Genomic DNA, 72,089 nt, shown 5'->3' with positions numbered 1-72,089 from the left:
GTTTCAAGAATATAGAGTGAATGAGGGATTCATTCTAAGAAAGAAAGAATAGTATTTTAAAATCAAGAAAGGTATTGGGTAGGGAAATAAGAGAAGACAAGGTTTCACATAAAGTGAAAGGAAACAAATCCTAATCATACAATTAGGGTTTTACTAACAAGAATCTGTGTATCCACGGAAAGACTAGGGAGAATAAAGATTCACCCTATGGAAAACAAGAGTAGAAATACATAATCTAAAAAGGTGTTGGGGAGGATCCAATGAATTAAAAGTGTATTTGGATCCCCAATTTGGTTACCTCTCATGAGAGTTGCCCAAAATCAACTCTCACAAAATAACCCAATATGGTTCACAGAGGATAGGGAAAAGAGGTGATCAACCTAACAATCATGGGGATATAAGGAAAGGTTGTAGCACTAATGTGAGACCTTTCCCACAACCACCAACTTTGTAGGAAAAACAATACAGAGGGAGTAATCAAGATCTTTGGTAAAGTCAATTTCAAGAATCATCGCCATATGACTTCAAGAACATAGAGTGAATTGGGGATTCACTCTAGGGCTAAAAGAATAAGAGAAGAGGTCATTACAGTAGTGTAATACCTTTCTCATAATCAGAATATCATAAGTATAGAAGAAAGAAAAAAAAACAAAGAAGAAACAAATCGATTACTAACCTTTTAGAAGAAGAATGATGAAGAAACTCGGACGGATGCTTGAGGATCTTCCATGGCTTTGGAGGAGAGGTTCTAGGGTTCTTCCCATGTTCTCCAGAGGCTTAGAACTGATTGTGAGTGAAAAACACGGAGTTCCCCCCTTTAAATAGCATAAAAAGTCCCAAAATTACCAGGATTTCCAAAATATAAACCAGGTCCAACCAGGCTTTAGGTCCATCAATCAAGTTCTTCTTCATAAATGACCAATTCAACTCCAAATCAAGTAAGGTTTCCATAAGGGAACACCATCATCAATATCCATGGGTTTCGGGTCAAACACCATGTCTTCTACTAAGATGGTCAACAAAGATTTCTTCCTTCACTTCGGGACTTTGGATCTATACTAAGGGAGATGTCTGATTTGACTTCCTAGGACCTTCCAAGGATAGCAACACTGTACTTAAGGTCCAATTTCAAGGTCAAACATCAAACAAACCCTTCTTCACCCAAAACAGATAGGGTGTCCTGGTTAGGTTTGGGCTGGATCTCACACTTTTGATATTTGTGACCCAAGGAATATCAACACAATCGGTATAACATGGAACCAATAAGATCTAACCAAGTTGGACCCATGTAGGCGTAGGGACCAATGCATATATTTTATTTCTTATATATGTTTGCTTGATGAACACTCAAAGAAGTGAATGATACATTGATAGTGGTTGTCCCAAGCACATGATGTCAAATCCGAAGCTCTTCACAAAGCTTAGATCATATGATGGAGGATGGGTCACTTATGGAGATAATAGCAAAGGAAAGATAGTGGGCATTGGTAAAGTCAATGTTGAAAGTACTTCTATCTCAAGTATATTTAGTTAATAAACTATCATATAACTTGCTTATGTTATAAATAATATTTATTTATGGATGTCTATTACCCCCAAAGAGATTGTACTTGCAATTGAAGATCTCAACTCCTTCAGAATACAATTTTAGTGATTCACACTCCCATATTATTGAAGATCATAGCCATCTCATTACACAATATTGGCAGTCAATATTTTCATTCTATGCACATTCTATCTTGGGCGACAATCTATCTTTCCATATCAAGATTATCTTATTGTATGTGAGAATCATATATTGTATTTCTTTGTAGACTTTGATATTACTATATTAGAGAAAATGCTAGTTCCATTATAAATATGTAATGACTAACTCAATAGAAGTGTTGAACTGATCAGTATTTTATATTTTCTCTTTATTTTATAACATGTTATCAGCACGATTCCGCTCGAAGTATTGCGTTTGAGAAAAAAGACAGCAGACTACGTATCATTATGTTTTCTATTTCAAAGTGAAAAGAATGATCAACCTCCTCGCACGTTTTTGTAAACAATGGAGTTTTACCTTGTCCATCTTGAAATGTAAGTGCATCATGATAAAAAGGTACGTGTTTATTGAATCTAAGAATCAAACAAATAATAAGATATTAGATTGCCTTAACAATTGTGGTTTGTCATTAGCAATTGATTTTATTTATTGTATATAGTGGTTGCTAGCTTTGCACCACAAATATTGTTAAATGCACCTGAAGTTGCAAGATTTGAAACTGTAAATGAATACAGTTCTGCAAATGCACTTGAAGTTGCAAGATTTAAAACTATAAATGAGTACAGTTTTGCAGATGCACTTGGAGTTGCAAGATTTGAAACTGTAAATGAGTACAGTTTTTGAAATTAATTCTTCTATTGAAATTATGTAGAGAAAATATTATTGATGAAAATATGCCAGCAAATTTTCAAACTTCAGATTTGTTGTTACAATAGCAATATTGTAAAAGGAGTTTTAAGAAATACTCTGAATGATATCATGTTTATTTGTGGTTGAGTAAAATAATGGACTATTAATGAAAAGTCATGAAGCTCATCTTATTAGTACTGCTCCATTCCCTGAAGTGAATGTAGTAATTCATGATATGCTTGAAAGAACACAAAATTATAATTATGATCATAACTGTGGAAGATAACGAGGCAAAAGATGGAATAATTACCCTCATTATGATGAAAATAAATAAGAAAATAATAAAAATTCTCAATATAACTCTTCAAGGAGTGAAGATAATATTTGTTATCGATATAGTATAAAAGTCATTAGACATGTATCTGTCGTACTCCACAATATTTAATTAAGCTTTGTCAAGCCTTAATTAAAGAAATAAAAATAATGTGGAGATAAATTGAATTTTCCAAAATCATGATACTTGAGCAATTTTTGCCTATAAAATGGATGATTTTAATGACCTCACAGATACTAGACATCTAGATGCTGCAAACTCCTTTGAAAATAATAGTTGAAGATTTGATTATGTTAGTTGAGTTCAAATAAATAAAAAAAATATATTATATTAGTTTGTAATTCTTTTCTCTTCAAATCTCATCTCATATGTTAGTTTATCTTAAATTTAATATTTTTCTTCTATAATTTTTTTTTTGACTTTCTATATATCTTTTGATTTATTTTGTTTCATTTTGATGAAGAATGTGAATATTCTCTTATATGCTACGACGCATATTATACTAAGAAAAAAAATATTTATCTTATTTGATGATGCGGAAGCCAATATTCATATAATAATCGATAGTACAACATTGATTGGAAGCTCCGGAAGAGCTAATCTATTATTATCTTGGAGATGAAATTGGCTATAAATAATTCGTTATTTTGTAGTAAGTATCAAAAAAACTTATTAAGTTTCGAAGTTATTTGCCAAAACGATTATCAGATTGAGATTACAAAATGGTAAAAGTAAATATCTATACATCACTACAAAAGTGTTAGATATTTTCTCCCAATTTACATTTGATTTCATGTTGCTATGTGAATATGAATGAAAATTTAATTATAAAAGGTATTAAGAGAGATAACATATATACTTGTATTTTCATATGACTTGTCTTATGTCACATGAATAAACTTTTATTTCGCATTAAAAACTAGATCACATTAATATAAAATTAATTGAGACCATTGCATCAAAGAACCTAGTTAGAAATCCTCTAAAAATAAAGTTTGATAAAAATATATTTTTGTAATGCATGCCAAAAGGGAAACCAAAGCAAAGTATCTCATAAATTCAAGAACATAATATCAACTAGTAGACCACTAGAACTTCTTCACATTGACTTATTTGGATCTATTCCCATAGCTAGCCTTGGTGGTAAATACTATACATTTGTCAATTTAGATAACTACTCAAGGTATACATGGACTTTATTTTCAAAACATAAGAATAAGGCTTTTGAGGAATTCACCATTTTTGTTAGAAAAATTCAAAACAAGAAATAATACTTTTTAGGGATAATTACTGTTGCCCCCTTGTACTTTGATTTTATTACTACTTTATCCCCTGTATTTTTTAAAATTACTATTTCAACCTTTAACTTTGTCAACAATTAGTAATGCCCCCCTACCGTTAAGCTCCGTTAGTTTACTGATGATGTGGCATCTATATATTTTTTCAAAATCCCAAAAATAACCCTGCAATTATCTTTTTACTTATTTGCTCTTTTTTCAAGTTATAATACTACCTTTAATAGGAAAAAATTAACTTTAATTTCACTTTTCTTTTTTAAAAAGAAACCACCAAATAAGGAAAGATGTGATTTTTTTTTTCTCTAAAAATAAATCACCAAATAAAGGAAAGATGTAATTAAATAGAAACTAAAATATTAAGAAATATCAAATTTAATTCAAAGCTGAAAATTGAAAATCACCTAATATATGCTGACCATTATGTATGTTACCAAATTTTTTATCAATTAGATCTTATATGCTAATTTGTTTGTGTTGTGGGGAAATATGGTCCCGATTATCCCCCCTCGGGAGAGAGGCACCCCCCTCAGGAGAGAGGCACCCCCCTCGGGAGAGAGGCACCCCCCTCGGGAGAGAGGCACCCCCCTCGGGAGAGATGCACCCCCCCCTCGGGAGAGATGCACCTCCCTCGGGTTGATGATTCTCTTCCCTCATAAAGGGTCCCGAGTGCCTCACTCGGGACAAATACACCTCTCTTGGTTATCTGATTTCTTCCGTGAAGAAGGTCCCGAGGGCCTCATTCGGGAGAGACACCTCCCATGTGGGATGGCTCACCTTATCCCTGAAGAAGGTCCCGAGGGCCTCATTCGAGAGAGACACCTCCCTCTTGGGCAGGTTCATTTATTCGTCGGAGAAGTGCCACACTTGGGAAAAAATCCAACTCTAGCATTTCTCAGAAGACTCTCTTGACTAAGTCAAGAAGAGTTAGTTACGCATAAACACTCAGCATATCTATTCCGAGAATTGGGGAGGTGAGTCATCATAACGGCGATATCAGGTGCGACAAAGAAGGAGCCGTTATTCCACTACTCCACTCACTCCTCAACTATCGATCCGGAATCTAAGGAATCGCCGCCTCCAGGTAACTTCTATATAAACCTACCTCCAACATGGAGAAAGGTAACGAGAACTTTCATCTGAGTACTTACTCATTACGTTCTTGAGAACTCTCTCAAGAACCATTATTGTTACCTAGGCTGATTTGAGCGTCGGAGGCGGTTCCCCGGCCAAAACTAGGCCGGACCGTTCTTGCTTTCTTTGTGTGTGCAGGCATCTCAGTTATTCCAACTTGGTTGGAGAGCTCTTAAGGTGGTCATCTCAATATCCGACTCTCGAAGAAGTTCTAGACGCAACAGTTTGTAATACTTTCATCATGGTGATTATGAAAAATTTAAGTGAAATGTGAAAGTTTCAACAATCATAAGTATGTGGTCCCACCAAATCCAAAACTAATTATAAAATATAAGATTTTAAGGATATAATTGACATGCAATATAGTTTTTATAAATGAGGGTAATGCCATATTTTTTACTTCTTAATTTTAAGGGCAAAATAGACATTTCATATTTGATGTTAACAACCACTTAACACCTTTAGAAGTGAGGGGGGCAATAGTAATTTCACAAAGAAGGGGATTTGATTAGTAATAAAACCAAAGTATAAGGGGGCAATAATAATTATCCCGAATTTTTAACCACCATTTAAAGTGACCACGGGAGGGAATTTGACAATAACAACTACTTTGGAGAGTTATGTAATAAAGAAGGTACAATAACGCATAACTTCTTCGCCCGTAGGACCCCAATCAAATGGAATGGTAGAAATAAAGAATAAATCACTACAAAAAATGGCTAAAACCATGCTAAATGAATTCTCATTGCTAAAGTATCTTTAGGTGGAATCCACAAGCACTGCTTGTTATGTCTTGAATCATTTATTAATTAGAAAACTCTTAGATAAAACATCATATGAACTTTATCACAATAAAATACATAGGGTTGATCACTTCCAAATATTTGGATGTAAATGCACAATATTAAACACTAAGAACCCTAAGGGAAATTTTGATGAGGAAATTTTAAAATTTTCTTGGGATACTCCCAAAATAGTAGGGATATAGAGTGTTTAATAATAGAACCTTAGTTGTGGAAGAGTCAATGAACGTCAAATGTGATGTATTCCCATTTAAGAATAAATATAAACCTCTAGTTGATGAAGATAATAAGGGGGGGTTGAACATGTTATTAGAGAGAAAGTGGATAACATCAAAGATAGTGTGACCTCCTCTACCTAAGGAGGTAGTCCCATGGAAAGATCATCCCCTTGAACAAGTCATACGTGACTTAAGTCAAGGAATTCAAACAAGATCAAGAACTCAAAATTTCTACAATTATGTTGCATTTTTGTCAATTATAGAACCCAAAAATGCAAAAGAGGCCCTAACCGATAATTATTGGATCATGGCCATGCAAAACATAGGTGACTTAGGTCAAGGAATTCAAACAAGATCAAGAACTCAAAATTTTTGCAAGAATGTTGCATTTTTGTCAACTATAGAACCCAAAAATGCAAAAGAGGCTCTAACTGATAGTTATTGTATCATGGCCATGCAAGTCATAAATGACTTATGTCAAGGAATTTAAACAAGATCAAGAACTCAAAATTTCTGCAATTATATTGCATTTTTATCAACTATAGAACCCAAAAAGCAAAAGAGGCCCTAACCGATAGTTATTGGATCATAGCTATGCAAAAAGAGTTAAATCAATTTGAAAGAAATGATGTTTGGGTACTCTCGAGACCATATCATCATAGGCACCAAATATATATTTGGAAACAAGCTTGATGAAAGTGGTCAAGTTGTTAGAAACAATGCTAGGTTGGTTGCCAATTGGTACAATCAACAAGAGAGAATTGACTTGATGAGACCTACGCACCCATAGCCTGGTTGGAATCCATAAGAATGCTACTGACATTTGCATGCCACAAGAACTTCAAGTTATATCAAATAGATGTGAAAAGTGCATTCTAAAACAAATTCATTATGAATGAAGTATATGTTGCACAACCTCCGGGATTTGAAGACCCTACCTACGCCAACCATGTTTTCAAACTTAAGAAGGCTATATCTGGACTTAAACAAGCTCCACGAGCTTGGTATAAAAGATTAAGCAAATTCCTAGTCCAAAAAGGATTCTTAATAGGTAAGATAGACACCACATTATTTGTAAAGTATAAAAATAATGACATTATTATTGTGCAAATATATGTGGATGATATCATTTTTTGTGCTACAAATGAATCTTTATGTCATGATTTTGGTACTTGTATGAGAAATAAATTTGAAATGAGTATTGATAGGTGAATTAAATTTCTTTTTTGGTTTGCAAATTAAACAAAGTGGAAATGGCATCTTCATTAGTCAAACCAAATATATCAAAGAACTTATAAAGAAATTTAATGTAACTTCTCAAAAGGCTAGTGGAACACCCATGAGTGCATCTTTGAAATTATCAAAAGATGAGGATGGGAAGCCTTTTGATGCCACTAAGTATAGAGGTATGATCGGAAGCTTTCTATACTTATCGCTAGTAGACCAGACATAATGTTTAGTGTTTGTCATTGTGCTAGATACCAAGCCAATCCTAAACAATCTCATGCTTGTGTTGAAAAGAGAAGATTCAAATATCTGAAAGGCACATCCAACTTAGGTTTATGGTATCCTAAGGGTCAAGAATTTGACCTACTTAGCTTCTCGGATGCTGACTTTTCCGATTGTCATGTTGACTGGAAGAGCACAAGTGGCACATGTCACTCGCTTGGACCATGCCTAGTGTCATGGTTTAGCAAGAAACAAAACTATTTTGCTCTTTCGACAATTGAGGCGAATGCATAGCGGCCGTAAAATGTTGTGCTGAAGTGATATGGATGAAACAAACCTTATTAGACTATAAAGTTCATCTTGAGAAATGCTCTATCAAATGTGACAATACTAGTGCCATCAGCCTTAGTAAGAACTTTGTGCTTCACTCAAGAGCCAAGCATTGATATAAGGCACCATTTCCTTAGAGATTGCATTCAAAAGAATGAAGTAGTCCTTGAATTCATTGATACAAATCACCAATTAGTGGACATACTCACTAAACCCTTAAGTGAAAATCGTTTTGTGGAACTTAGAAGGGAATTAGGGCTCATTGATCTCCTAGAATAGGTGTAGCTTTCAAAATTTCCCATTTTAGACTCAATTTAGAGTAACTGTGTTCAACAAACTAGACGGTTGTCTGTTTGGTTATACAATAACCATCTATCTAGTTATCAAACGATCGTCCGTCTGGTGATTTTAATTTCCACGATCCCTTTTAAACCCCAAATCTTGCTAAACCCATGATCTCTTTTAAACTCCTCCAGTTCTCTCCGTCTCTTTTCCATAACCTTCCCAACCTTCACTCTTCCACTTATCTCTCTTTTTTTCTTCTCTCTCTCTCTCTCTCTCTCTCTCTCTCTCTCTCTCTCTCTCTCTCTCTCTCCGTGTGTGGGTTTGTTCATGAGATTACAAGCGTCTGAGTGCTCTTCCTTCCTCAGCCCAAGCTTCAATCTCCATTGACACTGGTAAGTCTCTTCTTCCCTTCTTCTTACTATGTTGTTCACAAAATCAAACCTAAGTTTCTATTCTCCTATGCTTTAATCTTCATGCAACTAAAATGTCATCTGTTTTATAGATTTTTCTCACTCTTTTTCTTTTTCTTCTTTTTGCTTAACCGAACCATTTTTTTTCAAAAAAAGAAAAAAGGAAGAAAAACCCTGGCTTTCTAACCAAAACTGAATTCGTTTCGTTGTTCTTGGTTGCACCCTTACTCAATCCGAATTTGAAGATCATTTTTTAGAAATCTTCTAAATATGTTGGTATATCTTTTTCAAAAACTAGATTTGTGGGTGAAATTGGACTGGTTGTCATGTTCCTATATTCTCAGAATATGTTGCTGTATTTTTCAAAAATTGGACTAGTTTCCCTATTTTAGCTAGTAGAGGAAGAGGAATATGGTTTCCAACAATAGGAGGCATTTCAGAGTCTCAGTAGTCATATTTCCAGCAGGGGTCCCAACATTGGCTTGATCATTAACATCGCTGGTCTCATCTTCCTGACCATTCATAACAGGTCGATTCCTTAATTGAACCATTCTGCAAAAAGAAATCCAACAATTAACAATATTGTAATGTCAATTCCGAAAAAGATTCTTCATGCCAAACATACCTCAATTCATTGCAAACAACACAGTATACAGAAGTAATATTTAGCACAAAAATAAAAAATCACCAAAATAGTGCCAAAATCCAAAATTCTGCACAACAGCAACTGGGCCGGTCGCTTAAGTCAATCAACCGCCCCAAGTTCACGACGAAAAACGTGAATATATTTGGTTTTGGGGTCCCATTTCATTTCCACACTTCACAAAACACCAAAAGAGCTCTGGGATTTCGTTCTTAGGCCAAGGAAGATATTTTGGGGACTTCATTGACTTTGGAACTACTTTCCACGCATTCCTTTCACGCTACACAGGTAACCTTCTCTCAAAACCCTCTTTTCTATGGTTTGGATGAGAGTTTTAACAATGTACTTCCTTTTCTAGGTTTCTTTTGATGCAAAACACTTCTTTTATTCTATAGAACATGTCTAAGCATAGATCTACTGTTCATTATGCATTTTTACACTTATGGGTAACTCACAGACATATTCTGTCACATCCTCCCAGCCGGTACCCTATCTGGCATACCCGAGAGTGTGATCCACAGCCCGAAGATCAGGTATCGAGTAATCAACCTCCCACATAAACAATAACATAATCATGAACAATCATAATAAAAGTGCGGAAGATAAACCATAGATCCAATAAGGAAAGAATGAATCATAAATAAATCAGAATACTAGATATAATCAGAGTGTCAAACAGATAAGTAAAGTGAGGCAAAAATCCCACTTTACAACCAGCGGAAAAGTAGCTCTAAAAGAGAATAAACTAGACAAAATCTAATCCCAGTAGCAAGTACAATGGGTAACTAAATTGTTCTCCACTTTATAGACAACATCCTTATAAGTGTAAATCTCATAAATGGCACAAGGACGCTTCCACTCAATGGTCGGACTAAGCATCGTACGGAGCATAACCACTCGCGGGATCTTCAGTGTAATTGTGGTAACCGCAATCACCTTCCTGGAGATATGCCTCTTCGCCTTGCGCTTCTTCATAGGGACCGTCATAATACTCAGTACCTGCAGGATAGTCTAACAAGCATTGTACAATAAAGGAATGAGTTTCACAGAAACTCAGTAAGGCAGTTAAATCCATAATATCATAAATGGCAGGATTTCAGAACAAACATAAATGCAATATGATATGAGACAAGCAATGAATGAATGAATCTAACTCTATGTATGCTGGTCTCTATTGGCAGACATGCTTTAAGTCATAGCACCGTACTTCTTTAGGAAAGTCTCATTCACTCATCATCAGTTGGTAATGGGTCCGGCATCCCTCGGGACATTCCATGGCTGGGGGTTAAGTCACCACTCTCTCACATCACCATTGGTCTAAGTACCGGCGCATGTCAGGGTAAAACCTAGCCAAATGCAAGTCTTCTACTTAGTTACATCAAGTCAGATCCAGATACGTCCATTCCTCGTCCCTGACGATCCTTTCCGGTATCCTTCACACTAGAGTCCTCATAGTCCTTGACTACGGACTCATCAACCCTATTGATCATCCACATATGGTAAACGGGAAGCTCTCACGTCCTCTCACGGGTTGGTTACCGGTCTTGAGCGCCCGTGAGCCCAAGTCTAACCATATGCAACCCTACCAATAAATGGCCCCCACAATGTGATTCCTGTCCTCTCACGGGTTGGTTACCGGTCTTGAGCGCCCAGGAATCCCCATTGCTACCACGGGTCGTTCGGTCTCAATACCCCTCCGATTAGGGTCTGACATAACAGGACATCCTAGCCAAACACTACTAGACAATCCTAGATATGTCATCCAACAGTTTACGAAGGTGTCCAGAGGGCATCTCCGGAAACATCCCATAATATTCCCGTAGTAGTCCAAGGACAGAAGTGTCAAAAGGACACCTCTCCTTTCCAAACCATACTTAAGCATACACATGCATCAATTCAGATCATCACATATATGGTAACTTCATATATGGAAAGAAATCAATAATTACAATCACTTTGTATATAATTGGTAAGTAAATCATACATGAATCAATTTAAGCAATGCTACTGTAATCAAGGTTATGCAACAGTAGTATATCATTGTAAGAATCTAACTAAGGAAACATATCAATGATATTCAAATATAGAAACTAGATTCATGCTATCTATGTAATTAAGGAAATAACCATCCTTACCTTTTATAACTCGCAAAGGAATCCTAAGAAATCAAGTAAGATCTTGGCAAACTTGAGAAGAAGGTCCTAAACAAGTGTATACAACATATTAGGAAAGATCCCTAACAGAAAAGATACCAAAACATCCAACACAGACCAATTCTGGAGTTGCTGTACTCATTGGTCGAGTGGATTGGTCGACTGGTCCAGTCGACCAATCAGTCGACCAATGCAGACAGTAGCCTAAAAAACAGAGTTTTAAGATATGAAATCCGAATTTGGTGGTTCAAAAGGGTACTAATCAAGGGGTAAACTACATCAGTAGTATTCTAACATATAGGGGACCTCAAAACACTAATCCAATCAAGCCATCAAGATCCAAATTAGGAAACAAAAAGTTACCATAATTAGATCAACCATGGATCTTGATGAATTCGAAATAGAAATCAAAGACAAGAACAATAGGAGGATGGATCATTGCTTCAGGTAAAGGTATCATGAAAACATACTTAGATCTTCAAGGAAATAGGCTTAAAAGCATAAATCTAAATAAGGAAACAAAACCTACCATATATGTAACTACCATGATTCATGAAGAACACATAGTATGGTAGAAGAGAACAACTAGAGATTGATAGATCATGGATCATGAAAAGAAAACACAGCAATTAACTACTAACATGATCAATATAGAAGATCCAAGGAGATCAGAATTCAAATCAGAAGTTTAACAAAGATTAGATCATGGTTTGATCATGATTCCTTCAAAAGCTTGCAATGATCATGGTTAAGATCATTGTTCTAGCCTCTAATCCTTAGGATGATCATGAGAGACAAGTCCAGAGATGTTTGCAACAGAGAATGCAGCATCTCCTCTACTGTCTCAACTCAAAAGGGAAAGAAAATAAGAGATAGAGGAGAAGAAGAGAGTGTAGACATACCTTTTTATGAAAAGGAAGAGTTTCGACGAAGATCCGTCAAGAAAATCACCAAGGATGCAAGGGAGATGACTTGCAGAGGTCTTTGGTTCGTTCCAAAGAGTTTGGAGGCAGCAAATACGAAGTAGACTCGAGATTGGACTTAAATAGAGCAAGCAAAACCTAATTGCCAAAGACAGCACTCATTGGTCGAGTGGATTGGTCGACTGGTCCAGTCGACCAATCAGTCGACCAATGCTGACAGCAATTCCAAAACAGGGAATTGAAGACCCAGATCAAATCCAATCCTAAAGGGGTTTTGCACACATGTCAAGTGACTTACCTAATAGGTAGAAATGCCTTCAAACCATGATAGAGAGCACTCCAAGTCCATCAACTAATCCGATCTTCATCAAGATTCAGTTTCCATAAATAGAACTTCATCATCAACTTTCATGGATTCAAAGCCAGACACCAAGTCCTCCACTGGGATGGCCCAAAGCTGACTTCTTACTTTACTTCGGGTCATCGGACCTACAAATAACAAGGTTTCCGGGTAAAGGTTAGGGCTGGGTTTTACATTCTCCCCCCCTTAAAGAAATTTCGTCCTCGAAATTGAAAGCGTACCTGTGCTTCCAAAGAGGTAAGGAAACTTCTCCTTCATGTCTTCTTCCTTCTCCCAAGAAGCTTCTTCAGGGGTATGGTTCTTCCACCGAATCTTCACCAAAGGGATGGTGCGATTCCGCAGCTGCTTGTCCTTCCTATCTAAGATTTCGGCCGGTTCTTCATCGTAGGTCAAATCAGCACTAAGTCCTTCAGTGCTTGCTGCAAAATGTGTTCCGGATTCTCTATGTATTTTCGGAGCATCGAAATATGAAACACATTGTGAACACTAGCAAGAGGCGGAGGTAATGCTAATCGATACGCAACAGGTCCAACCTTTTCCAAAATCTCGAAAGGTCCAATGTAACGAGGGCTAAGCTTTCCCTTAACATTGAATCTCATCACACCCTTCATTGGTGAAACCTTCGAGAAAGACTTTCTCTCCAACTTGAAATTCCAAATCGGTCCTTCTCTTATCAAAGCATAAGATTTCTCTTCTTGATCAGGCGACTTAATCCTTTCTCTTATCATATCTACCATAGCACTCGTAGCTTCAATCATCTCAGGACCTAAGACTTTTCTTTCACCTGTCTCGACCAAGTACAAAGGTGTCCTACAAGTACTACCATACAAAGCCTTGAATGGAGCCATGCCTATTGTTGCTTGATAACTGTTGTTATAGGCAAACTCAACCAAAGCTAGGTGTTCATCCCAATTACCACCCATATCCACCACACAAGATCCGAGCATGTCTTCCAATGTCTGAATTGTCCGCTCGCATTGTCCATCGACCGTGGATGATGAGCTGTACTCAAGTTCAATTGGGTTCCCAAGGCCTTCGCAAACTATTCCAAAACCTTGAGGTGAACCTAGGATCACGATCCGAAACAATACTCAATGGCACACCATGCGGACGAACCACATTATCCACGTAAAGCCTTGCTAGCTTATCCGAGTATGAGTGATCTTCATAGGAATGAAGTGGGCTGATTTGGTCAACCTATCAACAATCACCCACACAGTGTCATTGCCTTTACTTGTCCGAGGCAAGCTAGTCACAAAGTCCATAGAGATATCCTCCCACTTCCAATTAGGAATAGGAAGAGGTTGAAGTAATCCAGATGGAGGTTGTCGAACGGCTTTCACACGTTGGCAAGTCTCACACTTGGCCACAAAATCATCAACATCAGCCTTCAGACCAATCCACCAAAAATGTTCCTTCAAGTCCTTGTACATCTTGGTGCTTCCCGGATGTATAGTAAAGACTGACTGGTGTGCTTCCCTCAATATTTCTTTCTTAACTTCTTCATTTGCAGGCACGCACAGTCTTCCTCTAAACAACAAAGCACCATCCATGGATATACCAAAGTCGGGGTCCGACTCAGGATTCGAAGAAATCTTCTCAACTTTAATCAAAAGTTCTTGGTCAGAACTCTGTAGAGCAACAATCTTATCTCTAAGACCGGATCTTGCCGTCATGGCAGAAAGAATAAAATCAGAATTCTCAGGGACGATTTCCAAATCAAAATTCTCAATAGAAGACCACAATGGTAAACTCAACGCATTCAAATCCAAAGTCTTCTTCTGGTTCTTCCTACTAAGAGCATCAGCAACAACGTTTGCTTTCCCAGGGTGATACTGAATATCACAATCATAATCGGAGACTAGTTCCAACCATCTCCTTTGTCTCATATTCAACTCCTTTTGGGTAAAGAAGTATTTCAAACTCTTATGATCCGTGAAAATGGCAATCTTCTCACCGTAGAGGTAATGTCTCCAAATCTTCAAAGCAAAGACAACGGCGGCAAGTTCTAGATCGTGAGTGGGGTAATTCCGCTCATAATCTTTCAATTGCCGAGAAGCATAGGCTACGACCTTGCCATGTTGCATCAAGACGCAACCCAATCCAATCTTTGACACATCGGTATAAATCTGTCATACCACCGGAACTATCGGTATAGTCAAAACCGGGGCACTTGTCAATCTATCTTTCAACTCTTGGAAATTCTTCTCGCAGGCGTCAGACCAAACAAACTTTTCTTCTTTCCTGGTCAACTTAGTCATAGGAGCAGCCAACCGAGAAAAGTTCTCAATAAACCTTCTGTAGTAACCCGCCAATCCAAGGAAACTTCTTATTTCCGTTACTGACTTCGGTTTTTCCCAATCAGCCACAGCTTGAACCTTTTCAGGATCGACACGAATACCTTCGGCTGAAACTACATGACCAAGGAATACCACTCTCTTAAGCCAGAAATCACACTTGCTAAACTTAGCGAACAACTTCTTTTCTCGCAACCTTTGCAAAGTGAAGCTTAGATGACTCGCATGCTCTTCTTCGCTCTTCGAATAGATCAAGATGTCATCAATGAAAACAATCACAAACTTATCAAGCACATCGTGAAATACTCGGTTCATGAGGTCCATGAACACTGCAGGAGCATTGGTCAATCCGAAGGGCATGACTCTAAACTCGTAGTGACCATACCGCGTTCGGAAAGCTGTCTTGAAGATATCACTAGACTTCACTTTCAATTGGTGATATCCGGACCTTAAGTCAATCTTTGAGAACACAACTGCACCCTTCAACTGATCGAAGAGATCATCAATTCTGGGCAGCGGGTATCTATTCTTGATAGTCAGCTTATTCAACTCATGGTAGTCGATGCACAAGCGCATACTACCGTCTTTCTTCTTGACAAACAAGACCGGAGCTCCCCAAGGTGACACACTAGGCTGTACGAAACCTCTATCAATGAGCTCATTCAGCTGATTTTGCAACTCTTTCAACTCAGTAGGAGCCATCCTATACGGAGCTTTAGATACCGGAGCGGCACCAGGGACGAGATCAATAGAAAACTCGACATCCCTGTTTGGAGGCACTCCCGATAGATCATCAGGGAAGACATCAACAAAGTCGTAGACAACCCTGACTTCATCGACTCTTTTCTCCACTTTACCCTTGCCTTCAGATGAAGCATCATCCACTAGGGCATAGACTTGCATCAGTACGGACAGCACCTTCTTACAAACCCTTCTCTTTTCCCCCTAAAATTCCAAGACCGGACTTCCACAAATATGGAACTGAATCTTCTTTGAGGAACAAAGGAACACAGCTTTGTGGGCTGTTAACCAATCGATTCCCAAAATAATATCAAAGTCCTTCATGTCAAGAATTACAAAATTGGCTTCCAAGTTCTTCTCACCAATCAACACAGGACATTTAGATAACCCCTTATCTAGTTTCACAACAGGACCAGTAGGTGTACTAATCAATAAACAACTAGACAACTTCTCGGGATTAGGTTAGTCTTCTTGATGAATGCGAGATGACATGAACGAATGAGATGCACCCATATCAAATAAGACAAATGCGAGAAATAGAAGCAACTAACAATGTACCCGTAATCACTTCATGGCTTGGATCCCGCTCAAGACTGGAAATACTGAAAACTCTACCAGAGGGAGGAGCAAGAGCACTCTTCACCACTGGAGCAGGCTGCTTGGGCGGGCCGCTTCGGGACAGGCACGAGCGAAATGACCAGCTTGCTTGCAGTAGAAGCAAACAGGATTGCTGGATCCAACAGGGGTGGCTACAACAGAGGGCTTCTGAACAAAAGGCCTTGCACTTGCACTTGCACTTGCACTTGCACTTTCCTTCTCTGTTTCTTCCAACTTCTTCGAGTTCTGCACCACTTGAGCATAGCTCACTATAGGCTGGACTGTGAGGTAAGCTTTAATGGCAGGGCGCAGTCCTTTGAAGAACTTCTTTGCTTTGGCGAGGTCATCCTTCGGAGAATCCGGAGCAAAGAAATGAAGCTCCTCGAACTTCTGTTGGTACTCCAACACGACAGAGATCCTTGAGTAAGAACCATGAACTCAGCTTCCTTCGCATCTTTCACCGCCTCGGGAAAGTAATTCATACAAAAAGCCTCTTTGAACAACTCCCAAGTTACAACTCCTGCATGCAAACCTTCCAAAACAGGCCGAGTGGAGATCCACCATGCATCAGCTTCTTGTTGCAACTTCTGTTCAGCAAACAGAATCTTCTGAGCTTCCGAGCATTGCAGATGTCGGAAAGCCTTCTCCAACTCACGAAGCCACTTGTTAGGAAACAAGGGGTCCTTGGTAACTCCAGTGAAAGTGGGTACTTGCATCTTCAAAAAACTCTCCATCAGGCGAGTATGAGGAGTTCCAGCTAAACCTCCCGCATTCAGGATCGTGGCATGAGGATTCACATTAGCACCAGCTCGGGTCTCATTATGCAGAGTCATAAAACCCACCAACATCTGGTTGAACCGAGCTGCTTGTCTTCTGCATCATATTGCCCATAATATTGGCAATATCTCGAAAACTTCCAACATTCGGGGCACCAGGTATCTCATGGGTACCCTGATCAACATTAGGTATCTCACCACCTCCATGAGGTATTTCACCACCTCCTTGAGGTATTTCACCACCTCCTTGACCACTGGATTCACCACGCCCACTTCTCAGAGTAACCATTCTGCAAAACCGAGAACATCAAAATACCGAATTTCGAAGTTTCAACATAAACCACAAGTCCAAATGATTTGAAAACTTAAATCATGCTTAAATATATCCATATAGTCATCAAACAATAATCCATAAGGCAAAAATCACATTTTCCAAAAATTCAACAGCAAATGAGGTCTCTGTGACCATTGGTCGAGTGATTGGTCGACGACCCACCGATCGACCAATGAGTCGACCAATGCGGCATGTAATGCGAAAATTCGCATTATAAGCCTCATTTCCACATTCCAACCTCATTCTAACTTCTTCCAAAGGTGAGAGAGCTCTAGGGAAAGTCTCCAAAGGTTCTCACAAGGGTTCTTGAGGTGTTTTGGTGCTTCAACAACAACACAACAACCCACAATCATCACAAACAAGGTAAAACTCTCATTCTTTCTTCCATTTTCATCTTCTCATGCTTGCATTTCAAACAAAACCATGCTTTGCTTGTATCCAATGCTAGAAATCATGCTTAGGAATGCTTAGAAACATATTCCCTAGGTTTTAAACACAATGCCATGCATAGACAACAAGTTTTAACATATTGGTGTTCATCTCGCAACATTTTCATACCGAAATCGATATCTTTAGAAAAATTCCGTTTTCTCTCAAACCGCTTGAAATTTTCGCACGAGATCAAATGCTACATGCTCAAGATGACATTGTAGATAGGTCCATACAATTTGATTAAACCAATTTCAACTTTTCAAAAATCCAATTTTGACCTAAATTGCAAAATCCCCAAATTTCCTTCTTGCTGAATTTTTCGCTTTAATCCAAGTTTTCGATCGATTTTCATCAAACAAACTTCATAGACATGAAATTCCAAGTATTGCGCACATGCTAGTATGTTCAAATCAAATTTCCCCCAAATTTGAAATTTTCCGAAAAATTACGAAAATACCCTTTTGGCTCAAATCTTAAGGTAGCACTAACTGGAATTGTCTCTTGTCTCAGATATCCACTATGCAGAGGGGAGGGCGAGGACGAGGTAGAGGTCGTGGTCGCATTGTAGGGGCACTTAGGGGCAGAGGTCATGTTCCTTCAGAGCCTAGACAGGAGGTTAGGAGACCGGACATGTTTGACACACCTCAGCCGAGTTCCCGTACGAGGCCTATTTCGCCATTCTTGCAATATCGAGATGGGACGTCTACTTCACTTACGCCAGCTCAGAGCCTTTAGGATTCGGCAGAGATTCGACACATTGCAGTGGACTCATCTCTTCACCGAGGATCTTCCGGTATACCCGGAACTAGTGAGGTTGTTCTTCAGCAACCTTACCTACACAGAGGAGGCTCGAGGCCAAGGACATCCACTTAGACTTGTCCTCAGGAGCAGGGTGTTCCGGACTCAGATTCGCTTCTCCACCTGGGCACTGACTGAGATCTTGCAGGGTTCCTTACTATCCACAACGGTGTGTGTGGATACCCGCAGGAGCAGATCTGGACAGCCGTCCGATGCCGTACGAGCTACGCGAGATATGCTCTACGCTATGGGATAGCCGTCGATGCTTCACTCCGTGGACCAGCGGACGGATGACGGATTTTGCACGGATTATCAGTCGCATAGTCGGCCGAAACATTATGCCGAAAGCCGGACATCACCATCGGGTCACGGTGATGGAGGCCTTAGTCATCTACCGCATCTACATGGGCTTCGAGATCGATCTCTCCTACATCATTCAGCAGGTCATGCTTGGACTTAGTTCTGCGGCCTAGCATGCGGAACCTTTGCTATGGGAGGCTACCGACCTTGATCTTCGGGCATTTCGGGGTGAGCTTCGAGGATACACCGGTGGACACCGGTTCAAAGGGATACTCTATTGGGACTCGGACCATTCGTCGAGATGAGACTGCAGCAGTCGAGAGATCTCCTGGTCCGGAGGGTGAGGATGATGAGGAGTCGGAGGATGAGGATCGGGGGTCGGAGGATGGAGGAGAGGATATCGGTCCCTGATAGTGATGATCGGGCTGGAGATGATGCAGATATGCACGAGGCCGAGCCGGTGCATCACGAGTTTCCTTCATCACACTTCAAGGCGGGTGGCCCTTCACATGCAGTTCCGGAGACTTCAGATCTTGGGGCACAGATGAGATCGATGACTTCCATGCTAGAGAGGATGGAGGTCGGACAGAGCAGATGTATGAGAGGATGGAGTCACGAGGGGGGGGGGGGGGGGGGCGGGGGGGCGCCGGGGGGGGGGGGCGCGCGGGGGGGAACAAGCAGCACCCCCCCCTTTTTTTTTTTTTTTTTTATGTTTTTTGTTTTATTTTTAATTTTTTTTTTTTTTTTTTTTTTTTTTTTTTTTTTTTTTTTTTTTCTTTTCTTTGTGTTTTTTGTTTTTGTTTTTTTATTTTTTTTTTGTTTTTTTTGTTGTGTTTTCTCCTCTCCCGCAAGGTTTTTTTTTTATTTTTTTTTTTTTTTTTTCCTTTGGGGGGGGGGAGTTTTATTTCAGCCCCCCCAGAGGTTGTGTTTTTTTTTTTTTTTGTGGGGGGCCCCCCCCCCCCCCGCCCCCCCCCCCCCCCCCCCCCCCCCCCCCCCCCCGGCACTACAACAAAAAGGGCATATTACTGCGGAATTTTCCGCAGTAAAATGTACCGAAATCCGTAGTAATAGCCTATAGCTACAGATTACATGCGGTTTATTATCTGTCGCAACAGGCTCCGTCGCAAACGCAGTAGCTACATATAAAATACTGCATGTACAAGGTTGTTTATAGCTATGGTTTTTTAGTTACAGTAAATTCTGTAGCTATATCTATAGCTACAGATTGTTAGTTACAGATGTTTCCACACTCAACTTCTAGCTACACATATTGAAGTGATGGATATTTTCGTGGTTATATATCATTTAGCTGCGGAAAAAATAACTGCAGATGTTTCCGCGGTTACCCTATAGCTACGAAAAGTATAACCGTGGACGTTTCCGCATCTAATTTCTACCTACACATATTGTCCTGACAGATAATTCCACGGTTATATATCCTCTAGCTGCGGAAAGTATAACTACATATGTTACCGCGGCTACCCTATAGCTACGAAAACTATAACTATGGATATTCTACGGCTAACTTCTAACTACACATATTGTAGCGCCATATGTTTCAGTGGCTATATATCTTTTAGCTGCGGATGTTTTTGCATCTCACTTCTTGGTATACACATTGTAGCGACTGACATTTCCGCGGCTAATCTATAGTATATTAACTACGAATGTTTCTGCTGCAATGCTTTAGGTGTGGAAATTTATTTGTAGGTATTTCATCCACAATGAAGATGTGGCTACAGATTTTATTCTATAAATGTATTCACAGGTCATCTATTGGATATACATTTCTTCGCAACATATATAGAAACAAAATATATATTTACTGAATTCAGCATTATCTGAAATCCATACACATCAATTAAAAATAAAAAGAAAGTTACTTGTCATCCAACTGACTCAAACTAAAATAATTGCAAATTAAAACTTAATTTTAGATAAAGGGTCTGTGCTAAAGTTCCAAGTGTACTTGAAAAAAAAAACAATAGAATCAACTAGTCGATCCAAGCCTCTGTGCTTTATGTTATGTGGAACTCTGCAGTGCTTGAATCAGCTTCTTAATAAATTATCCTGCAATCAATATAAAATTAAATAAATAAATAACAATTAACAATGTTATAACAAAATTTCATAAGAAGCCCATAGCTTAGAGTATCACATTACCTTCATGAGAACAAGATGCATCATTGCTCCTAGAAGAGTGATTTCCTTCATGACTATTAAATTGATTAAGCCCCTATCTCAGGGATACAATATTTGCAAAATTAATAACAAGAAGAATCATAAAATTTAGGAATAGAATAAGCTTTAGAGATTGATAAAATTTTAGTAACATTACTTGTTCCTCAGTTGAAAAATCTTCTATCTGACAATCTGGATTTGATTGCTTAACAATCGAGAAAATCTTGGTGACTTGAGCTTCTAACATATTAACTTTATTTTTCAGGAAAGCAACTTGTTCAGGATCATCTTCTCTTCTGTTTTCCTTAGAGGCAAGCCTAGCTCCCAATCCTAGCCCTTGAATGCGTCTACGTTTATCTTTCTTTAACACCTGAGAAAAGATGTCGGTGTCCCAATTATTACTCTTGCCATTACCTTGAGAGGCATCAATTTCTGCTTTCTTTTCCTTGATTTTTTTCCTGCAATTAACATATAAAATATACATATCATACATATTTATTATGCTTAATTTTATTTGGAAACAAAAAATTAGCTGACTGGAATTTTGATTCAAAAATAAATAAAAAATAAAGGAAAACATACAATTGTTTTTTGTGCAATCTCATCAATTGAACGTCCATCTGCATGTTCATGAGTGATTATGTATAAACCAGCACGGTCTAGTTGTACTCCAGTTTCTTTCAACTGTTTTAACATTGTAAATATCATAGTTAAATATTTGATACTATAACATTTATAGATATATAAAATGTAAGAGTTCTATAGTTAGCGTTTTCAAATATTACCTTTTATGGCGAATTCGTGCAAAACTCTTCTGACCTGCAGTATGTGGTGCAATCAGACACATACAAAAACAAGCACGGTACTACTTACCATGACAAATGAAAGAAATGAAAATGAAAAATGGGTGCAATCAGACACATATACCAATGATTAGAAACAGAAAACATTGAGGATATGTATGGTTGAGACTCCATGAAATGAAACACAAACAAAAACCAAAACAAAAAAGTGACCATTTTACCTTAAATATCACCGTATTTAAGAAAGTTTGTAAATGCAAATAAATGGTCTTGGAAAGTGAGCAATGTAGTGAATTTTGTCGAGATTCAATGGGATTAAGAACATATTATACATACACCTCCATGTTCTCTCAAAAAAGAATATAATAAAGGCAAAGTAAAGACAGGAAAACAATATTATATTTATACATATTAAAAAAAACCTGTTCCTTTTGTGGGTTTTACCCAAACCCCCTTTTTGGAACAAGCATGAAGATAGGATTTAAGCAGAGACACGGGAGAGACAGAGACAAAGAGAGAGAGAGAGGGAGAGAGAGAGAGGGGGGGGGAGAGGGCGAGTGTGCAAATTGTGAGACAGAGGGGAGGGGGAAGGAGGAGGTTATTCTCTTTCTCTCTTCTTCGTCTCACTCTCTCACCTTTGGAAGTCACAATCACGACCTCCCCCATTTCCAACCTTTCTTGGTAGCCAGAATAATCAGAAAAAAAATCTAGAACACATTGTTTCATTTTAATACATGTAGAGAAGGATCAATTTACCGAAAAAACAATGCAGAAAGGGATCAAAAGAAAGCACCTCAGACTGATCTTGCTGCTCTGTCCACATCAAACCTATGTTTCCCGAACTATTGTTTACTTGTCTCATTGCGCCATTCTATTCACAAAGAGGAGAAGAGATGGCGGGAATATTAGGAGGGAATGGGCTTGCTAGGAAACGTGGGGGTTTTTTTTTTTTTTTTGTAGGAGGGAAACGTGGGTTTTTGGGTGTGAAAATGTTGATCTTTTTCAAAGAAAACGATTTCTCCCCAAAAAAATCGGTTAGAAACTGAATCCAAATATAACTTCTTCCATTTTTATTGGGTAGAAGAATCCAAATATACCTTTTTAAATCCAAAATATTACATAAAATCCAAGTTTTTCTTCTTTCCTTAATGTTTCAATAATTTTTCCTTATAAATACATTTTGTTTCTTTATTATAATTTCTTTCGTACTAGCAAGATTTAAGTTTAAATATTTTGGGGTTTTTGTTAAATAATTAAAATCATCAAATATTTTCATTTTAGGGGAAACATTGTTTCTAGAAAATTATTGTTTATTTTTTTGTTTAATGCGTTTGATGTTTCATGTAGAAAGAAAGGAGACTCTCAATACTTATAAACTCTAATTTTCGAATTTGATTATCATCCATTTTCAGAGAAAAAAAATGTTGTATACTTTATCCAGATATTATCCAATCCGATAAGCAATTATTCGAATCCGAATCCGAATCCGAATCCGGTTGCTTAGCAGACGGACACCGATATTTTTCGGATACAGATACCCTTAAACAAATATGAATGCGATTTTGGAGGCGGATTTCGACTATCCATTTACAGGTCTAGGAAAAGGAGAAATTTCTATATCTCCCATGGGTGAAGCTACATTGGGGCAAGAGGACCATCCCCCCCCCCCCCCCCCCCCCCAAAAAAAAAAAAACCAATGTTTTGAATAATATTCCTCCGTTCCCTTATAAAAATTTTAAAATTTTTCCTTTGACCCTCTTTCCATGTATGAAATATAGGGGTGTCAATAAAGCCCGCTTGACCTGGCCCAGCCCTAACCCCCCTGAGCTCGGGCAGAGTCAACCTGAAGGGCGAGTTAGGGTTAGAAAATAGATTTGTAAATGGATTGGATACACAAGTATCTGAATCCGGTTAGCAAAACCGCTATCCAATCCGAATAATCTGACAGAAATTTAGAGAAGGCATCAGAATTCAAATCCAGAACTTTATCGAATATTCGATAATAATCTGATCCGATAAACTATCCGATTATTGATTTGTGATTGTCTTCTTTTTTATTTGTTTTATTTACCAGTTTCTGAATCTGATTATCAACCCTTTTTTAGAGAAAATTGCTAAATACTTTACTCTGACAGGATAATTTCGATTTCCGATTATCTGATTACTAATTATCGGTTTCTAAATCCGATTATCATCCATTTTTCGAGAAAAAAAATGTTGAATACTTTATTTTATTTTTATCCGGATATTATCTGATCCGATAAGCAATTTTTCGAATCCGAATCTGGTTGCTTAATGGATGAATATGGATATTTTCCAGTAAGAAAATTTTCAAATACGGACACCCTTAAACGAATATGAATGTGAATTCGATGGCAAAATTTAGCTATCCATTTACAGGTCTATTACAAAATACTTGACCTTGGTAGGGTCTGGTTGGGCTTGGGTTCCACCCTCGAGCCTGCAGTTTTATTTTAGTATAAAGTTAAAAAACTCAATGTTGCTACATTATTAATTACCACATCAATATGTTTCTCATATTACTAGAATTCCTAATTCTAGTGTTGTTTCTGTAGTTATTATTATTTTTTTATTTAATTGTTGTGGTTTAATACTATAATCTAAAATATCTTAAATTACAACAATACATAACTTTAATAATATTTCTAAAGTTAGAGGGAATATGTTTACTACGATTTTTAACCGCAGTTGTTTCCGCAACTAAAAAGAAATTGTTACTACATTTTTAAATATTACAGCTATTATATAAATTGTATTACTACAATTCCAAATTGTCGTTCTATTTTAGTAGCCAAAAAAGTTGACATTGTTACACTTTTAATTCCGTAGTAATAAGTTCCATTTATTACTACACTTTTTAGTTGTAGTTTTGTTTCTGTAGTTATAGTGTCTTTTTATTACTATGGTTTTGAATATCGTAGTTAAAAATATTTTAAATTACTACAATACATAATTGTAGTTGTATTTTAGTAGCCAAAAAAGTTGACATTGTTACACTTTTAATTCCATAGTAATAAGTTTCATATATTACTACACTTTTTAGTTTTAGTTTTGTTTCCGTAGTTACAGTGTCTTTTTATTACTATGGTATTGAATATCGTAGTTAAAAATATTTTAAATTACTACAATAGATAACTGTAGTTATATTTTTGCAATTAAAGGTAATATATTAATGCGGTTTTGAATACTGTAGTAAAAGGTTGTTCATATTACTACACTTTTTAGTTATAATTTTACAAGCACATCTATAAATATATTTGTTAGTGCAGGTGCTACATGTTGCAGCAATAACTATTTAATATTACTACACATAGAAAAACTGTAGTTAGAAGAGACTAATAGCTTCGATTAAAAAAAGCGTAGTTAATTATCTGTAACTATAAGGGGTTTTTGTTGTCAGTCCCCCCCCCCCCCCCCCCCCCCCCCCCCCCCCCCCCCCCCCCCCCCCACCCCACCACCCCCCCACCCACCACCAAAAAAAAAAAAAAAAAAAAAAAAAAAAAAAAAAAAAAAAAAGGAAAAAAAACAAACAAAAAAAAAAGAAAAAAAAAAAAAAAAAAAAAAAAAAAAAAAAAAAAAAAAAAAGGCAAAAAAAAAAAAAAAAAAAAAACCAAAAATCCCACTTTACAACCAGCGGAAAAGTAGCTCTAAAAGAGAATAAACTAGACAAAATCTAATCCCAGTAGCAAGTACAATGGGTAACTAAATTGTTCTCCACTTTATAGACAACATCCTTATAAGTGTAAATCTCATAAATGGCACAAGGACGCTTCCACTCAATGGTCGGACTAAGCATCGTACGGAGCATAACCACTCGCGGGATCTTCAGTGTAATTGTGGTAACCGCAATCACCTTCCTGGAGATATGCCTCTTCGCCTTGCGCTTCTTCATAGGGACCGTCATAATACTCGGTACTGCAGGGATAGTCTAACAAACATTGTACAATAAAGGAATGAGTTTCAAAGAAACTCGAAGAAGGCGATTAAATCCATAATATCATAAATGGCGGGATTTCGGAACAAACATAAATGCAATATGATATGAGACAAGCAATGAATGAATGAATCTAACTCTATGTATGCTGGTCTCTATTGGCAGACATGCTTTAAGTCATAGCACCGTACTTCTTTAGGAAAGTCTCATTCACTCATCATCAGTTGGTAATGGGTCCGGCATCCCTCGGGACATTCCATGGCTGGGGGTTAAGTCACCACTCTCTCACATCACCATTGGTCTAAGTACCGGCGCATGTCGGGGTAAAACCTAGCCAAATGCAAGTCTTCTACTTAGTTACATCAAGTCGAGATCCAGATACGTCCATTCCTTGTCCCCCGACGATCCTTTCCGGTATCCTTCACACTAGAGTCCTCATAGTCCCTGACTACGGACTCATCAACCCTATTGATCATCCACATATAGTAAACGGGAAGCTCTCACGTCCTCTCACGGGTTGGTTACCGGTCTTGAGCGCCCGTGAGCCCAAGTCTAACCATATGCAACCCTACCAATAAATGGCCCCCACAATGTGATTCCCTGTCCTCTCACGGGTTGGTTACCGGTCTTGAGCGCCCATGAATCCCCATTGCTACCACGGGTCGTTCGGTCTCAATACCCCTCCGATTAGGGTCTGACATAACAGGACATCCTAGCCAAACACTACTAGACAATCCTAGATATGTCATCCAACAGTTTACGAAGGTGTCCAGAGGGCATCTCCGGAAACATCCCATAATATTCCCGTAGTAGTCCAAGGACAGAAGTGTCAAAAGGACACCTCTCCTTTCCAAACCATACTTAAGCATACACATGCATCAATTCAGATCATCACATATATGGTAACTTCATATATGGAAAGAAATCAATAATTACAATCACTTTGTATATAATTGGTAAATGAATCAATTTAAGCAATGCTACTGTAATCAAGGTTATGCAACAGTAGTATATCATTGTAAGAATCTAATTAAGGAAACATATCAATGATATTCAAATATAGAAACTAGATTCATGCTATCTATGTAATTAAGGAAATAACCATCCTTACCTTTTATAACTCGCAAAGGAATCCTAAGAAATCAAGTAAGATCTTGGCAAACTTGAGAAGAAGGTCCTAAACAAGTGTATACAACATATTAGGAAAGATCCCTAACAGAAAAGATACCAAAACATCCAACACAGACCAATTCGAGTTGTTAGTACTCATTGGTCGATTGCGGTCCAGTCGACCAATCAATCGACCAATGCAGACAAAGAGCCTAAAAAACAGAGTTTTAAGATATGAAATCCGAATTTGGTGGTTCAAAAGGGTACTAATCAAGGGGTAAACTACATCAGTAGTATTCTAACATATAGGGGACCTCAAAACACTAATCCAATCAAGCCATCAAGATCCAAATTAGGAAACAAAAAGTTACCATAATTAGATCAACCATGGATCTTGATGAATTCAAAATAGAAATCAAAGACAAGAACAATAGGAGGATGGATCATTGCTTCAGGTAAAGGTATCATGAAAACATACTTAGATCTTCAAGGAAATAGGCTTAAAAGCATAAATCTAAATAAGGAAACAAAACCTACCATATATGTAACTACCATGATTCATGAAGAACACATAGTATGGTAGAAGAGAACAACTAGAGATTGATAGATCATGGATCATGAAAAGAAAACACAGCAATTAACTACTAACATGATCAATATAGAAGATCCAAGGAGATCGGAATTCAAATCAGAAGTTTAACAAAGATTAGATCATGGTTTGATCATGATTCCTTCAAAAGCTTGCAATGATCATGGTTAAGATCATTGTTCTAGCCTCTAATCCTTAGGATGATCATGAGAGACAAGTCCAGAGATGTTTGCAACAGAGAATGCAGCATCTCCTCTACTGTCTCAACTCAAAAGGGAAAGAAAATAAGAGATAGAGGAGAAGAAGAGAGTGTAGACATACCTTTTTATGAAAAGGAAGAGTTTCGACGAAGATCCGTCAAGAAAATCACCAAGGATGCAAGGGAGATGACTTGCAGAGGTCTTTGGTTCGTTCCAAAGAGTTTGGAGGCAGCAAATACGAAGTAGACTCGAGATTGGACTTAAATAGAGCAAGCAAAACCTAATTGCCAAAGACAGCACTCATTGGTCGAGTGGATTGGTCGATCGGTCCAATCGACCAATCGATCGACCAATCTTGGCAAAGAATTCCAAAACGAGGAATTGAAGACCCGGATCAAATCCAATCCTAAAGGGGTTTTGCACACATGTCAAGTGACTTACCTAATAGGTAGAAATGCCTTCAAACCATGATAGAGAGCACTCCAAGTCCATCAACTAATCCGATCTTCATCAAGATTCAGTTTCCATAAATAGAACTTCATCATCAACTTTCATGGATTCAAAGCCAGACACCAAGTCCTCCACTGGGATGGCCCAAAGCTGACTTCTTACTTTACTTCGGGTCATCGGACCTACAAATAACAAGGTTTCCGGGTCAAGGTTAGGGCTGGGTTTTACATATTCTAACTTTATTTTCTCTCTTTTTCACCCAAAAATCAGATTTTCATTTTAGATGGCTGCTCGCGGAGGTAGGAGAGTTCCTATTCACGGCCGAGGTCATGGACATGGTCGAGATGACGCACATGATCCAGTACACCTAGACTACTTTAGGACACCAGAGGCTTAGGAGCTCTACTTTGGTCATTTAGTCACCGTCAGGTTAAGTTAGGGCGACCTGTTGTGACTTCAGAGCTCAAGCAGTTTCAGATGGTAGAGAGATTTGAGGCGGTAAGTTGGGCTAACATGCTTTCCTTTAATGATACCACCTACCCAAAACTTGTCAAGTTGTTCTACAGAAATCTGACCTTTTATAAGGAGCCAATGGAGGAGAATGATACTAGGCTCATCATCAAGAGTAGAGTGAAGACACATATGCTTCCCTACACGGTATCTCGCTCACATCCTTGATGTTCCTTATATCCACATTGATTGGAGATGGTTCGAGCCGGGGGCAAAGTCAAATGATGTCATTCATTGGGAGGAGAGAGCTCTCATCTACTCTAGCATTAGCTATGGGGAGTGCAGCGGGGTTGAGTCAGTGATAGAGCTACTTCCATCTTGCCAGATCATCTCCAGGATTATTGCCAAGAACCTACTACCTAAGGGAGGTCATCAGAGTGAGATTTCTCTTATGCAGGCTTTGATGACTTTCTCAGTGTACACTCGCTACCAGATAGACTTGGCATATATTATCCAGAATGCTATGATCTACAGAGTGACACATCCAAAGGGAGCAAACCTTGCATATGGGAAACTTCTAACTCAGATCTTTGAGCACTTCGGGGTCGACTTTGAGGGAGAGGAGGCTATACCAGTTGGCCATGGTGATACTATAGGTTACAGATTGGTCGCTCAGATGCACTCACTAGGCGGACCAAACTCACCAGAGCTGTCAGCCGAGTCGGTGTAATATCCAGCCCTATTCTAACCCTAACCCTAACCCAGATCCACTGTTGTATTTAGGTCCGAAGACCCAAAGCAGTGGTAGAAGAGACTTATGGACCCTTTTGATTGATAACTATGAGTCGGAGACCGAGCCCATGGACATTGACGATGATACCCCTTGCTTGAGTACATTGTCAATGTTTAAGGAAAGTCTGCGCATCGGAGAAGATTGATTTAGTTGAAGTACCTAATGACCTCCCATGCACAATCCGAAGGTATTCCCTGAAACTAGACTTCTTGATTGAATTGTAGAAGAAAACCCCATTCAAATTGATCTTGTATAGCCCTCCAAATCCCTGCTTGAAGTTGCTGAACTATACCTGTTTTTCTGCTGAGAAATATTTTGGTCGATCCTCTTTGGTCGATGCCATCGACCAAGGACCATCGACCAAAGTTTCCCAGTCAGCCAAGTTAATGATTCTTTGGAATATTCCCTAATCTATTTATACTAGCCTCGTGTTTTGAGCCATATTGCAATCATTTTCACTCCTGAGAACGTGGGGGGAGCTTCCCAAAGCAACTCCTAGGCATATGTGAAGGATACTCCACCAAAACTCATTGTTAATCATTGTTTCTTGTCTCCATATACAACTACAAGGTATGATTCATCATTCCACTCTCTACTCTACCTTTTTCTATTCTTTTCTTTCCCTCTTTTGCTGTTGAGACCTTGGAGATGGTGCTGTAACCTTGCAACCATCACTCCAAGTGTCCACCCTTGCTTAACCTATGATCCTCCTAGCTATCTATTGATGCTATGCCCCCATCTCAAGCTTAGCATATGTATTCTTTGATTTTCCTCTTAACATCATGCCATTTTGTACAAAACTGAGTTGTATGGTATGCTATGTACATGTTTATCACTAGCATATGATTCTAATCGAGTTTCTATAAGTTCCGCTAGCTAATGCATGCCCTTTCAATGCCAATGTAATCAATTCCAATTCATACTATGATACTTGTCTCTTGAACTTGATAGCTCAATTTGGGGCTTTCTATTTAGACCACTGGATTATGTTAATTTCTTGATTTGTAGTGTCCTCATACTGTTATTAAGCATTCCTACAAGTTCCGGATCGATCCGAACCCCGGAAAACCAATTTCAGATCAAAACCCCCAAAATCCACTATTCTGTCCCGAAGAAGTTTTGGTCGATCCTCTTTGGTCGATGCCATCGACCAAAGACCATCGACCAAAGTTGTTGCTGACATCAACCTTAGCCAGTTTTGACCCGTTTAACATCCGATCTTCCCGATTTCTTTTCTAACTTATTATTGATGTTTGTTTAGGGTCTTAACATTTCTTTTGGACCATTTCTTGGTAATTCTCAATTCATCATCAACTCAACCTAAGGTAAGGATGGTTATCTCCATAAACATATAGGCCATATAAACTTATGATTTGTGCTTATACTTAAAGAACATAGTCTCTTGATTCTTTTAATTATTATAAGACTGTTATACATGTTTTAGGACAGTAGTATTTCGATTCATATACTCTTGTCACATTAATTTATGATTCTTGATTACTTGTGTCTATGATGAATCATTTCAATATTGTGTTTTAATTTTTATTATGAAGATGTATTGAATGCATGAGAAATGATGAACTTGAATATGTGATTGCCTACGTATAACTTGGGATTGGGGAGTGTCCTATTGACACTTCTGTCCTTGGGCATCGGAGGGAATAGTATGGGATGTTCTCCAAAGGTGCCTATCGACACTTTCCCGGGTTATTGGATGACATACATAGGATTGTCTAGTTGTGTGGCTAGGATTGTCCTTGTCGTGTCAGACCCGAATCGGAAGTGTAAAATCCAGCCCAAACCTAACCAAGACACCCTATTTATTTTGGGATAAAGAAAGATTTGTTTAATGTTAGACCTTAAAGTTGGACCTTGATTTCAGTGTTATTATCTTTGGAAGCCTTAGGAAGTCATGCCAGACCTTTCCCTTAGGGTAGATCTGTAATATCCGGCCTTATCCTAACCTTGACCAGGCACGGAATCTGTTATGTTTGTAGTATGAAGACCCAAAGTGGGGGAAAAGAGACTTGTGGTGTCAGAGCCCAAGCCCATGGACATTGACGATGATGCCCCTCACTTGAGAGCATTGTCAGTGTTAGTTTTGAATTTGCGCACCGAAGAGGGGCGAATTATTTGAAATACCTAATGAACTCCTGTGCTCAATCCAAACATATTTCCTGACACTAGACTTGTTGATGGACTTGTAGGAGAAAACCCCACTCAATTTGACCCCATATAGCCCCCCAAATCCCTGTCCGAAGTTGCTGAACTATGTTTGGCAAATCTTGCTTGCGCATCGAAGAAGGTGAGCTTAGTTGGTGAACCTAATGAGCTCCCATGCTTGATCCGAATGTATTTCTGGAAACTATAATTCTTGATTGACTTGTAGAAGAAAACCTCACTCAATTTGACCTTGTATAGCCCTCCGAATCCACATCCGAAGTTGCTGAACTATTTCTGAAAATTCTGTTGAAACTGCTTTGGGTCGATACTGTTGGTCGATACCATCAACCCAAGGTGTCACATCCTCCCAGCCGGTACCCTATCTGGCATACCCGAGAGTGTGATCCACAGCCCGAAGATCAGGTATCGAGTAATCAACCTCCCACATAAACAATAACATAATCATGAACAATCATAATAAAAGTGCGGAAGATAAACCATAGATCCAATAAGGAAAGAATGAATCATAAATAAATCAGGATACTAGATATAATCAGAGTGTCAAACAGATAAGTAAAGTGAGGCGAAAATCCCACTCTACAACCAGCGGAAAAGTAGCTCTACAAGAGAATAAACTAGACAAAATCTAATCCCAGTAGCAAGTACAATGGGTAACTAAATTGTTCTCCACTTTATAGACAACATCCTATAGGTGTAAATCTCATAAATGGCACAAGGACGCTTCCACTCAATGGTCGGACTAAGCATCGTACGGAGCATAACCACTCGCGGGATCTTCAGTGTAATTGTGGTAACCACAATCACCTTCCTGGAGATATGCCTCTTCGCCTTGCGCTTCTTCATAGGAACCGTCATAGTATTCAGTACCTGCAGGATAGTCTAACAAACATTGTACAATAAAGGAATGAGTTTCAAAGAAACTCAGTAAGGCAGTTAAATCCATACTAACATAAATGGCAAGATTTCAGAACAAACATAAATGCAATATGATATGAGACAAGCAATGAATAAATGAATCTAACTCTATATATGCTGGTCTCTATTGGCAGACATGCTTTAAGTCATAGCACCGTACTTCTTTGGGAAGGTCCGCTCACATCCTCAACCATTTAAGATATCTTGGATTCTCTCATGGATCATTTCACCGGTCTTGAGCAGCCGATTGGTAATGGGTCCTTCATCCCTCAGGACTAACCATGGCAGGGGGTTAAGTCAACACACTCTCTCACAACCATTTGGCATAAGTACCGGCGCATGTCAGGGAAAAACCTAGCCAAATGCAAGTCTTCTACTTAGTTACATCAAGTCAGATCCAGATACGTCCATTCCTCGTCCCTAACGATCCTTTCCGGTATCCTTCACACTAGAGTCCTCATAGTCCCTGACTACGGACTCATCAACCCTACTGGTTATCCACATATGGTAAACGGGAAGCTCTCACGTCCTCTCACGGGTTGGTTACCGGTCTTAAGCGCCCGTGAGCCCAAGTCTAACCATATGCAACCCTACCAATAAATGGCCCCCAAAATGTGATTCCTGTCCTCTCACGGGTTGGTTACCGGTCTTGAGCGCCCATGAATCCCCATTGCTACCACGGGTCGTTCGGTCTCAATACCCCTCCGATTAGGGTCTGACATAACAGGACATCCTAGCCAAACACTACTAGACAATCCTAGATATGTCATCCAACAGTTTAGGAAGGTGTCCAGAGGGCATCTCCGGAAACATCCCATAATATTCCCGTAGTAGTCCAAGGACAGAAGTGTCAAAAGGACACCTCTCCTTTCTAAACCATACTTAAGCATACACATGCATCAATTCAGATCATCACATATATGGTAACTTCATATATGGAAAGAAATCAATAATTACAATCAACTTGTATATAATTGGTAAGTAAATCATACATGAATCAATTCAATATGAATAAGTAATGCTACTGTAATAAAAGTTATGCAACAATAGTATATCGTTGTAAGAATCTAATTAAGGAAACATGTCAATGATATTCAAATATAGAAACTAGGTTCATGCTATCTATGTAATTAAGGAAATAACCATCCTTACCTTTTATAACTCGCAAAGGAATCCTAAGAAATCAAGTAAGATATTGGCAAACTTGAGAAGAAGGTCCTAAACAAGTGTATACAACATATTAGGAAAGATCCCTAACAGAAAAGATACCAAAACATCCAACACAAACCAATTCTGGAGTTGCTGTACTCATTGACCGAGTGGATTGGTCGACTGGTCCAGTCGACCAATCAGTCGACCAATGCAGACAAAAGAGCCTAAAAAAAACAGAGTTTTAAGATATGAAATCCGAATTTGGTGGTTCAAAAGGGTACTAATCAAGGGGAAACTACATCAGTAGTATTCTAACATATAGGGGACCTCAAAACATTAATCCAAACAAGACATCAAGATCCAAATTAGGAAACAAAAAGTTACCATAATTAGATCAACCATGGATCTTGATGAATTCAAAATAGAAATCAAAGACAAGAACAATAGGAGGATGGATCATTGCTTCAGGTAAAGGTATCATGAAAACATACTTAGATCTTCAAGGAAATAGGCTTAAAAGCATAAATCTAAATAAGGAAACAAAACCTACCATATATGTAACTACCATGATTCATGAAGAACACATAGTATGGTAGAAGAGAACAACTAGAGATTGATAGATCATGGTTCATGAAAAGAAAACACAGCAATTGGCTACTAACATGATCAATATAGAAGATCCAAGGAGATCAGAATTCAAATCAGAAGTTTAACAAGATTAGATCATGGTTTGATCATGATTCCTTCAAAAGCTTGCAATGATCATGGTTAAGATCATTGTTCTAGCCTCTAATCCTTAGGATGATCATGAGAGACAAGTCCAGAGATGTTTGCAACAGAGATGCAGCATCTCCTCTACTGTCTCAACTCAAAAAGGAAAGAAAATAAGAGATAGAGGAGAAGAAGAGAGTGTAGACATACCTTTTGATGAAAAAGGAAGAGTTTCGACGAAGATCCGTCAAGAAAATCACCAAGGATGCAAGGGAGATGACTTGCAGAGGTCTTTGGTTCGTTCCAAAGAGTTTGGAGGCAGCAAATACGAAGTGGACTCGAGATTGGACTTAAATAGAGCAAGAAAAACCTAATTGCCAAAGACAAGCACTCATTGGTCGAGTAGATTGGTCGATTGGTCCAATCGACCAATCAGTCGACCAATGCTGACAGCAAATCCAAAACAGGGAATTGAAGACCCAGATCAAATCCAATCCTAAAGGGGTTTTGCACACATGTCAAGTGACTTACCTAATAGGTAGAAATGCCTTCAAACCACGATAGAGAGCACTCCAAGTCCATCAACTAATCCGATCTTCATCAAGATTCAGTTTCCATAAATAGAACTTCATCATCAACTTTCATGGATTCAAAGCCAGACACCAAGTCCTCTACTGGGATGGCCCAAAGCTAACTTCTTACTTTACTTCGGGTCATCGGACCTACAAATAACAAGGTTTCCGGGTCAAGGTTAGGGCTGGGTTTACACAAGGTATCGACCCAACAAGCCCAGATTCGAATAAAAAGGTGCTTTTTGGATATTCCTTCCTCCTTTTAAGTGAAACCTCTAACCTAAAGCATTATTTCACTCATTTCAACATCTGAGAACGTGGGAAAGCTCCTCTAAGCCTCCTCCTTGGCTTGGGTGTTGATCTTCTTCAAGAATCCTTTGTCTCTCTTCTCTAATCTCTTCTACAAGGTATGTGATCTCTCACTCTCTCTCTAATATACTTCTACCTCACCTTATTCTTGCTGTTGGGACCATGGCCAAGGTGCTGCAACCTTGCAAACACCTTGCCATGAGTCTTCTTTACCTAATACATTAATGTTTTCCCCAATCTTGCTATGATGTACTTACCTCTTGATCATTAACTATGCATTTCCATGATTTGTTGCTCACCAACTTGCTTTATTAACCAAAACTGAAAGGTAGCCTATGATTAGCCTAATTTCTACCTTGCCTATGATTACAATAATGCTCCTAACCTATTCCCTACCTAATTCACTATGTTTTCCCCCAATTTGCATTAAGTAATAACCAATGCCATGATTTTCAACTCTTGAACTTGATATGCCAATTTGGGGATTTCTAAATTGACCATTGGATTATGTTAATTCTTTGATAATTAGTGTCTCTATATTGTGTTTGAACTGTTCCCCAAGTTTCATATCGATCCGAGACCTAAAAGACCAATTTTGAGCCAAAACCCAAAAATCCAACTTGCTGTCCAAGACTCTTTGGGTCGATACCTGTTGGTCGATACCATCGACCCAATGTATCGACCAACAAGGCTGCTGTCAGAAACTTTTGCCCAGTTTTGATCCATTCGATCTCCGATTGTTTTGATTTCTTCTCTAACCCTTCATGTATGTTTGTTTAGGGCTTTAAGACTATAATTGGACCATTCTCTTGTGACTTTGGATCATCTTCTTCACAATTTGAGGTAAGGACGATTATTGCCATATAACATAGACTGTATGACTTTTACACTGTTGTTGGTAACTTAGTAGACTTAACTTATTAATTAATTTTAGACATCATATGACTACTGTAGTTACCTTATGACAGTGGCACCATGCTTAATTACTTGGTTTATCATGTTTACTTATTCTTGTCATTTATTTATACACTGTATTATGAGATGTTATGACATGTTTTCAATATGGTAATGTATTGTTGATATGTAATGGATGGAAATAAGCATGTGATTGCTTAGGTATGATTTGGGATTGGGGAGTGCCCTACTGGTACTTCCGTCCTTGGACATTGGAGGGAATAGTATGGGATGTTCTCCGAAGATGCCCATCGACGCTTTCCTGGATCATTGGATGACATACATAGGACTTGTCTAGATGTATGGCTAGGATGTCCCTGTCGTATCAGACCCGAATCGGAAGGGCATTGAGACTGAACGACCCGTGGTAGTAGTGTGGATTTGAGGGCGCTCAAGACCGATAACCATCCCGTGAGAGGACATAAATCGCATTGCGGATACCCGAAAGGGGCCATTTATTGGTAGGGTTGCAAATGGTTAGACTTGGGCTCACGGGCGCTCAAGACCGGTGAAATGATCCGTGAGGGGACGTGAGAGCTTCCCGTCTACTGTTTGTGGATGACCAATAGGGTTGATGAGTCCGGTGGGTAATATCCATGACTCTAGTGTGAAGGATACCGGAAAGGATCCCGAGAGGGGAGGAATGGACGTATCTGGAACTGAGATGATATGACTAAGTAGATGAATTGCATTGGGCTAGGCTTTACCTTGACATGCGCCAATACTTAGACCAAATGGTGACATGAGAGAGTGGTGACCAAAACCCCCAACCATGGATTTGTCCGAGAGGGATGCAGGACCCAATTCCCCCCGGTGATGAGTGACTGAGACTACCTAAAGAAGTATGGTGCTATGACTTAAAGCATGTCTACCCTAGAGACTAGCATACTTAGGGTTAGAATCATATATCATCATTGTCTCATATCATATTGCATCATGCTATGCTGTGCATCATATGATTTATGTTATTATGGAATAACTTTCCTTGCTGAGTTCTTTTGAACTCACTCCTTTTTGCAACATATTTTGTTAGACTTTTCTGCAGGTACTACTACTGTTGACTATGACGGTCAACACTTGAGGACTAAGTTGGTGACTCATACCACTTTGGCTACAGTGACTACATCTGTGAAGGCTATCAATTCAAGACTCATATTTTTCAGGAGTAGATCCGGCCTGGCTTAGTTTCTTATGATTATGTTATTGAGGAGACATTGTATAAGTTAGAAGAAACTGTAACTTAGTTGCTTACCTTTTTATTTCTCTTCTTTGGAGATCTGGTTGTAACCTTTACCTTATTTCGATCTACCTTCTGCACACGTTTGTAGAGTATATTTCCACTATACTCTATAATTGTTTTTTGATTTGGTACTTGTTATTCCGCACTCTTATGTTCTTTGTGATCCTTCTATGATCATTTCTTAACTTTTATTATTAGATTACTTGAATACCATAATTTGTTCTTGCTTTTGATTATATTATTGTGCTAAGTGGATATGATCGTTCCTAAACTGGATCTGTTGGGATGTGGATCACTCCCAAGTAACCCAGATAGGGTACCCCCTGGGTGGATTTAGGGCGGGATGTGACAGGAAGGGCATTGAGACCGAACGACCCGTGGTAGTGTATGGTTTGATGGGTGCTCTAGGCTGGTAACCAATCTGGTAGGGGACATAAACCATGCTACGGATACACGAAAGGGGCCATTTATTGGTAGGGTTGCAAATAGCTAGACTTGGGCTCACGGGCGCTCAAGACCGGTAACCAATCCGTGAGAGGACGTGAGAGCTTCCCGTTTACTATTTGTGGATGACCAATAGGGTTGATGAGTCCGTAATCTGGGATTACGCTGACTCTAGTGTGAAGGATACCGGAAAGGATTGCCAGGGGCGAGGAATGGACGTATCTGGATCTGACTTGATACGACTGAGTAGATGACTTGCATTGGGCTAGGCTTTACTGTGACATGCGCCAGTACCTATACCAAATGGTGATATGAGAGAGCGGTGACCGATTCCCCTACCATGTTTTGAGAGGACTTTACCCAATTACCATGGCATTCCCAAGATACGGAATAGGTTGAGGGAGAATGACTGACAACCCAAAGAAGTATGGTGCTATGACTTAAAGCATGTCTACCATAGAGACTGGCATTCATAGAGTTAGAATCATATTTGCATCATATGTTTCATATCACATTGCATTTATGTTATGTCTTATATATGTATGATTTTAAATTATGGAATAACTACCTTGCTGAGTTCTTCGAACTCATTCCTTTTGTACAAATGTTTTTAGATTATCCTACAGGTACCGAAGATTCTGATGGCGCCTTCTTCGAGACGGACTTTGATTCCGCATACTACCCTCCGGGTGGTAGCTTCAGTGAAGATCAGAGTTTTGGCGCCGAAGAGGATTACTCTTCGTACCAGGGTTAGCCCCACGATAGTGCGGGAGCGGCAGAGCTGGGCTTTCTTCATCCACACCTATGAGGAGACGATCATTAGGATAGAAGAAACCCTAGTCTAGTGCCCCATTTCCCTGGTTTATTATGGAACAATTGGTTATGTAATTAACTTCCTTTGAATTATCTTTTGAAACATGGGATTGTAACTAACTTTATTATACTTCATTTCCGCTGCTTCGAGAGAGTGATTTTCACTTATTCTCTCATATTTATGATCACACTTACATATTGACATTATCTATTTTCCGCACTCTAATTTATTGAATCTTATCTTATTCATAATATCTATTATTAGTTGCTTTTACCTTGATTATTATTGTTCATGATTGTGTTATCACATATGTGGGAGGCATGGTCCCTCGATTCTTGATCCTTGGACTGTGGATCACATTCCCGGGTATGCCAGATAGGGTACCGGCTGGGTGGATGTGACAGTCAAAGCCGGAGGAGATGGATGTAGAGGCCGATGATGATGATCATGCAGACTCGCCGCCACCATCTCAGTTCGAGACAAGGGGTACATCTAGGGTTCAGAGTACATCAAAGGCCACTCCTTAGTCCAGAGATCTGATCACTCGGGTGGATCGCTTAGAGCAGGGTCAGGCAGCGATGAGTTGCCAGTTGACAGAGTGCATTGATCTTCTCCGCCAGCTGAGGCTAGCAGCACCACCACCACCACAGGAGTAGTTCAAACTAGGATTTGCATTTTTTTTGTCTCAGTCCAGACTGACTTTAGGATTTAGATATCGTTGTTGTCAGTTTTATTCACCACATGTTCATTCCCCACACTTTTTGACTTGTAAAGCGTGAATCACGCTCCAAATTATGTAAGGATTTTTCTTATTAATGAAATACAGTTATGCTTATTGCATTTTCAATTATTTTCTTTATGCATTTCTTGATGGTTACACTGTGAGAATATGTTTCACTTTATTTATAGTAAGTTATGCAAAAATAGAAAATTCCTTTACTTTGTTAGTTTCTAGCGAAAGATTATACATATTATTCACTTCTAATTCTTTTGATTCACTTCTGGATCTATGACTCAGATTGTTCATCTAATACTTGTATTAACTATTATTGACTTCGTAAAACCAGGGCTCTGATACCACCTCTGTCACACCCCACCCGCTGGTCTCGGTTACCAGCCCGACAACCTGTGGGTGCGATCTGTCATAGGATCCACGGTCTTACCCATCAATAATAATAATGCAAGAAATAGATAATCAAGAGCAAAAGCAAGTTCAATAATTAATCAAAGGAATTACAGGAGTCCAAGTACTCCAATAAAAAAAATCAAAGAAAGAATCAATGTTCAAAAGAAATATCGAGTTCAGCGGAAGCAAAACAAAATAAACAAAATAATCTCTTTCCAGTTTCTTTTTCTAAAGTTAAATAGTGCTTTTCAAATTAATCAAGAAAGGGGGTTCTCTAGTTCTTCTCCAGACGATCCTCAAAATATCTGGAAATCTGCCTCCTTCGCCCATCAATGGGTGGCTGGGTGCCATAAGCGCACTCCAAGCATCCGCAGGAGGCTTCATGCACGCTATCTCCATCTCCCACTGACGGTGCCACATCCTCTTCATACGAGAGGGTTTGGTCATACGAATCCTCTCCAATTGCCGACGATGTGCAACCATCCGTACAGTTTAATATAACATACAAAGAAAAGGAATGAGTTCTGACGAACTCAGTAAGGATAACACATATCTCATACATATGTCAAGATAATTAATAATGCATTAATGATATGGATGATATATAGTAACATGAATGCTACTAAGATCTAACTATGCAAGTCTCTAGACAGTTGACATGCTTTAAGATATAACACTAGCCCTCCTCTGGGTAGGTCTAGTCACTCTGATCCCTCACAAACTAGTTACCTCTATTGGGATCCCGAGTAAAGGGGTCAAGTCCTCGTCAGGCATCCATGGTTGGGCATTAAGTCAACACTCTCTTATCACGACCATTGGCATGAGTACTGGCGCATGTCGGGGTTTCTAATCCAATGCAAGGTCATACTGGTAACATACTATATGAAGTCCAGATACTTCCCCTATGGCACCAACCAACTCGATTCCGTATCCTTCGCAACCTAGGAATGAGAATCCTCACGGACTGGCTACCGCTATTGGATTCCACTCCCTAACCCTATGGTCATCCACATATTATTGGGGCGAATGCTCTCATGACTCCTCATGACACCCAGGCTGCTCCTTGGATATCCATGAGCCCAACCCTAACATATTCAACCCTCCCATTGAATGAACAACAATGGACCACTGAGTCTCCGCACAAACTGGTTACTGCTGTAAGATGAAATAGAGTCACGTCACCATTGTCATAGGTCATTCAGCTTCAATTCCCCTACCGAAAGGGTAATAGTATGTAGGATACCTAGCCATGTAATTCTAGCCTCCGTAGGTATGTCACATCCACCCAGCCGGTACCCTACCTGGCATACCCGAGTGTGTGATCCACAGTCCCGAAGATCAAGTATCGAGGTAATCAACCTCCCACATAGACAATAACATAATCATGAACATAAATAATCAATGTACAAAGTATAATCCAAAAGATCCAAATAAGGAAAGAATAAATCATATATCATCAGAGTACGAAAGACAATCAGAATGTCTAAATCAATAAAGTAAAGTGAGGCGGAATCTCACTCTACAACCAGCGGAAAAGTAGTTCTAAAAAGAAAAGGAAAAGGAATGAAAACTAATCCCAGTAGCAGGTACAATAAGTAACTAAATTGTTCTCAATCTTATAGACAACATCTCTATAAGTATAAATCTCAAAAATGGCACAAGGGCGCTTCCACTCTATGGTCGGACTAAGCATCGTACGCAGCATAACCACCCGTGGAATCTTTAGTGTAATTGTCGTAACCGCAATCACCTTCCTGGAGATATGCCTCTTCTCCTTGCGCTTCTTCATACGAGCAGTCATGATACTCAGAACCTGTAGAGAAATCTAACAATACATTGCACAAAAGGAATGAGTTTCAAAGAAACTGAGTAAGGCAGTTAATCCATAACAACATAAATGGCAGGAATTCAAAGCAAAGTAAAATGCTATATGATATGAAGCACATGATGCAATATGATTCTAACTCTATGAATGTTGGTCTCTATTGGCAGACATGCTTTAAGTCATAGCACCGTACTTCTTTAGAAAGGTCTCATCACACAACGCCTTTTGGTAGTGGGTCTGGCATCCCTTGGGACATTCCATGGTTGGGGTTTAGGTCACCACTCTCTCACACCACCATTGGTCTAAGTACTGGCGCATGTCAAGGTCAAAGCCTAACCAAATGCAAGTCTCCTACTCAGTTACATCAAGTTAGATCCAGATACGTCCATTCCTCGCCCTGGTGATCCTTTCCGGTATCCTTCACACTAGAATCCTCATAGTCCCTGACTACGGACTTATCAACCCTATAGGTCATCCACATATGGTAAACGGGAAGCTCTCACGTCCCCTCACGGGTTGGTTACCGGTCTTGAGCGCCCGTGAGCCCAAGTCTATCCATATGCAACCCTACCGATAAATGGTCCCCACAATGTGATTTCTGTCCTCTCACGGGTTGGTTACCGGTCTTGAGCGCCCATGAATCCTCATTGCTACCACGGGTCGTTCAGTCTCAATACCCTTCCGATTAGGGTCTGACATAACGGGACATCCTAGCCAAACACTACTAGACAGTCCTAAATATGTCATCCAACAGTTTAAGAAGGTGTCCAAAGGCCATCTCCGGATACATCCCATAATATTCCGTAGTTGTCCAAGGACAGAAGTGTTAAAAGAAAACCTCTCCTTTCCAAACCATACTTAATCATTCACAAACATAAATCCATAACATCACATATATGGCAACTTCTTATATGGAAAGACATCAATAATAACATTCAACTTGCATATACTTTGTAAGTAAATCATACATGAATCAATTTAACATATACAATTAATGCTACTGTAATTAAGGTAATTGCATCATTAGTATATCATTATAAGAATCTAATTAAAGAAATAAACCAAATATTCAAATATAGAAACTACATTCATGCAATCTATGCAATTAAGAAAATAACCATCCTTACCTTATATAACTCGCAAAGGATCTTGGGGAATCAAGTAAGACTTTGACTAAACTTGGGAAGAAAGTCTTAAACAAGTATATATAACATATTAGGAAAGATACCTAGAAGGAAAGATATCAAAACATCCAAAACAAACCAAATATGAGGTTGCTGTACTCATTGGTCGATTGGATTAGTCTACTGCCTCAGTCGACCAATGAGTCGACCAACAGAGATAGTGGCCTTAAAAAATCAGAGTTTTAGAATATGAAACCGAATTTGGTGGTTCAAAAGGGTACTAAACAAAGGGGAAACTACAATGGCAGTATTCTAGTATATAGAGGACTCCAAAACACTAATCAAATCAAGTCTTCAAGTTACAAATTAGGAAACAAAAAGTTACCATAATTAGATCAATCATGGTTCTTGAAGAATTCATAGTAAAAATCATGGACAAGAACAATAGGATGATGGATCACTAATTGTGATAAAGAAATCATGAAGAGCATGCTTAGATCTTCAAGAAAATAGATCTAAGACTGAAGAACATCAATCTAAATAAGGAAAGTGAATGAATACATGTTTTCCTTCAAAAGCGAGTGATAATCTTGATGAAGATCATCCACCAAGCTTTAGATCCTTAGGAAAAGAGAGGGAAAGAGTATAGTGATGGTTGCAACAGAGATACAACATCACTACTACTGTCCTCAATCAGAAAAGGAAAGAAAAGTAATGAAGAATCAAAGACGAAACATAGAAGAGGATGATCACATACCTTTCTGTGTAAAAGCACGAGTTTTGACGAAGATCCGTCAAGAAAATCACCAAGGACGCAAGTGAGATGACTTGCAGAGGGCTCTGGTACGTTTCAAAGAGTTTGGAGGCAGAAAATACGAAGTAAACTCGAGATTGGACTTAAATAGAGCAAGCAAAGACCTAATTAGCAAAATCAAATCCCATTGGTCGATTGGATTGGTCGACTAGCCTAGTCGACCAATCAGTCGACCAATCAGAACAGCAAATCCAAAATAGGGAATTGAAGGCTCATATCAAATCCAAACATAAAGGGGCTTTGCACACACACCATGTGACTTACCTAGTAGGTAGAAATGCCTTCGAACCATGACAAAGAGCACTCCAAGTCCATCAACTAATTCCATCTTCATCAGGGTGCAGTTCCAATAAATGGAACACTGACATCAACACTCATGGATTCTAAGCCAACCACCAAGTCTTCCACTGGGATGGCCCATAGTTGACTTCTTGCTTTACTTCGGGTTGTCGGATCTACAAACAACAGGGTTTCCAGGTCAAGGTTAGGGCTGGGTTTCACAAGGTATGTCATCCAACAGTCATGATAGTGCTGGAGGCATCAATGAGCATGTGTCCCATACCACAACCCTCTGATATCTCAAGCAAAGATACCCAATTGGATACCCTTTCCACCCCAACTACACTACATCATTCAAGATCATATCATAACCATTCATTCAATATCATGAAGTGATATAGTATATAAATACATCACAAACAGCAGGTATATAACAATATTAAAATAAATTATGCAACTACAGCTTGGTACATGATTAATGAATAACATAGGAAACAATTGATTCATCATATACATGTCATTGAATATAAACAAGAAAGTGTGTCCTTACCTGTAATTAAGTAAAAGCTTACTAAAGTGCAACCAAACCACAATTATAAGACTTCCAGTAGACTCAGAGAACACCAAAACATAGGGTTACAAGAACATATTAAGGACATGAGTTAAATCAAAGCAAACACAATTCACAAACAGTCATTGTGACATAGCCGGTCGGTTGGGTCAAGCAACCGCCTCAAGCGACCGCCCCTGTTACAGACAGTCTTTCAGATCCAAAATTCATACTTTGATCATCCAATTTCAATCCGGTTTTGGGATGATCTTAATCTGAATTTCAACCTTAACAAGTCTTTAACAAAGTTGCAAATCAGTAACCTAAAGTTAACACAAATTTATAACCCAAATCACCTCCCTTGATTAGATCCATCCTTTATTCGAATGTAGGGATTCGTTTCGAAACAGGATCTTCTCAAACACATTGATTAGGGATTGGCTGGGAATACAGCCAATCACAATTAGGTTACCCCAACATAAAGGAGATGGATCTACACCATTCCAAAGCTAAAGGAAGAGATTGGAGTGAAGGGGATTCACTTACCTTAACCAGATTTGCAAACAGACGAAGGAAAAAGATCCAGATCGCAATCCACGCTTTCTTCACCTTCCAGCACGTGTCTTCTGCCTCCTAACCATCCAAAACAACAATCCCGAATATAATAATGAGTTAAAAACGTGGGGCTTGCTATTTATAGAGGACAGGGGGTAAATTAGGGCAAAATCCCGCAAGCAGACCATGGCAGTTGCTGGGGGTGGTTGATTGGCCCAATCAACTGCTCCTTAGTACTTTTCAGTACTTGGGTGCTTTGCTCAAGGGGTTGATTCCCAACTCCAACCTAATCCTATACAACACATAGGGGAGGTCTTACCTTCATTTTGAACATCTTCAAACACCTCTTAACTCCTACTAGGGATCCGATTTCCCAGCAAGGCAACTTCTTCCTCAAGAGAATCCGTAACTTAATCCGGCTACAATTCGGATACTCAAGATATGGATCATGGACTACAATTTGGATACTCCACAACTTAATCTGCAACTTAATCCGGCTTGACCTTCAGGTTATCGGACCTGCAATACGGATTTCAGGTTAGAATTACAGGGGTTGTTATAGTACCTCCCCTGCCTCTCCTCTAGAACTGCTCCTCATCCCCCCATGTCAAATCTTCTAACGATTTCCTAGGCTAGACAAATGGTTTTGGGATACTAGGATCCAAGAATATACCCCCGAATTGTTAAGCACCACATTGAGCGAGGCAAGTCCATTGACCATGTCACCCTTTCTCAATTCCCAATCCTACCACTGTTCCAGGACATGGGTTGGGATCCCATGCTTAGAGCCAACGAGCCCACCTACCCTAGGTTGTCCCCCACTTTTATGTGAATCTTCGATATAAAGGGGAGGGAGGAGAACTGAAGATCACCTCTAATGTCAAAGGGGTAAACATTGCACTCACCATTTTCGTCCTTAACACCATTTTCGAGATCTCCACTAAAAGCACCTGTAGATTTTGGACCTATAAAGATACTCCACCCCAGGACATCGATATATATGAAATCTACAACCGCCTCTTGAAACCCGACAATTGGCCAAAATACTACTTGGATATCCAACAAACTATGTTTAATGATCAAGCCAAAGCTATCAGCCACATCACCTAGTTGAACATCCTCCCTAGGAAGGGACACCGAACTGATCTCACCTCTCTTCAAACCAATATCACCTTTTGCATCATTTTTCATCAACCTTTGTGTCTTCGTTACATCATTCTCTCCTACATTATTCAAACTACCTCCACTGGGAATATGAGTACCATATGGCAACCTTCTAACTCTCGTCTTCTGGCAGTTTGGAGTAAATCTTAAAAATGAGGTCTATCTTCCCTTACCACCACCTCTTGAAAAGTTGGGAGCTATTCCATCCTGCAAGAGAACAGTAGCAGCAGCTCGCTGAGGAGCCACAACACCCCAGGATATGGACATTGAAGGTGCACCCACCGGGCCCCAACATCCAGCCCCTACTTTGATAACAACCAGTCTGTAGTTGCAGGCACTTGATTCATGCCTCACTACCATACAGCAGCATTTTGATCATCGATTTGATTCTTTGGCTACTCGCATGGGCTCCATTGAAGACCGACCTCGTGCACTACATGATGTCTCACCTCAGCATCCCTCCAATGCAGCCTCACAGAAATGACGGTCATGATGATGATGGAGCTGAGGATAAGGAAGATGATGTGGAAGAGGGAGAGGATGAAGAGGATGATGAAGCTGATGACTAGTTTCTTGTCATCTTTAGTTTCATGTTGTCTTTTGTTTCATGTTATCTTTTGTTTATGCTATGACAAGACTTGATGTTTTGAACAGCATAGTGATGACTTCATCACTTTTATGACTTTTTTTTTATCCTTTAAACATGTTCATCTTTTATATAATGACAATATTATGCAATGCAAGTTTATTTCCTCACTTATTGCTATCTTGCCTTCATTGAGGGAGAGGACTATATTCAGGGGGAGCATTCCATACTTTTCTCTTTTTTGTTTAGGGGGAGAAATTTGGGAACATAACGTATGATATTTAATGTGGTGTATATGATGTCTAATGTTATGTTCCATACTATGGGGGTATTTAGGGTACCTCATAATGATATGCTTTTTCGGGGGCATTTGAGGTACTTCATGCATAAGTGATGATTTTAATGTCTATAATGATTATTCATATGTTCTATCACTTATGTGTTTGTCATCATAAAAAATGGGGAGATTGTTGAAAAATACCATGTCAGCATTGCCACATTAGCCTCCATTAGTTTTGATGATAACAAACACGGAATAACTAATGTCTATATTAAGTTGTGATTGACCTGTTCATTACAAAAGCAAGTGGACCAAATCCAACCCATTAGACCAAACTCATCAAATGCTCAAGCTCAAATCAAGATCAAACCTACTTGGACAAAGAACCAAAGTCAAGATGAGAATCGAGTTTAAAGCACAAGAAGATGCAAAAATCAAGTAAAATAGATGAATTCGGGACTTAGTACACCTCCACATGCACTCATATGTATTTGCACTAAATGATATGCATATCATGTCACTAGACTGACCTAGAACATATTAGGAGAGTGTACGAGGCTTAGGGTTGGCTAGAAATACCAAAAACCCAATTAAGTATATGTTTGCACTAAAAGTGCACTCTATGCTGCAGACAGAAGTTCGTCTGGTCATAGAGAGCCAGACAAACGTCCATTTGGTCTTGACTTAAGCCCAAAGGTTATTTTTTAAACGGCTATTTTTTAGATGGATCTCCATCTAATTCAAACGGACGGACGTCTGGACTGAAATTTCACAGAAATTTCTATCCGTTGGGAGGTTGGGCCAAGTAATTGAATGCCATCTTTATAAGCTCAACCACCCCCATTTGAGAGTCTCTACCTTACCTATTGAGAATTTACTATCTCACAATTCTCAAAGTTCTCAAATTGGTGAACAAGCATTGAACACTTTCCTTCCAACTTCACTCAACTTTGAAGGACATTCCAAAGTTGTCAAGCAAACTCATTGGAGTAAAGATTGGAGTGCTTAAAGGCCATTGGTACTTCATTAGTGGTACATCTCTTCCCTTAGGCATTCATTCATCATTGCATCACACTCACACAAAGGGTAAAGTGTCACACCCCTTGTTAGGTAATATGTTTCAATTCTTCAAATTTTATTGTTATTCATTTCTAGTCTTGGTTGATTAAAATTGGTAGAGGGTGCTCTTGTCCTATTTAGAACAAAGATTGTAAAGGGTGCTCTTGCCCTACTTAGAACAAAGATTGTAAAGGGTGCTCTTGCCCCCCATTGAACATATATTGTAAAGGGTTTGATCTTTACCCATTGTATTGAAAGAGAATCACTAGTTAAATACTCTCTTGAGGCCAAGAGATGAGTGGATGTAGACTTGCAAAGTCAAACCACTAAAATATTTGCCCTGTGGATTTATTGCATTATTTTAATATCATTGAAATTTACAATTTATCTTGCATTTGCAATTAAACTCAAAGATTAGGCAAATCCACTAGTTGCAACCTATTCACCCCCATCTAAGTTGCCTTAATAGAGACTTTAATATGTCTCATTCAAAAGGTGACCAATCCTGAGACACCAGATCAATTTTGCCCGATTGCTCCATGCAATGTTATATGCAAGGTGCTTACTAAAATTCTTGCTACCCATTTACGGGAAGTGCTGGAAGAGGTCATTAGTCCTTATCAATTGGAGTTTACTCTGGGAAAAGTATCTTTTATAATGTTTTCATTGCTCATGAACTTTTTCATTATATTTGAAAATGTAAGAAGATGAAAACATGGTTGGTGGATCTCAAACTAGATAAGAAAAAAGCATATGATAGGGTGAACTGGATGTTTCCAGAGCATCTTCTGTCTAGAATGGGTTTCTGTGCTTAGTTTGTCGATTTTGTTATGGGCGGTTTAAGATCTATCACATACCATCTATTGATTAATGGTGCATAGAGGGGTTCTGTGTTCCCAAGCTAAGGTGTTCAACAAGGGGACCCATTATCACCTGCTTTGTTACCTATTTTCATGCATTCAATTGTTTCTTACAGCACTATTAGAGGTTTGGTCACATTACAGGTGTTTGGGTTCGGAATCGTGGTTAGGCAATTTCACATCTTCTATTTGCTGATGACTCCCTCATATTTACCAAGGTCACAATTGATCAAGTTCATCACATGAAGGAGCTTCTGAACATATTTTGCAGTGCGTCAAGTCAGGCCATTAATCTTCACAAATCATCCCTCACCTTCTCCTCGAATACACCAATGCAATTCAAATGTTGGTTTCATGGGGTATTGCACATGCCCTATAATTTGGTCCAAAGAAATACTACCTATAGGCCTTGGCATTTCCAAGGAGTTATTTTGTGATTTATCGATGAAGATTGATGGCAAGCTTAATGGTTGGAGATCTAAGTTGCTTAGTCATGTAGGAAAAGAAACTCTACTTAAATCTATTGTTTCTTCTATAGAAAATTAGTATGCACTTCAAATTACCCTCTTCATATCATGACCATGTTCAATCAACATCTACTTTGTTCTTTTGGAGTAGGTCAGCAGATCAAAAAGGAATCCATTGGGTGAAGTGGGATTAGCTGTGTTGATCAAAAGAACGAGGTGGTTTAGGACTTTGTGATTCTAAACCTCCAAATTAGGCATTACTATGTAAAGCTGCATATCAGATTTTGTCAAATCCTTATACGTTTTTTGCTCACTTTATGAAATCAGTATATTTTCCGAGAGGGAATTTCATGGATGCTGCTATGGGCCATTCACCAAGTTGGGGATGGCGTACTATTCTATGGGGGAGGGAGGCCTTAAAGCAAGGCTTGGGTTGGTCTATCGGATGTGGTATTTTAGTGGATCTTTGGGCTAATATGTGGATTCCATCTATGATTGGAATGACTCCTACTCACCCACGAACGTTGTCTCCGTGATGTAGTCATGTGGCAGAGTTGATTCATCAACAATCGATGACCTATAAGATAGATGTTGTTCATGAGGTGATCCATGAGGATGATGTGCAAAAAATTCTATCCATTCCACTTTGGCAGTTCCTAGGTGAAGATCACTTATTTTGGTGTGCATCATCTAATGGAAGATTTTCGGTTAAATCTTGCTATCATCTTTTAGCCAACCTCAAAGATTGGACATCACAACAACAGGCCTCTACTTCACGGATTTCACATCGGCAACTAATTTCATCTGATGTTTGGAAGATGCTCCAGATGTGTAAGACTTTGCCTAACATCCAATGTTTCTTATGGAGAGGATGTATGGATGGTCTTGTTACACGTGCTGCTTTGATGCAAAGAGAAATACATGTGCCAGAGATGTGCCTTCGCTGTGGTGATAGGGAGATGGTAGGTCACATATTTGGGTGTCATTATGCTCGTATGATCTGGTATAGTTGTGGAATAGGATATCCCCCATCGGGTTCTTCACCACTGTTTTCTGAGTTTATCTAATCATGGTCGATAGTGCGTCCTTATGATAAGAGATCTCATCGCTAGTTATGCATGCTGAATTCTTTCATTATGTGGCAATTGTGGTTGGCTCGTTGTAAGCTAATTTTCAAGCATAATGACACACCGACGACAATCGTTGTCAAAAAGGCTAAACGGGCTGCTGATGAGTTTTAAAGTCAATTGGAAAGTAGGCCTTCTCCTATTATTGATACAGATACTAAGCAGTCCGATAATCGTGGTGGTCTCATTCATAATTCATCATTGGTGCAAATTGATGTTTTCTGTGATGTGAATTGGATTCCAAGGTCGTCCAAAGGTGGCATGGGTTATGTGTTTAGAGACAACAATCAATGTTGTACATATTCAGTTTCCATCCCGAGTACATTCAATTCAACTCTACTTGGTGAGGCCATGTGCTTGAGACATGTTGCTAATGATGCTTTGATACAGGGTTATCGTTGGCTTCACTTTCACTCTGATAATACGAACTGTATTGCATATCTCCAAAATCTTCATGCAGTAATGCCTACTACTGTGCAAGGTGTGTTAGATGATACTTTATGCTTAAGTGATCAGTTTGCCATTTGTAGTTTTAAGTTTGTTCTAAGGGCATCTAATGCTATGGCAGATGCTTTGGCCAAGAAGGTCGTTTATCCTTAGTAGGATAGTTTGGCCACATTCCATTCTGTAAAACCCAGCCCTAACCTTGACCCGGAAACCTTGTTATTTGTAGGTCCAGTGACCCGAAGTAAAGTAAGAAGTCAGCTTTGGGCCATCCCAGTGGAAGACTTGGTGTCTGGCTTTGAATCCATGAGAGTTGATGATGAGGTTCTATTTATGGAAACTGAATCTTGATGAAGATCGGATTAGTTGATGGACTTGGAGTGCTCTCTATCATGGTTTGAAGGCATTTCTACCTATTAGGTAAGTCACTTGATATGTGTGCAAAACCCCTTTAGGATTGGATTTGATCTGGGTCTTCAATTCCCTGTTTAGGAGTTGTTTGAACGATTGGTCGACCGATTGGTCGATCGGACCATCGACCAATCCACTCGACCAATGGGTGCTGTCTTTGGCAATTAGGTCTTGCTTGCTCTATTTAAGTCCAATCTCGAGTCTACTTCGTATTTTCTGCCTCCAAACTCTTTGGAACGAACCAAAGACCTCTGCAAGTCATCTCCCTTGCATCCTTGGTGTTTTTCTTGACGGATCTTCGTCGAAACTCTTCCTTTTGCATCAAAGGTATGTCTACACTCTCTTCTTCTCCTCCATCTTTGTTTTTCTTTCCTTTTTGAGTTGAGACAGTAGAGGAGATGCTGCATTCTCTGTTGCAAACATCTATGGACTTGTCTCTCATGATCTTCCTAAGGATTAATGGCTAATGCAATGATCTTAACCATGATCATTGCAAGCTTTTGAAGGAATCATGATCAAATCATGATCTTGTCTTTGTTTATCTTTTGATTTGAATTCTGATCTCCTTAGATCTACTATATTGATCATGTTAGTAGTCAATTGTTGTGTTTTCTTTTCATGATCCATGATCTATCAATCTCTAGTTGTTTCTCTTCTACCATACCATGTTTTCTTCATGAATCATGATAGTTACATATATGGTAGGTTTTGTTTCCTTGTTTAGATTTATGCTCTTAGGTCTATTTTCTTGAAGATCTAAGTATGTCTTTCATGATACCTTTATCTGAATCAATGATTCATTCTCCTATTGTTCTTGTCTTTGATTTCTATCTTGAATTCTTCAAGAACCATGATTGATCTAATTATGGTAACTTTTTGTTTCCTAATTTGTATCTTGATGACTTGATTTGATTAGTGTTTTGAGATCCCCTATATGTTAGGATACTACTAATGTAGTTTACCCCTTGATTAGTACCCTTTTGAACAACCAAATTCGGATTTTATATCTTAAAACTCTGATTTTTTTTAGGCTACTGTCTGCATTGGTCGACTGATAGGTCGACTGGGGCAGTAGACCAAATCCAATCTACCAATGAGTACAAAGAACTCCAGAATTGGTCTGCTTTTTGGATGTTTTGGTATCTTTTCTCATAGGGATCTTTCCTAATATGTTGTATACACTTGTTTAGGACCTTCTTCTCAAGTTTGTCAAGATCTTACTTGATTTCTTAGGATTCCTTTGCAAGTTATAAAAGGTAAGGATGGTTACTTCTTTAACAACATAAATTGCATATCTTAGTTTCTATATATGAATCTTGTTAATTTATTTCTTTAAATAGATTCTTATAATGTTATACTACTGTGGTACTGTCTTGATATCAGTAGCATTACTTATTTATATTGAATTGACTCATGTATGATTTACTTACCAGTTATATACAAGTTAATTGTAATTATTGATTTCTTTCCATATATGAAGTTACCATATATGTGATGTTATGAATTGATGCTTGTGTATGCTTAAGTATGGTTTGGAAAGGAGAGGTGTCCTTTTGACACTTCTGTCCTTGGACAACTACGGGAATATTATGGGATGTTTCCGTAGATGCCCTCTGGACACCTTCCTAAACTGTTGGATGACATATCTAGGACTGTCTAGTAGTGTTGGGCTAGGATGTCCCGTTATGTCAGACCCTAATCGGAGGGGTATTGAGACCGAACGACCCGTGGTAGCAATGGGGATTCATGGGCGCTCAAGACCGGTAACCAACCCATGAGAGGACAGGAATCACATTGTGGGGGCCATTTATTGGTAGGGTTGCATATGGATAGACTTGGGCTCACGGGCGCTCAAGACCGGTAACCAACCGGTGAGGGGACGTGAGAGCTTCCCGTTTACCATATGTGGATGACCAATAGGGTTGATGAGTCCGTAGTCAGGGACTATGAGGACTCTAGTGTGAAGGATACCGGAAAGGATCGTCAGGGACGAGGAATGGACGTATCTCGGATCTGACTTGATGTAACTAAGTAGAAGACTTGCATTTGGCTAGGCTTTACCCTGACATGCGCCGGTACTTAGACCAATGGTGATGTGAGAGAGTGGTGACCTATACCCCCAGCCATGGAATGTCCCAAGGGATGCCGGACCCATTACCAACTGATGATGAGTGATTGAGACCTTCCTAAAGAAGTACGGTGCTATGACTTAAAGCATGTCCGCCAATAGAGACCAAAGATATGTAGAGTTAGATTCATACATTCATTGTTTGTTTCATACCATATTGCATTTATGTTTGTTCCCAAATCCTGCCATTTATGTTATTATGGATTTAATTGCCTTACTTGAGTTTCTTTGAAACTCATTCCTTTATTGTACAATGTTTGTTAGACTATTCTACGGGTTCGCAATATCATGACGGCCCGTATGAAGAAGCGCAAGGAGAAGAGGCATATCTCCAGGAAGGTGATTGCGGTTACGACAATTACACTGAAGATCCCGCGAGTGGTTATGCTCCGTACGATGCTTAGTCCGACCATAGAGTGGAAGCGCCCTTGTGCCGTTTATGAGATTTATACTTATAGGGATATTGTCTATAAGATTGAGAACAATTTAGTGACCTATTGTACCTGCTATTGGGATTAGATTCTATCTTGCTTATTCTCTTTTAGAACTACTTTTCCGCTGGTTGTAGAGTGGGATTTCGCCTCACTTTACTTATCTGATTTAGACACTCTGATTATATCTAGTACTCTGATTTATATATGATTCATCCTTTTCTTATTTGGATCTATAGTTTATCTTTCGCACTTTTATTATTATTGTTCATGATTATGTTATTGTTTATGTGGGAGGTTGATTACTCGATACCTGATCTTCGGGCTGTGGATCACACTCTCGGGTATGCCAGATAGGGTACCGGCTGGGAGGATGTGACACATTCCCTAGACTGGTGCCTTGGCCTTGTCTAGGTGTGTAACTCAGTAATTTATAAAGTTCCTTTGTTCACCAAAAAAAAAAAAAAATCCACCACAATTAATAACTTTTACATAACTACTAACTTTTGTAATTCTCATTGACTACTACAACTTCTATAACTACTCCCTTATAACTGCCTAAAACTAACTTTAAGATAATCTCCCAAAAGTTTGGATGAATATAGATTTGGATTCAAATAAGCAACTGCTAACAACTTGTTGTAATGTGAGGAATTGCCCATCTAAAAGTATATTATTTACAAGACCCCAATAAGGTATTTATAGTTACAACCTAGTTAAGCCCTATATTAAGTAGGAAAATGAAATAAAAATAAAACTCTAGACTTATTAGGAAACATAATCCTATTCTAATTAGGAAACCTTAGTCCATGTTTTCAACACTCCCCCTCAAGTTTGAGCATAGATATTTATCATGCCTAACTTGCTCATAATGTAATTGAATATCTTCGTGCTCAAGCTCTTTGTGAGCACATCAGCCTGTTGCTCGTTTGAAATAACAAAGGTGATATGGATCAGCCCAGTGTCAAGCTTCTCTTTGATGAAATGTCTATCAATCTCCACATGCTTAGTCCTATCATGTTGTACTGGGTTATAAGCTATGCTGATTGCTAATTTACTATCTGAGTATAACTGTATAGGAACCTCCAAATCTGTCCTAACCTCTTAAAGCAGCCCTTTAAGCCATAGTACCTCACAAATGCCTTGAGCAATCGCCCTAAACTCGACCTCGGCACTGGACCGCGCAACTATAGTCTATTTCTTGCTTCTCCAAGTCACAAGGTTACCTCCCACATATACACAATACCCAGAGGTAGACCTAATATCATTTGGACATCCTGCCCAATCTGCATCTGTATATGCCTCAATCTTCAAATGTCCATGAGCTGAAATTAAAATTCCTTTTCCTAGAGTAGTCTTCAAGTGTCTCAAGATCTGATATATTGCATCCAAATGTGAGGAATAGAGATCATGCATATACTGACTAACAAGACTAACTGCAAATGTGATGTCAGGTCTAGTGTGAGATAGATAGATCAACTTTTCCACTAATTTTTGATACATTATCTTGTCAACTGGTTCTCATTCCTTTGCTTTCAAGTATAGGTTAGGCTTAATAGGAGGCTCAGCAGGCTTACATCCTAACATTCCAGTTTCCTCAAAAAGATCCAATGTATACTTCCTCTAGGATAGAGATACACCGCTAGTAGAATATACCAACTCTAAACCTAGGAAATATCTTAGTTTTCCTATATCTTTGATCTCAAATCCAGTTCCCAAAAAAGTCTTTAATGCTAAAATATCATCCTCACTACTGCCTGTGATCACAATATCATCCACATATACTAAAAGTATAGTAGTGTGGCAACCATCTCTTTTAATAAACAAAATGTGGTCTGCATTGCTCTACTTATAGCCATTAGATATCATTGCCTTATGGAACTTTCCAAACCACGCTCTTGAAGATTGCTTCAACCCATATAAAGCCCTCTTTAACTTGCACACTTTCCTATAAGTCTCTGTAGTAGAATACCCGGGTGATATATCCATATATACCTCTTCTTGGAGTTCTCCATGCAAAAAGGTATTCTTCACATCTAATTGTTGTAAACTCCACCCTATATTAATTGCACATGAAATAATAGTACGGACTGTGTTCATCTTGGCAACAGGGGCAAATGTCTCCTAGTAGTCAACGCCATAAGTCTGAGTGAAACATTCGGCCACCAGTCTTGCATTGTACCTTTCAATAGTCCCATCTACCTTGTACTTGATCACAAACACCCATTTGCACCCAATAATCTGCTTTCCTATGGGCAAAGTCAACAAGTCTCACGTTTTGTTTTTTTTTTCAAAGCTTGCATTTCCTCATCCACAGCTTCTTTCCAGTTTGAGTGAGATAATGCCTCCTACCAAGTGTTAGGAATAAAAGTAGAGGACAAAGAGGAAATAAAACTTTGAAATTCTGGAGATAGAGACTGATATGAAACAAATTTGGAAATAGGATGTTTGGTACAAGTTCGAGGTTGCTTTCTTAATGCAATTGGTAAGTCCAAAGTAGGATTAGAAGAAGGGTCAAAGACAGACTCACCTGGAGGAACGGACTGTTCAGGGCCAGGAACCAAAGCTTTGACTGGCTTGGTTCAAAAGGGGTCACTTGTTGCTTTTTTATATAGGTCTTTAGAGGTCTAGTCTCCCCCCGTATATCATCCACCAGTTGTTTCTGTCCGGTCATTCCATCTTCCAAAGGAGGATCATCAGTAGAAATCTCAGGAGAAATATCGAAAGGAGGAGTTATTCAAAAAGTTCCTGAATTTTTTTAAAATTATTCCTACTAACTCACGTGAAAAATATCTTCTCAAGTTACCTCCAATTAGTATATTGTTAAATCAAAGTACACCAGGAAAGTTTCTAGGAAAGATTGGAAGGACACAACCGGTCCGCTTAAATATCAAACTACTTAGACAAAATTTTCCTAGACATGCACTTAATCACCCAATATACATGTCTAGAATACCCGAAAAGAAAACAAACACGTGAATAGCGACTTTAAAAAAAAATTTCTATAGCATCTCTGTAGGATGAAAACAAAACCTTGTTCTGATACCATATTGTAATGTGAAGAATTGCTCCTCTAAAAGTATATTATTCACAAGACCCCAATAAGGTATTTATAGTTACAACCTAATTAAGCCCTATAATAAGTAGAAAAAAGAAATATAAAACAAATAAAAATAAAACTCTAGACTTATTAGGAAACATAATCCTATTATAATTAAGAAACCCCAGTCCATGGTTTCAACAAACTGCTGCACTTACTTCATCCTCCTTAAATTTTTGCTTGGCTAGACCAAAACTCATTTTGTCTTGGGCTAGCGCTAACTTAACTTTATTTATTCAACATTATCTTCTCAACATTTCCCAAATATGTTGAACTGGGTTCATCTCTAGCCCAAGCCAAACTATCTTAACTAATGTACATTAGCATTTGTAAATAGATGTAAGACATTCAAATGGAACCTATCATGTCACACCCGCCTTTAGTAGATTTTTTTTTTTTTTTTTGGGGGGGGGGGGGGGGGCAACCCCTACCCATAGGAGATTCTACGTAGGTGCATCAGATGCATTGCTCTCACTTCCACTCTTCTTTCACCATTTGGACAATGTAGAAAAGGTCCCACAGTTTTGATGGGCAGTGGGCTTCCTTGGTCCATCTTGTGGAAGTTCTTAAAAGTGTAAAATGGGACCTTCAGAAGCTTAAAGGGTTTCTTAAAGTGTAGGCTTAAACAGCAAATGAGAACTGTATAACTTTGCTTTTGAATGCATCAAGTCTCATATAGCTTGTCAGTAACATTACAGTTAGCCTACAAACCAAGCAGTCCCAGCAATTAGTCATTGCAAGATATAAAGCCCAAGAAGAAACACAAGTGAAATATCAAAATCAACCATCTTAATAGGAGTCAACTTTGAGTTCAAACCAGCAAAAGGTAGATGGATTACGAATAATGACACGGCATTTAGTAGACCAGGTTTTCTCCCTGAAGATCCAAAACAGCAGCAAATTGCATTTATTTTCTGAAGAGACAAGGAAGGGTAACAAGAGAGGGTAAGGTGACTGGAGATAACAGGTTTTGAGCCAAACCCAATTTACTCAATTACCTCAAAAACATAGACCCAACCTCAAATCACCTATTCAAACAAATCAAGTTGCCCTCCATATAATAATCAAGCCATCTTCATTACAAAGCTTTCAAGCCTAAAAGAAGAGAAATCACAGAGAACTATACACCAAGTTAAAAGGGAAAACACCATCTTTGTCCTATGCATTCACGTAATCATCGTCATCAGCACCACCACCAACAATATAATTCTAAAAGCAGCATTCTCTGAACAAATTTGCAACCAACCTTCTCTACTAGATACTATACTGGAATTACATCGATCTTTGACGTGTCTTCACATCTCAGGACAATACCCTCAAGACTTGCAGGAAGGATACACTTGAGCCACTGACAACCTGTAGAAAGTGGCTCAGGAGGAGGAACAATCATGAGCACGTTGTCATTCCTCTGAACGACTCCCATTACACTAACGGTGCTGCCTTCTTTGATGTACCTATCAAGACCCAAGAAATAGAAACAGGGTTCTTCAGCATCTCTTCAGAATGCATTTCGAGAAAAGAGTTTAAACCAAGCATGTCAGCGTCACATACTATTAAAATCTGGGAGTGGTTTTTCCTTTTTCTCCTTATGAGGAGAGTGGGTGAAGGGTGGCAGATAGCTTTGAGTTCTTTTTACAGAAACCATCCCACAAATCCAGAAAGTACATAAAAAACTTCAATTTAGAAAGATTGAAATCTCACCCTTCTTTCAAACGCATTACACGATCATCGCTTGAAAGGTTCCTTTCAGACAACCACCTGATAAATTCGGGAGACAGATCTCTGTTGGAGGGGTTAATGTCAACAACAACAGACTCATCAACATATGGAGTCACCCTTGCACCATATCCAGTCTTGACCAGAGCCCGTAATCCTGACTGGAAATCAGAAATGTAAAAGTCGACGACATGCCTCTGCAATGGATAGAAATTTCAATCAAACCATGGAAGCCAAGCAGCATTGTGTAGCATTTATTACAATTTTCTCTGTAGCACCAGAGTGAAAACTGAGAATAGTTGTCACAGCATATGCGCATCCAAGGTGCTGGAGGGGGGCAGACAGTGGTAAGCCAAGGTAACACTAGCCATCAACAGCCCAGTTGCCAATCAATCACTCACCTAGGCAATGCCTTGACAACTATGCAACTGAGATCACAATTGGACATGAAACTTAAACTGATCATTGTCCAAAGACATAGTGTCCATTAGGTCAAATGAGGAGGAAATGAAAATAGCTGTAAGTGAAGAAATACAAATCCAATGGAAGTTAATTATGCTAAAGATTGCCAATTTGACAAAACCACCTTCCAAGGTGGTCACCATTTGAATAGTTCAGGTCGCTCACTGACACCAAACCCCTGCCCCCAAAAGTTAAGGGCTACTTTTGAACGTGTCATGCTTACAGAATACCCAATCTTCCACAGAAAAGAAGAGGACTAAGAAGTTCTCTGCAATTCTTTGAGAAACAGAAGAGCTAATGAATAGAAGTGTGGGAGATGACCCGCAGAAATAGCAGAATATGTCATTATAAAGAAAAGGACTCAAGAACAAAACATCACACCTGAATACTATGTTTTGTACGATCATTTGGAGGGAACAGCTGCAGAATTTTAAACTAATGATAGGCAAGTCTCATCACAAAACACAAATATAAATTTACTGAATGATGTGTTCTACCCACTCAAAACATTTAAAATAGAAGTTACTGATTCTGAATCCACCTCTAGAGATCGTAGGCCCCACGTAAAACGGCGATGTGTAGGGTTAGCAGCCTTCGAATCCCATCCCCGGTATTCATATAAGCTTGTAGATGTATAGACACATCTGTTAACCTTCTGGAAGGCAGACTCAAGGGGTACATTTCCACAGGTGACGACCTACAGCAAATTGCAATATATTTCCTCAAGTTAGAAATCATGTGATAAGAAAGTACAAGCAGTGAGAAGAGAAACAACTAAGAAAGCAACTTTAAAGAACAACAAACATTATAAGAACAACATAAGTTAAAATAGATTTAAGAAATATCTCCACATCGTTAAAATAAACTACAGTTTCCATAAAACCACATTCAACAGTCACAAATCATCACCCTAAGTTGATTAATTTTTAAGCGAGAACTGCAATCTACAGACAACCTGAACCTTATCCTAGCATGAATTATAACCATTTCCTTTTCTCAAGGACTTGGCGACAGAAGAAAGCATGAATGTTGTTGAAAAATAAACATGGAGTTATTGGATTATCGAACTTTGCAATTTCATAAGAATGATAGCCTGAAACCATGTTGTCTTAGAAAGCTTACACATTAGATGACTTTTTCACCCTTTCTATTAAAATCCTAAACACATTAACAAATTTGGAACACAAACTAGAATTTAGGAAGGTAAAAGCAAAACAGAGACTGAAAGAAAAAATTGGTTCAGTATCCCATAAGGTGACTTACCCCAGAGACTTTGACGTATTGCCCATTTTTCGCTGTTCTAAGCTCGGCATCAGGATAACGAGATATGAAACCTGTGATAGCTCGTCTTCCCCAACAACTATTCCAAATGAAAAGTGCAGCAACAGCACCAAAGAGAACCACAACAACGATGAGAAGAATGGGATTGTGGACAGCCCCAAGGATAAAACCACCAGCAATGAATCCCATCACAAACAACAAAATGACTGACCACAATATTGGTTTTGGGAAGCTTCTCTTAAAGGAATAATCATCTTCTTGGCTGAGATTAGTAACAGCCTGGTTGTGGGCAATTGAGACGCTGTGTAATTTGACAGAACCCATAGAGTCCAAAGGACCAGATACTTTCCGAGGGGCCCCAGATGAATTAAGTGGACCTGAAGAAATTGGACCAGATGTAATGAGACCTGTTGCAGGGAGTACTGGTGGAAGAGGGCCTGAGTTTTGACGTCCAATAGGAGTCACACCACCAGATTGAGGACCAGAAGACTTTTTAATTGGATCCCCATGTTTACTAAGAGGTCCAGAGTTGGACTTTTGCCTATTTGATCCCCCGGTCACCATTGTTGCTGAACCTGGGCCTCCTGCAGAAGCTACAGGACCAGACGTAGAATAACTTGCTCGACCAGCAGCATTAGGCATTATTGGCCCAGAATGTGAAGCTGCACCCCCAAATGACCCAGTCCTTGAAGGTGCACCACCAGTAATAGGCCCAGACTTTCTCGACTTAGAACCATCTGTAGGGATATCAAACATTTTTCCGAGTTCCCCAGACTTCTTGATGTCGCCTCCAGTGTAAGGCATTGCCGTGGAACTCATTGTTGGAGGCCTCTCCTTTGGCTGCTCAGGTCGGCCTGATACATAGAGGCCATTACTAAGCTGATGGGATGGGAATCTGGAACCCATCAGGCTCACTTTGGTTTTTCCACAAGAATCTGCTCACACCAAGTGTCACAAGAAGCTACAAAAATGTAATTCCAAATTAACCCGAAGATCCACCTCTTCAGGATCAGTGTCACTCATGCATCTTGGATGCTATTAGCAAGTGGGAACGAGATCAGTGTCTCCTGATGTCGCACTCAATGACCCTTCTGAGAAGAAGAAAAAATGCGATCCATCAAAAACACGATCGTATGAAGAAAAAGCACTTGTAAAATAATCTACAGTACAAGTGGCATAACAGATAGAATACGTGAAAAACCTACATGAAGCTAGGGGGTATTCAACATATCCAAGGACCTGAATTCCTAGCGCGTTTAACCAGAAAAGGTAGAATTAAAAATAAAAAAGGAAACCAAGGACACCAGATATTAAAACTGTGGAAAGGGACCCCCCCCCCCCAAAAAAAAAAATAATAATAATAATGATAAAATAAAACTGTTCATAACTGCAGATAATCACAACATCAACAGAGGAAAGGAGGATCTGTGAACAGACAGATAAGTCAGCAACCCTGATCAATGCAAGGAATAAGAAATAAGCCAATTCAAAAAGAACACCGTTATTAGAATTTTTAATAAAGGAGCAGGAGAGTTCATCCCTATGAGCATCAACTGGCAGCAAATTTAAGCAAAATAGAAAGGAAGCAGGGGGACTCAACATCTAGCCCAAGATAGATGGATGAGCAGACCACATAAAAAGTATGAAGAAGACCAAAACAGAAAGAAAAAAAATCCACCTAGACACCACCACCTCCTCCAGCATTAGCAAGTGAACGATCAAGGAAAAATTAACTCATCTTTTAAAACTACCAGATTTATCAACTTGGTCAGACAGCTCAATTTTGAATCTAGGTTCTGAACTAAAAGAGAAAAGGAAACTAGATTAATCAGGATACCTAAAAGTTCTAGACAATTGTCCTAATTTGTGGAGTAACATTTGTCGCAAGGTATAGGAAACCCAAAATATGAACTTTAAATATGAAAATAGTTGGAACCTAGATCCCATCAACAGCAGAACAAAGAGTGCATTAGAACCTAAAAACTCTACTTTAAACAAAGCTAAGATTCACAAATCTAAGACAGCGGGAAACTAGACCAGTAATTCAAGCTCCAAATCACAGAAGAAAATCGTCAACGTACCATTGATAGCAAAAATCCAAAATGGGGTTAAGATCAGAAACTTCTAAGTACAACACTTCACAGGAACCACCCACCACCTTACACATTCATAACCTAAGGCCAACAACCCAAACCCCCAAATCACGGAATGACACCACCCAAGTTCCAACCTCCATAAAGAAGTAACCAAAATGGGAAAGATTGTAAAACCTATCAACTATTGCCCAAAATCAAACCCCTTCCAGCATTAGAATTAGAAAATCAAAGAACCCAGACCCCAAATCACGAAAAAGAAATCATACCCAGATTCAAACTATTTACCACACAACCAGAGTAATAGCGATTCAGACATCATCCTCCCATCTTAGTAAAAAATTACACCAAAGAACTTCTATTTCCAACAAATAAAATCCAAAACCACATCCCAAATCGGCAAAGCCCTTGAAACCCACATTCTCATTTCAATAAAAACTACCCAAATGATAAAGATCAGAAACCCTACATCCAGATTTAAAACTACAATAATCAACTTATAAAAAAACTGACACAGATTGAATAAAGAAGAAGAAGAAAGGGAACGAAGAGGAAGAAGAAGAAGAAGAAGAAAGGGAACGACCCAGATGAGAAATACTTAGCCCACCTGTAAAAGGGGTTGAAATTCTAATCCAAAGATTTGGCGACATAGCTACTCCAAAGTTGAGCAAAGAGAACACTGGTTCTGCAGGTCGACTCCATCGCATCTACTGAAGAGTGAGAGAATGAGAGAAACGAGCGATTCAACTTGCTGCTAACAAAAACCTCCAAACAGGTTAAGAGGAATTTTAGAGAGAGAATATATAATTTCTTTCGGACACAAAAAGAAAAATTGAAGAAAAATTTGAGAGCAAAAGTGAAAACACACCTTCCACCTTCCCTCACTCCCCAGTTTTCTACTCTTTCTCTCAGTTGAAATACCATTTTGCCCACCAATTTGCTTTTCCAATAACATAATTGCCACTGTTTTTTTATTTATTTAATTTTCATTTTTAATAATGGAAGCTGTTTTGATCCTTGCTGGATTTGCACTAAAAAAAATTTCCTCGCTGGATTGCTGGATCTAAAAATCTTCATAGTCTATTACACTTTCTCAGTTTCTTGTCATTGACTCTGGTTAATTTGTCCTCTGTTAGATATAAAAATGGGAAGACATGTTCTATCTACTTTAATTACCAAAATACCCTTAAAGAAGATAAAAATGACATTTTTCCATCAGTGCCTTGTCTGTTATGTTACCTAATCTTCATATAAAGTTCTTTTACTTTAGATTTAGAAAAAGCAAATAGAAATCTCAAAGAACTGTTTTGAGTTGTCTCACCAAAAGGAACCCCACCCAACCAAACCCAATCCAATAGCAGTTGAACTAGATTGAGTTTGATTCACTCAATCTCATATAATGTAAGCAAGGCATCACATCTCCATTTGGAGAGCTTAAAAGTGTTAAGAAACTATTTAAGGTGTTTTCTATTCTCCTTTCTCCCACCCTCACATCTACTCTTCATCGAATCTGATTCTTCTATTCTTGAGGGTAGAGGATAGTATTATCTTGACCTTCTGTCACTCTATATTCAAGAAGATGCATGGTCTACTTTGTCAGTTTTTAAAGGTATGTTCCTTCTGAATATGTGATGGAAGATGCTTTAGAATAGCAATATCCTCTACTATCAAGAGCAGAAGATCTTATATTCTTTTATAAATTTTTTTTTTTTTTTAAATTATATATACAACTATGAGAGTTAGTTTAAGATGTTAAAAGGGAATGATGGAATATGTGATTTGAGGTAAGCAAAAGGGCCTTTTTCTATATGATAGCTCTAATTCTTGAGTGATGTGATTTGCTAGCTAGTAGTTTGGGAAAAAGGATAATTTCCTTTGATATGGATAAGTAAACATTGACATAAGAAGATGTGCTATCTCTTATCACCTGTTTTTTTGTTTCCTTTAACAAGATGAGATATTTTCTCCTTTGCGCACCAAGTCATCCACTTCCTCTAGTAATCCACCAAGATGGAAAGACAACTCCTGTATCACACAAACAAAGGAGGCAACGTAATCCACATGGTGATTAGTCTCGCAAACTCGATGTGCGATACCAACCTGTTAGAATTCACGGCACATAAAATCAATATTGTTACACCATCGAAGGATTGCTCACTCGATAATGATTGATGCCTCTTAGTGAAGAGGTCACGGATTTGACACTCCATAATGGTATATGTGATAGTCCTCAACCTCTAATATAAAACTTATTGATTCTAATATTCTTATACCCCACGCATACTAGGGTGGCTATGATTCTCCATTGCTCATCCACAGGACGCTGCAAATTAGAGAAGACCACTACTTGAGAGTCTCACGCTCATTTTCACTTGTTTTGTTCTAATTTTTTTTGCAAGAAAGCTTTCCATGCAACCGATATATTATGTCTTTTCATATGTATATTTTTTTTCTCTATTAACTTTATTTTTAGTTGCTTATGAGAAATCATCTATTGCATGTGAGACAATCTAGCTCATTTATGATCCTTAGATATTTGATTTGTGTATGTCGGATTCCTTGAGTTTTTCTTATGCTAATGAATGAAAGGACTCTCTACCCAAAAAAAAATAATTTGCCATATGGTTCTTATATTAATGATATTGTTTCTCACACTATCATTGATGTGGGGTGCCACGGATTTTGCTACACTAGTGCCACTGATGTTGCAGTATCTATTTGCCAAGCGTTAGATGAATGCCACGTGAGTTATATTAAATCCTAATTGCTCAAAACACCATGTTCATATATATAACCAACTAAGGTGAAGAAAAAACCAGTTTTTCTTTGAAATGAACTAAACCATATTTTGAGCGGTTGGAATTTAATGGAATCCAAGTGGTGTCCATCCAACATTAGGCACCATATGCACCACTACGTCGGCAACACTAGCCTTGCAAGATCCATGTGAGAGATTCTTCCTATAGCAGTAGCACGGGAATATTTTTCGTTTTTCATATTGATAAATAAATTTACCAATAGGGATATCAACGGCGTGGTTTGGGCGGTTTCGGGCTCAAAAACACCCAATCCAAACGCGGCACATTAGCAAAATAACAGTTTCAGGCCGGTTTCAGTTTGGTGCAATTTGGGTTCTGACTAACTAACTATTTGGGCTAACGATCTATACTCGAATTGACTAACGATTTGGACTAATAATTTATGGTATGCAAGAAAAAGAACAAAAAGAAATAGCTGAGCATCCTGCAACAAGAGCCAAAATTCTAGGGAAAGCAAAATTATTATTGATCAATTTCCATTAAAATAAAAAGTCATTCCACTTTATAGAAATCCAGCCCACCTTATAGAAATCAAGAACCCAGATAGTAAGTAGTAATATAGAAACTGCAAGCTCATTCCTCAGGCTCTACCACATAGTCCTCCTGAAACAATTCTTCAAACAAAAAATTCTTTTAAATTCCAACTTGTGCTATGATTGATTGTTTTAAAATTAAGTTCTTGTCTTGTAAAAATGTTGATTTTTTTCGCTTCTGTGAAACTTGTCTCTTTTTTGGGTTGGTATTTAGTTTGATATGCAAAAGAAATACCTCTGGATTGTATAAATATTTACTTAATTTAAACAAACTTGGTACATTCAATTGGGCATTCATACTTAATCCTTATAATTATTCCTTACAAGTAGTAGAATGATTATTTGATCTCTGAATTCTTGCTTAATTTTTCAAATAGTCTATACCAATTACCTAGTGGTAATATGATGATTCAAACAATATTTAATATAAATTATAAAACGGGTTGTAAAACAGGTAGCGATTTGGGTTCGAACTAGTACGAGCTCTGTCACCCTTAGCCCAAACACAGCCTATTAAGGTTCGGTTCAAGCCGGTCGAATTATAACGGTCAGTGCAATTCGATCTTAACGATTCAGAGAGCAAATTGACACCCCTACTTACCAACTTGAAATTGTTTGTTTTACTTAAAGAATATGAGTGGTCAAATAATGTTGATGCATAAAATGTATGAAATTAACAAAGTCAACCTCCAAGTGAAATAACTCAATTTAAATTCCTTGAAATGAGTAAGATGGGGAACCAACAATGTTTGCATCTCGCAAATAGAGAAGGGGAAAAAATGGGAAAATTACTTGATTAGTTAGTTTTAAATTTTCATTTACAAAAATAACCACTCAATGTTTCATTTAATAAAAGTAACTAAAACTGAATTTGAGTTTACAAAACTAGCAAAAATAGTGATTTTTCATCCATTTGGACATTTTTATCCCTAAAATTAATCATATCAATATGAGGGCAAAAATGTCCAAAGGGAATGAAAAATTAGTGACTTTCCCCTTTTGAATAAAATAGTGATTTTCCCTTTTCAATGTGGTTAGTTTTAGGGGTTAAAAATATCAAAGGCATGAAAAATTACTATTTTGGCTAGTTTTGTAAACTCAAACTTAGTTTTAGCTAATTTTGTTGAGTGAAACATTGAGTAGTTATTTTTGTAAAGAAAAACCTAAAAGTGGTTAATCATGTAATTTTCCTAAAAAAACCAAAATGAATTTTTTTAATCACTATTTATTTTCTTTTTGGGATATTTATTTTGAGAAATTTCACCACCATTTCATGAGTTATCCCTTAAAATTAATGTTATTTCTTAAGTGATTTAATTTATCAATTAACACCCCTTATTGTGCAAAATATATCCAAAGACACCTGTTGTCATTATGAAACCAAAGTTAAATAATGATTTCAACATGTTACTAAGGCATCCAACTTTGTAGACGATCACCTACCTAGGAATGCATTTGAAACTGAGAGCTCAACCAAATGGTCTATTTCCACTTTTTAGCTTGTAGAGCTATGCTTAGGTTCTGCTTTGGTTGGTTTTAAATGAGATGTTGGTTACCCAAAAAATAAAAAAGAAAATACTTTTTTATTTTCCTTTTCTTCTTCATATTTTTTTCCCTAAGAGGTAAAGATAATTTTAAAAATGAATAAATAAAAACTAACAAAAGCTAACTCTGTTAAAAATTAGAATCTAACCGAAAAAATTAGGTATTTCACAGGATGACACTGAAAATTTTCCTTATTGTAAAAAGAAGATATTAAGCTTTTATTTTTTTTCTTTTGGTACCTAGAACTAGAAGAGCTTGTCTTATGTGCACCATGATTACATCATCAGGGGAGCTTTTATATAATAATTAATATAAAAAGGGTCTTCACCCCTAGCTTCAAGAGGATTCGAACTATGACCTTCTATGTGAAAGCATTGATCTTTTGCCAACTGAACCACCCTTAGGGGTTGATTGTCTTATGTTTTTATTTTATTTTTTGTCAACTGCTTATCCGGTGTCTATTTTCATAATATGAAGCCCTTTGCCCTTTAAGTTTTAAATTTAACCTGTAATTATTTGAATTTGTCTTTTACTCATGTTTGAAAGCGAGAAAATATTTCCTGTAATCATTTTTGTCATATTGGTCAATTTTCTCATAGTGTAATTATTTTTGGTAGTAATTTTTTATTATTAAATATTTTTCATTTTATTTCATTTAGCTACAGTTGAAAAAATTCCATCAAGGCATAAGTTTATCATCTATTATTTTATAATAATTTAATTTCAACAAATAATTATTGAGGCAAAAAGCAACTGGGGTTATAGTCTATCTGCTTTGACAATGGAGGAGGAGGCTTGTTGGGATGTTCTGCCCATAGCAAAGGTAATGCACGTTCAACACTGGTTGATCCTCTCAGATTGTTTAGCTCTTGTATTTTTCTTGAATGGGGAAGTATCTCCTGTGGATTGTGTAACTAGAAAGATCTTGGATCATGTTTGTTTCCTGACTCAAGATTTTTCTTCCATTCAGCTCTGTTTCATTAGAAGAGAGGATAACCACATTGCTGACTTTGTAGCAACTGGTGCTAAAAAAAGAAAAAAAATTGCGTATATAGATTTATCTTGAATTAATAAAGACTACGACCTGATTTAAGAGCTCTATTTAAGGCTCTTTTTTGTATCAATTTTCATTTTCTATTATGACTATTTGAAAGAAATAAGTACAATAATTCATTATTGATCAAGAATGAAAATGGTTTGGTGAATTTTGTCAAAATAAATTATGGAATGAAAAATAAATTTGGTGTCAAAATAAAAAATTGTTAGAAAATGATAGTGAGCAAGTAAGAGAAAAGGAATTTTTTTTTTTATAAAAGAATGTGTATTGACTATTTTACTCTCATCTTAACTATAAAATTTTAAATAAACTTCCGCATAAATGAAGAGAATGAAATTTTCAACATAATCCATAATAGACATTTTGTTTATTATGGTTTTCAGAGGTTTTTTCTATTCTTTTAAATAAAAATAAAACTGATAATACATGCCAAACAATTTAAAATAATAAAAAACTTATCATAATAATTGAAACCACAAAGAGCCTAAATATCAACAATACCAGGATTTTGAATCGAATATGGATTGTAATTCTTTCAACTTCTTAAGGTATGGTTAGACATTTAGAAGCTTTTGAACTTAATTAAAAAAAAAAAAAAAAGAAGAAAAGAAGAAGAAGTTAGACATTTAAGCGGGGAAAACATCATCTGCTTTTCACAATTCTCTGATGTGCACAACAGTGCACTTTTGACTGTTAGGAGTAGGTAATATGTTCCCTGTCTTTCTTTCTATTGCATTCTTTTATACCTATGAGATCATCTGCTTTGCACAATTCTCTGTTGTGCACAACAGTACACTTTTATACCAAATCATAGGTTGAAAAAACAAAGAAATTATAAAGTTTTTTTTTTAATTTTTTTTAATTTTTCAAATTTGAAATCAAACTTTAAATCCCAGCCTATGATTTGATATAAAAGTGCACTGTTGTGCACAACAGAGGATTTTTTCCCATTTAAGCGGAGAATAGATTTTGTATATACGGTCCTTTTCATATCCAAAGTACATTTACAGTTTTAATTTGGTTGTTAAGAGAAAATGAAAATAAGAAAAGGAAGGACGGGTTGTCTAATATCAATTACTCTTCTTTCATTAGTTCATACTTTTTTGGTAAAATTAGTTCATACTTCAATAATTTTTTTCCCAACAACTACCAATATTATATTAACATATCCCTGATAATAAACCTAGAAGAAAAGTCATTGTTTACATACATAAAACGAGAAAGGACAAACTACCAAAACCTAGAAAGATCAAACAGATTTGCTCCACGAGCAATAGTTCATACTTCAAAGAATGAAATTGATATTTTTCCTATCAACCCCCTTGATTGTTGAAGGATTAGTTAATCCTTCAAGGGGGTTGATAGGGAAGATATCCATTTCATTCTATGACTCTTATTTTTCCAAGTTGAAAGTTTGCATAGATCATGGGGATATATGTTCCAAGAGGTATTTGAGCATATTCAAATCGAATTACAAAAAAAGTAAAGGAAATTTTCAGCTCCACCCCTGAACTTACCCTTTATAATTAATATCACCTCCTAAAATTGGATTACTTAAGGGGTGGCATAAGTAACATTCTCATGTTGTATAGCCCTTTTGCCCAAAACATATGGCTGAGCCACCCAACCATGCCCTAAGGTAAAAATTTTGGGAAACAAGGGTCATACCCCTAACTTTAGAAGTTCAATGAGTAGAAATGAAATAAAATTATACTTGAGGTAGGTGTCAATTTTTTAGAGTTTCTTTTGCTGGTGACTCCCTTAAGTGCCAAATATTAATGGTGACTTACCTTAATAGTACTAGTTACTTACATTAGTATTACTAGTTACACATAATAGAGTCAATTATCCTCTTCGAATTTTAAAATGTAAATGACCATGCTATCCTTGTATGATGTGTTATGATCAAACTACCCAAACCATTCTTAGTATTATTACCCTCTGATGTGTCCAAAATCTGCTCAGCCCTTAGATCTCCAATGGATGACCTGCAAAAACAATCGTCAAATGTGGCCCGACTGCTGGGGTCGGGAGTCCACCTCCGAAGGCTAAGTCAGCTAATGAACTGATCACAAAAGGCTCTACTTGAATACAAAGCAAAAAGTATGAATACGAATAGATGGGATATGATTCAGATGCCTCTCTCGAAAGTAGGTTGTGTCTTATATAGTGTTTACCGTTCAATCTGCTTCGTTGGATATACTCGAGCCTTCTTCGGGTGGCCGTCCAATCTTAACGATAGATCCGTTGTTAATAGATCCATTCGTGGTAGGATAATGGATAACTGCACTATCGTAGCGTGTCTATTATCTAAATACACACAATCCTTTTCTCCCTCAAGTGTTGCTAACCGTTTGCTTGACGATTTGTCCACTCTGAGTATCACGGATTCGGGCGTGCTTGTTGACTGAGCAGTTTACTTCATCAGCAAGTTACCAAGTAAACCCGGCCCGCATGGATGTGGGTCGGTTCACTTCTTCCTGACGAGAGTCGAGGATCGAACCATGGGCGGACCTGGTTCGATTATGATTTCTCCCGTATCACGAGCCCCCCAGACCAAGTGTTCGGGCTATTCCAAGGGCTTGGTTTGAACTGGACCTATTTGTCGTACGAGGGTTCTGCATAATCCTTCGCTCATTAAATCTTGTGTTGCATTTAATGCGGCTGCATCTCTTTTTCCTCGAGTTCTGTGAGTGTCTTCACTTTCTACGGGGGTGACGCCATGCGTCTTCTGCAGCCGAAATCATCATTGCTCATGAAATCGAAGCGATGGTTTCTCAAAACGCCTGTTCTGATTCAAACTTTTTTAAAACGTCTTCCGATCATGATCGTTCATGCTGAATTCATCCTGACCCTACACGTCCTCGATCATCCGTATGCTTAAAAGCGATTTGTTGTCTTCCCATATTTCATTCTCGTTGTCTGGAATTTTAAACTTCGTCGTCTTCCTTGCGCCCTAATACTCTTCTCGCTTTTAGGCTCTCTACTTCGGTGAATTAGTAAGTTCACTGACTCCTTTGCACTTTTTACTTGTCATCTCGATCTTTTTTTTTTTTTTGTTAACTTTCATCTCCACTTTACTTTAGTACAAAACCAGAACCAGACCTTCATAGTAATGCAAGGTGGTAGGGCTTCTTCTGAACATAGCGCCGGTAAGGGCGATTCTGGTGGGGAGGCCTCTGTTTTCGTTCCCCCGGATCAATCAGATAGTGATAAGAAGACTTTAACTGCTCTCTGGCGTGACTTCGAAGAAGTTAGCCAGTAGAAAAGTGTTGAAGTTCCCTCCGTGCTTCTTGAGTCTGGACCATCTAGAACTCCAAAAGTAATTGCCGAGTCTTCTGGGCAGTCTAAGCAACCTAGCAGATCCAAGGACGAACTTAGTGTTCCCTCCTCCTATACTGAAGCTGTCACATCCA

The 72,089-nt window shown here is 38.4% G+C and overlaps 1 protein-coding gene across 1 annotated transcript; it reads right to left on the bottom strand.

Annotated features, from left to right (window-relative positions):
• Nucleotides 1-58,051: 58,051 nt before the first annotated feature.
• LOC148998787 (protein SHOU4-like) lies at nucleotides 58,052-63,586 on the bottom strand. Its single transcript, XM_089141722.1, has 5 exons — nucleotides 63,327-63,586; nucleotides 60,609-61,717; nucleotides 59,887-60,042; nucleotides 58,869-59,080; nucleotides 58,052-58,621 (listed from the first exon to the last, which is right to left on the bottom strand). The coding sequence occupies exons 2-5, from the start codon at nucleotides 61,530-61,532 to the stop codon at nucleotides 58,429-58,431; spliced, it is 1,485 nt and encodes a 494-aa protein (XP_088997848.1). The 5' UTR covers nucleotides 61,533-61,717; nucleotides 63,327-63,586; the 3' UTR covers nucleotides 58,052-58,428.
• Nucleotides 63,587-72,089: the final 8,503 nt, after the last annotated feature.

Source organism: Hakea prostrata, unplaced genomic scaffold, assembly GCF_041222555.1.
Source record: "Hakea prostrata isolate BN-2017 unplaced genomic scaffold, UWA_Hpros_2 contig_136, whole genome shotgun sequence".
In the NCBI taxonomy this organism is placed as follows: domain Eukaryota; kingdom Viridiplantae; phylum Streptophyta; class Magnoliopsida; order Proteales; family Proteaceae; genus Hakea; species Hakea prostrata.
The sequence above is the reverse complement of the archived record's forward strand: the minus strand, read 5'-3'. Positions and strand labels throughout refer to the sequence as shown.

What these genes read in the sequence shown, in the direction of transcription:
- LOC148998787 (XM_089141722.1), bottom strand. Translation starts at nt 61,532, where the DNA reads ATGGGTTCCAGATTCCCATCCCATCAGCTTAGTAATGGCCTCTATGTA. An exon ending in AATACGTCAAAGTCTCTGGG is followed by an intron (nt 60,043 to 60,608) that starts GTAAGTCACCTT and finishes AATTTGCTGTAG; the next exon opens with GTCGTCACCTGTGGAAATGT. An exon ending in GGGGCCTACGATCTCTAGAG is followed by an intron (nt 59,081 to 59,886) that starts GTGGATTCAGAA and finishes TATCCATTGCAG; the next exon opens with AGGCATGTCGTCGACTTTTA.